At 44.1% G+C, this 65,554-nt stretch overlaps 2 protein-coding genes across 3 annotated transcripts; one reads left to right on the forward strand and one right to left on the reverse strand.

The window, feature by feature from the left end:
• The first annotated feature begins 537 nt into the window (after positions 1 to 537).
• On the forward strand, positions 538 to 3,523 carry LOC121551145 (serotonin N-acetyltransferase-like). Its single transcript, XM_041863698.1, has 3 exons — positions 538 to 706; positions 2,722 to 2,876; positions 3,037 to 3,523. The coding sequence occupies exons 1-3, from the start codon at positions 541 to 543 to the stop codon at positions 3,340 to 3,342; spliced, it is 627 nt and encodes a 208-aa protein (XP_041719632.1). The 5' UTR covers positions 538 to 540; the 3' UTR covers positions 3,343 to 3,523.
• A 2,456-nt stretch (positions 3,524 to 5,979) lies between these two features.
• LOC121550820 (inactive rhomboid protein 1-like) lies at positions 5,980 to 51,348 on the reverse strand. 2 transcript variants are annotated; one of them, XM_045210787.1, is made up of 19 exons: positions 51,053 to 51,348; positions 22,386 to 22,530; positions 18,780 to 18,919; positions 17,667 to 17,774; positions 14,278 to 14,497; positions 13,825 to 14,031; positions 13,038 to 13,163; positions 12,588 to 12,757; positions 12,069 to 12,320; positions 11,835 to 11,946; positions 11,493 to 11,567; positions 11,164 to 11,325; positions 10,730 to 10,830; positions 10,526 to 10,589; positions 10,331 to 10,425; positions 9,908 to 9,983; positions 9,238 to 9,338; positions 8,256 to 8,409; positions 5,980 to 7,146 (listed from the first exon to the last, which is right to left on the reverse strand). In XM_045210787.1, exons 2-19 carry the CDS (start codon positions 22,500 to 22,502, stop codon positions 6,727 to 6,729), a joined length of 2,700 nt encoding a protein of 899 aa, XP_045066722.1. In that variant the 5' UTR covers positions 22,503 to 22,530; positions 51,053 to 51,348; the 3' UTR covers positions 5,980 to 6,726. The 2 variants fall into 2 exon arrangements, with proteins under 2 accessions (XP_045066722.1, XP_041719123.1); XM_041863189.2 differs by lacking the exon at positions 17,667 to 17,774 and having other exon boundaries at positions 51,053 to 51,347.
• Between the last annotated feature and the right edge of the window lie 14,206 nt (positions 51,349 to 65,554).

Consider the following 65,554-nt stretch of genomic DNA (forward strand, 5'->3'; position numbering starts at 1 on the left):
GTTCAATGGTTTCCTTTAACCCAGACACTGCTATGCATAAACATGCTAGCCAACAGGTTTGGTGAATTCTACACCTCATGTACCCAGACAGTGATACCCTCTTTGGAACAACCACTTTGACTGATCAGGGGATGGGCCAATAAGAGAGAGAGTGCATGAAAGAGGGGGATAGGGAAAGAGAGAGATAGCAAGAGAAGGAGATAAGGGAGGGTAAGAGCAGAGGAGGTGTAGAGACAAAAGGGACAGGAAGTACTGGTGAGGAGCAAGACTAGTCTGTTGACAGAGAGACACAGGCAGATAGAAAGCACAGAGCAAGATAACTTACTTCAGATGTGTTTCTAGTGTTTGATTCAAAGACTATTAATATCATTAAACCACTCAGGAACAAAAAAAAAACGTCAAGAGGAAACCAACATCTAACCAAGAAAAGATCTACAGTATTTTCTACAACAGAAGACTGGAAAGAGAGCTGCTCTACTTGTAAAGACAGTACAGAGACTGTTCCATTGTTTTTATCCATCAGCCCAGTATCTGACCATCATGACACATCAGGTCAGCCGCTCTCCGTTCCTCAAGCCCTTCTACAGGAGGACCCCGGTTGGTGGGGTCATCCCGCGACCCCAGAGACGCCACACACTCCCCGCCAGCGAGTTCAGGAACCTGACCCCACAGGATGCCATCAGCGTGTTTGAGATCGAGAGAGAAGGTACAGTGAGGGAAAAAAGTATTTGATCCCCTGCTGATTTTGTACGTTTGCCCACTGACAAAGAAATTATCAGTCTATAATTTTAATGGTAGGTTTATTTGAACAGTGAGAGACAGAATAACAACAAAAAAATCCAGAAAAACGCATGTCAAAAATGTTATAAATTGATTTGCATTTTAATGAGGGAAATAAGTATTTGACCCCTCTGCAAAACATGACTTAGTACTTGGTGGCAAAACCCTTGTTGGCAATCACAGAGGTCAGATGTTTCTTGTAGTTGGCCACCAGGTTTGCACACATCTCAGGAGGGATTTTGTCCCACTCCTCTTTGCAGATCTTCTCCAAGTCATTAAGGTTTCGAGGCTGATGTTTGTCAAGCGAACCTTCAGCTCCCTCCACAGATTTTCTATGTGATTAAGGTTTGGAGACTGGCTAGGCCACTCCAGGACCTTAATGTGCTTCTTCTTGAGCCACTCCTTTGTTGCCTTGGCCGTGTGTTTTGGGTCATTGTGATGCTGGAATACCCATCCACGACGCATTTTCAATGCCCTGGCTGAGGGAAGGAGGTTCTCACCCAAGATTTGACGGTACATTGCCCCGTCCATAGTCCCTTTGATGCGGTGAAGTTGTCCTGTCCCCTTAGCAGAAAAACACCCCCAAAGCATAATGTTTCCACCTCCATGTTTTACGGTGGGGATGGTGTTCTTGGGGTCATAGGCAGCATTCCTCCTCCTCCAAACACGGCGAGTTGAGTTGATGCCAAAGAGCTCCATTTTGGTCTCATCTGACCACAACACATTCACCCAGTTCTCCTCTGAATCATTCAGATGTTCATTGGCAAACTTCAGACGGCCCTGTATATGTGCTTTCTTGAGCAGGGGGACCTTGCGGGCGCTGCAGGATTTCAGTCCTTCACGGCGTAGTGTGTTACCAATTGTTTTCTTGGTGACTATGGTCCCAGCTGCCTTGAGATCATTGACAAGATCCTCCCGTGTAGTTCTGGGCTGATTCCTCACCATTATCATGATCATTGCAACTCCACAAGGTGAGATCTTGCATGGAGCCCCAGGCCGAGGGAGATTGACCGTTCTTTTGTGTTTCTTCCATTTGCGAATAATCGCACCAACTGTTGTCACCTCACCAAGCTGCTTGGCGATGGTCTTGTAGCCCATTCCAGCCTTGTGTAGGTCTACAATCTTGTCCCTGACATCCTTGGAGAGCTCTTTGGTCTTGGCCATGGTGGAGAGTTTGGAATCTGATTGATTGATTGCTTCTGTGGACAGGTGTCTTTTATACAGGTAACAAGCTGAGATTTGGAGCACTCCCTTTAAGAGTGTGCTCCTAATCTCAGCTCGTTACCTGTATAAAAGACACCTGGGAGCCAGAAATCTTTCTGATTGAGAGGGGGTCAAATACTTATTTCCCTCATTAAAATGCAAATCAATTTATAACATTTTTGACATGCGTTTTTCTGGATTTTTTTGTTGTTATTCTGTCTCTCACTGTTCAAATAAACCTACCATTAAAATTATAGACTGATCATTTATTTGTCAGTGGGCAAACGTACAAAATCAGCAGGGGATCAAATACTTTTTTCCCTCACTGTAAGAGTATATCCAGATTCTACTGGTTGCTATGAATATTTTGATTGTATAGGATTTGTTGGACTAGAGGGGACTTTTGGGACTTATGTTCAACAGAATGCACATTTATCTTATAATTTCTAACACATAATAACAATAGCTGTCAGTCTCCACCATATAAATAGCTCAGGAAACTAAACAACGCCATAATACCACCAAATGAGTGTTTATCACAGCTTTTTGTCCAGAAAAATTGAATGTGAATAACATCAATTGACTGTGATAAGAGTGCAAGCAGCAGTTGACATGCCTGTAATCCCTTGTTTGTTTGCTAATCTTCCAAGATGCTTCATCTGCTCACTGACTGACTGACTGACTGACTGACTGACTGACTGACTGACTGACTGTGTGTCTTGTTTTTCCTCCCACCAGCATTCGTCTCTGTGTCTGGTGAGTGTCCACTCACTCTTGACGAGGTGCTGAACTTCCTAAGTCAGTGTCCGGAGCTCTCCCTGGGCTGGTTTGAAGAGGGCCAGCTGGTGGCGTTCATCATCGGCTCAGGCTGGGGAAAAGAGAGACTGGAGCAGGTGAGACAGACACCACAATTTACAGTAGCTACCTCCACTGCATCTTTGGAATTGTTTTGCATGCCCAAAGAATCTAAAAAGGTAACCATCAATAAAATACATGTTTTTTACTCTGATCATACCTGGTCATTAACCCTCCCATTGCCTTTCCCTACCCCAGGAGGCCATGACCCAGCATATCCCAGAAACCTCGGCAGTGCACATCCATGTGCTGTCTGTGCACCGCCACGCTCGCCAGCAGGGTAAAGGTTCCATCCTGCTGTGGCGCTACCTGCAGTACCTGCGCTGTGTGCCAGGCCTCCGGAGGGCCCTGCTGGTCTGTGAGGAGTTCCTGGTGCCCTTCTACCAGAAGGCAGGCTTCAAGGAGAAGGGGCCTTCTGCTATCATCGTGCCCAACCTCACCTTCCAGGAGATGGAGTACCATATTGGCGGCGCGGCCTACGCACGGCGGAACAGCGGCTGCTAGTCACTGCCGGCCGTCCCCACCCCGCTCATAATCTGATCAACCCTAGCACTGGAACCCATCCACCATGTCAACATAGACTCTGGTCATCACAGTTGACCATCCAGACCACACTACAGCATCAGACAGACAGATCCAAGCACCAACCTGGTCTCAGAGCATTTCATATTATTCTCCACGTAAATCTGAGACACTCCATTTAGTATGATATGTTATGTTTGGTATGGTTACATAAGACAGATGGTTACTTAAGGAGGGTGATTGGTCAGGATGGGTGGGCGTATAACACGAATGTCTGGCGAGTTCGAATCTCAACTTTTGAACTACTTACTACTTTTTAGCTACTTTGCAACTACTTATCATGTTATCTAACCCTTCCCCTAAGCTTAACCTTAACATTTTAGCAAACCCTTCACGTAACTCTAACCTTAACCCTTTTAGCTAACCTTTCACGTTTAGCTAACCTTTCACGTAACTCTAACCTTAACCCTTTTAGCTAACGTTTCACGTTTAGCTAACCTTTCACATAACTCTAACCTTAACCCTTTTAGCTAACCTTCCCCTAACCCTAACCCTAACCTTAACCCTTTACCCTAACTCATAAACTTAACCTTAACCCAAACCCCTAGCTTAGCTAATGTTAGCAAGCTAGCTAACGTTAGCCACCTAGCTAGAATTCGTAACATTTCATATGTTTAGCAAATTCGTAACATATTGTATTTTTTGCAAATTCGTACGAAATGGGTGATGGGCTTCTACCAATTAACACATACCATACCAAACGTAACATATCATACTAAATGGAGTGTCCCGGATTTAAGTGCAGAATAATACGAAATGCTCAGAGACCACGTTGCAACCACAGGTCCTCCATGAGAGAAGGCACTGCTCCATCAGTCTCAGCTGCAGCACCAGCAGGCTCCGAGACACCAACTGTCAGTGCCTCACAGACAGCATCCCTGACCCCCTGCAATACAGAGAGGGGACGGGCACCATCACATGAAGGGGACAAGAATGGGTTTTCGTAGAAAACAGCAACAGAAAGCAAATAAGAAAAGCAAAAAAAATGCTGATAGCGATACAAAACAAAATCAGAATATGTTTGAGATGCAATGTCAATTTTCTGCATACTTTATGTATATGTCATTGAATTATCAAAGTATTAATTTTGCAATCCCAATATTCTTCATTTTTATTATGCTTAATTTTGAGAGTATTTAAAGTAAATGTTCCTTGCCACAAACCACACTTTGTAGTCCTATTCTTGTTTGAGGTCTTTATTATTATTAATACTACTATTGTTATTGAGATACTAATACTACTATTGTTATTGAGATACTAATACTACTATTGTTATTGAGATACTAATACTACTATTGTTATTGAGATACTAATACTACTATTGTTATTGAGATACTAATACTACTATTGTTATTGAGATAATAATACTACTATTGTTATTGAGATACTAATACTACTATTGTTATTGAGATACTAATGCTACTATTGTTATTGAGATACTAATACTACTATTGTTATTGAGATACTAATACTACTATTGTTATTGAGATACTAATGCTACTATTGTTATTGAGATACTAATACTACTATTGTTATTGAGATACTAATACTACTATTGTTATTGAGATACTAATACTACTATTGTTATTGAGATACTAATACTACTATTGTTATTGAGATACTAATACTTCTATTGTTATTTAGATACTAATACTACTATTGTTATTGAGATACTAATACTACTATTGTTATTGCGATACTAATACTACTATTGTTATTGAGATACTAATACTACTATTGTTATTGAGATACTAATACTTCTATTGTTATTGAGATAATAATGCTACTATTGTTATTGAGATACTAATACTACTATTGTTATTGAGATACTAATACTACTATTGTTATTGAGATACTAATACTACTATTGTTATTGAGATACTAATACTACTATTGTTATTGAGATACTAATACTTCTATTGTTATTGAGATACTAATACTACTATTGTTATTGAGATACTAATACTACTATTGTTATTGCGATACTAATACTACTATTGTTATTGAGATACTAATACTACTATTGTTATTGAGATACTAATACTTCTATTGTTATTGAGATACTAATGCTACTATTGTTATTGAGATACTAATACTACTATTGTTATTGAGATACTAATACTACTATTGTTATTGAGATACTAATACTACTATTGTTATTGAGATACTGTTATTGAGATACTACTATTATTAGAGTTCTCTGAGTGTGATGTAAATACTGTTTTATTTTTGTAAACCCTATGAGTCCTCTGGTGTGTTGAACCAATAAGGCTGTTGCTTATCCTTTTGTATGTGACTGTGTCATCTCTTATTAACACTATGATGTCCTAAGGCAATAAAGAGAAACGATGCCACTGATTTTATAGCTCCTCATACTCCCTTTAACATTGACATACACCATGAAAACAATGGTGCCTTCAACAAAGCTGATTGTTAGTGAACAGTAACTAATGTTCATGTCTGAAAGTAAAGGGCAGTATTGATCACCATAGGTGTCATCTTGGATCCATACACTTAAAACACACTGATGATGAGAGAAAATCAGACAGACTTCACTGATGGATTTCTTCTTTTCTTTTTTACTGTTGTATTCAGTTACATATGAGTAGATAGGTAGCTAAAACACTACCTTGTTTCAATCAATCATTACTTCTTAAGAAGCAATAAACAAATAAAAGGATAGTATTCGAGTGCTCAACGTATTGTAACAAAAATATGGCAGTAGTTGGTACATTTATCAGCAAGGCACCAAAGGTATTAATATCTGATTTGTTTGTCCCTGGTTGTTTTGAGAGGTTGCCTGAATATGAACAAAACCTACTCCTGGATTGTGAGTGTTAAAAACATAAAAATTAAATTTTAAAAAAGAACAAATTTTTAAAATACAGAAATATTTCCTTCTGTCTATTGTACCAGTGATGACTCCTCCAAACCCTGCCTTATACGTGAAGAGAGAGAGAGATGTGGGAGGGGCTTAGATAAGGGGTTAGACCATACCCTTCTCTCCTTGGTCAGTGGAGGAGAAAATGGTGTGTGTGTGGGGGGGTGAAAAGAATGTGATTAATGCAAGTCCTCATGACGGGTGCAGTGGCATTCCTACTTATTCATACAGACAGACCGAGTAAAAAACACAAGCATATTGTCATCAGAGTTCAGTTCACAGAGCCAGAGGAGAGGGAGTTCCACACAGGGCCCTCCTCCTTAGCCACACTATAGGGCAGAACAGAGACAAGGATTGGTTGATAACACCTGCCAATCGATCCCTCTTGACCTGATGGCCCTCCTCCGGCACTACCTTCCCACTCCTTAGTGGAGGTGGGCGTTGAGGTCGTACTTCTCACAGAACTTGTCTGTGAAGGGGATGCAGGTGAGCAGCTCACACCAGTCACACTTGATGGGGTAGACATAGAAAAGCACCACGAGGCCGGCGAACAGCCCCAAGAACACCACCAGGAAGACGATGATCTGCAACCGCTTGCGGTACATGTCCATGCGTCCGAAGCTGATGTAGGGCAGGAAGGCGAAGGACAAGAAGAAGCCAGAGATGAAGCCAAAGATGTGGGCAAAGTTGTCGATCCAGGGCAGCAGGCCGACGGCGAAGAGGAAGAGCACAACACACAGAAGCTTGATGAAGGCCCGCCATGGCTGGGCCAGGATCTGCCAGCTCTGGAACAGCTCCACAAACAGGCAGGCCAGGATGCCAAACTGGGAGCCCGCTGGACCCACCTGACGGATGGAGGGGGAGAGAGAGGGACCGGTCAGTCAGAGGAAACGGTCAACATAGAAATACTCAGCACCTATATTAGACACATTCTATGAGCTGCACAAAACAATGTAAAATGAAAAAAAAAGTCTGAATCACACATCTTGTTTGTCTCATCCGACACTATTACCACTGATCTGATCTGATCTGTCCAAATTGAACCCTACATTTTGAGGTGTGTGTGTTAATGTGTGTTATAGGGGCTTATGCACAATTGAGAGCATCCTGTCGGGCTGTATCACCGCCTGGTACGGCAACTGCACCGCCCGCAACCGCAGGGCTCTCCAGAGGGTGGTGCGGTCTGCCGAACGCATTACCAGGGGCAAACTACCCGCCCTCCAAGACACATTTCACATTTACATTTTAGTCATTTAGCAGACGCTCTTATCCAGAGCGACTTACAGTTAGTGAGTGCATACATTTTCATACTGGCCCCCCGTGGGAAACGAACCCACAACCCTGGCGTTGCAAGCACCATGCTCTACCAACTGAGCTACAGGGGTCTACACCTACAGCACCCGATGTCACAGGAAGGCCAAAAAGATCATCAAGGACATCAACCACCCGAGCCACTGCCTGTTCACCCCGCTATCATAGAAGGTGAGGTTAGTACAGGTGCATCAAAGCTGGGACCGAGAGAATGAAAAACAGCTTCTATCTCAAGGCCATCAGACTGTTAAATAGCCATCACTAGCACATTAGAGGCTGCTGCTGCCTATTGAAATCACTGGCCACTTTAAGAAATGGAACACTAGTCACTTTAATAATGTTTACATATCTTGCACTACTCATCTCATATGTATATACTGTATTCTATTCTATAACATTCTACTGTATCTTAGTCCATGCCGCTCTGTCATTGCTTGTCCATATATGTATATATTCTTAAATTCCATTCCTTACTAGATTTGTGTGTATAGGGTATATGTTGTGAAATTGTTAGATATTACTTGTTAGATATTACTGCACTGTCGGAGCTAGAAGCACAAGCATTTCGCTACACCCGCAATAACATCTGCTAAACACGTGTATGTGACAAATAAGATTTGATTTGATTTGATTGATTGAGTACCTCTGCTCTGTAGGGCAGGAAGATGGCGCTGGCCAGGTTGCCAGTGATGCCAGACAGGATGTATATGATGGAGATCCTCAGCCAGCCTGCCAGCTTCTCCAGGTCTCTCAGGATGGTCATCTGGAAGCACACTGACACCATGCAGTGAAGGATCCTACAGGGGGACAGAAAGACACGTTACACCATGCAGTGAAGGATCCTACAGGGGGACAGAAAGACACGTTACACCTTGCAGTGAAGGATCCTACAGGGGGACAGAAAGACACGTTACACCATGCAGTGAAGGATCCTACAGGGGGACAGAAAGACACGTTACACCATGCAGTGAAGGATCCTACAGGGGGACAGAAAGACACGTTACACCATGCAGTGAAGGATCGTACAGCATGTATGCGCGTTTGCACGTGAATGTAAGAGTATGTCCTCGTCATGTGATGGAGGGATACAGCTAATCCACCTGCTTTGAGAAGGCACCTCCACAGCCAGCCAACCAGGGATCTCTAGGTTATCCATCATTGCTCTGCTGTCTGTCTATCTCCTCAAGCCTAATGAGGGCTGCTGCCTGCAGAGAGGCCACTTCCTTTAATTACCCCGGAGAGGAGAGAGAGGAGAGCAGAGGAGACAGATAAGAGGCAGCAGAGAGATGAAGGAGGACTGCTACTCTGCTCCCTCCTCAGAGTGGTACGGTACTGTACACTCAGCTCATTCTACTAATAGGCTCATGACATCTGCGCTGTGGAACCACTGACATTCTGACTGAAGGAGTTATTGGAGAAAGTGTACATGGAACATAATGGATCAGTGAGAGGACACATAATTGGTCACCCAATGGAGCGTTTGGAATTGTTGGTCACCCTTCTGCATCATCGTAATGCAACTGCTCCAGGGATGGCTAACAGTACAGTACCAGTCAAATGTATTAAATGCTGCTAAGATGGACAGAGGATTTGTGATGAAATGGCAGGGGCAGGCAGCCACTTACCCAGCGTGCAGGAAGAGAGAGAGCCACAGTCTGTAGAACTGATCTGGGATCTCTGGGTTAAGGAAAGGCAGCAGGCCACACACATCATCCATGCAGTGAACCTGGGGGAGGAGGTAGAATACATCAAATACAGGACACCATCTCTCTCTCCCCCCCCCACACACACACACACATAAACACAATAGCATAATTGATACCCACTGGATTTACAATAACTTTGCTTTACCGTCATGCTATTCTAAGATAAACATGCCACGTATTAGTGGTAGAGGATGGCATTTTCATTTGACACTTATTGTGAAATGAATACATCATATTTATAATGAAAAACATTCTGTCTGAATATATTTATTTGGCCCTCTATATTCTGTACCTCAGAGCAGAGGGGATTACTGTGAGGACAATTTGCCTACTCAGTAGGGAATTGCATGGCACCCTTTATGGTGATTAAACACTATCTAATCTCACAGTTTAGACCTTCCTCTGCTCCTCAACGGCTGCCTCTGACTCAGCCTGTCTCATTAACCTCGTTGGAACGGGGCCGGGGTTATGGTCTGGGTTATGAAGGGGTCAGGACTGGGGCTATCGTATCCATCATACCAGCTAGCCACAATATACTAATGCAATGTAATAGTCAGATGGAGGTAGAAGTAGAGAGATGCTTACTTACTTGGGAGCATAGCGTAGCCTCCTCGTGGAAGTAGCCCTTCATGAAGTCACAATACTCCCTGGACGTGATCTCACACCTGAGGAACAGGAGAACCACAGCATGACCTCATGACCACACACTCTCTTGACTCCTCCCCTTCATGTGCACTGATAGGTCATGAACAAGACACATGGTGACCACTACATTGCTTACATATTGCTGCTTTACCAGATCAGTGCAGATGAAAGCAAGAGGGGAGAGGAAGTCAATTTAGATTATTGAGATGCAGCCCCTGCATTGTTTAAGCATCCATCTACCAACTACATGTACAACAGACATAGGCAAATCACCACCAGTGTCAATAGTAAATAGACTCATAGGAATGTGTGTGTGTGTCTGGTGTGAATGTATGCATGTTTGGTTTCGTATGTAGGCTCTCCTCACCTCCCTTTTGTGCTGATGCAGCAAGGCCGGCCTGTGATGGTGCAGTCTATGTGAGGCAGGTTGGTGTGGTTCCCTGTGTTGTACCTGGTGCAAACCTAAAAACACAGCCAGAGGAAACAGTTAGACACTGAATGATTGACATGTCCTCTGACCTCTCACCCTGTCATCATGACCAATAGGGTCCACAATACTCACTGGCCACTTGGTGATGTCATCAGGCCATTCATGTGGTGCCACTGATGCAGGCTCTAGACAGATCCTGTTGTGGCGAGAAAAATATTAATGAAATATTAGTATGGATACACAGTACTGTCAGTGGTCCCAATAAACACACAGTGTAACTACAGTAGCATTAGGAGTGTGACGGCATACTGCTGAATGTAAGAGTGGTTCTCTCACCTGGGGTCCTGATGGCACACTGAGCCGTACTGCCTGTCTTTGCCCTCCAGTTGAGGGGTGCTGGGATGCCACGGCCACTTCACCCACACGGCCAGAGTACTCTGAGACAAAACAAAGATGGAAAGGAAAAAATATTGACCCCTGAATAAGTCTCTCATGGAGGTAGAGTAGAAAAGAGTGAGGTAGAGAGAGTGAGGTAGAGAGAGTGAGGTAGAGAGAGTGAGTGAGAGAGAGTGAGGTAGAGAGAGTGAGTGAGAGAGAGTGAGATAGAGAGAGTGAGGTAGAGAGAGTAAGGTAGAGAGAGTGAGTGAGTGAGAGAGAGTGAGGTAGAGAGAGTGAGTGAGAGCGAGTGAGGTAGAGAGAGTGAGGTAGAGAGAGTGAGATAGAGAGAGACAGAGAGAGAGAATAGGTCGGCTCAGAGACTCACGACTCACCGAACACTCCTCCTCTGAGGTCTGTAGACAGCCGGAGCGGTCGTTGCGTACACAGCAGGCAGAGTGTCTCTCTATGTCTCTCTTGTCCCGGATCAAGTCGTGCACCTGCTGGTCCTGACGCATGCAGGGAGAGAACTTGGCCCCCAGGTGGATCAGAGCCTCCTAACGAGGGAGAGACAGACGGCATGCAGACAGTGAGGAATAGACACGTAAAACACCATCACTTTATTAGGCCTAGTTAAAGTGCTCACATAAGTACCTGTCAAACTGAATGGATTGGACATACAGTATCTGGTCATGGAATATGGGTGCAATGTGAATGTGCTTACCGAACTGGGCCCCACCCAGAAGTTCTCTTGTTGTACAAACTTGACATTTTCATATACACCTTTGTTTCTTAGAACCTGGGGAGGAAAACATTTCATATTTAAAGTTGATCCTGGAATGATGGAATAGAAGGTCATAATATGCTAACGACTGTAAGATCATTGTAAAGCTGTAATGATTAGTTCGGACATTTCTTGATTTTAGTTTTTGATTATTTGTTTGGCATTTTACTGCACTGCTAGTAACACAAGCATTTCACTGCACCCGCTATAACACCTGCTAAACTGTGTACGCAACCAATAAACTTTGATTTGACTTGACTAGGGGAGTGAGGTGGTACTCACAGAATCAACCGTCTCATGCTGGGAGAAGCCCACGGGGGCGATGCCATAGATGCAGACAGCCAGGATGGTGATCAGCAAGTGGACAACAGTGATCCAGTATGTAAAGAAAGGCCTGATGGAAACACAATGTCCATATTAGTAAACAACGGTTTTAACACAGAGGTGCTCTACACTACACCAATGATCTCATATATTGGACACATTGAGCCTCATCATGGTCTTGGAGAGCATTACCTATGGTCATCCATGTCCTCTATCTGCCTCTTAACATAGCTGTCGATGCGCTTGCGGTAGGTGCGGTTGGTGAGCTTTCCCACCATGCCCAGCCCGTAGGGCCTCTTCTCCCGAGCGAACAACTTCTTGACGGGCACAACGATGCGCTGCCCCCGCCGCTGTCCGTTCACACTCACCACCTCTTGCCGCAAGGGCACCTTGGGCGGTCCCGGGGTTCCCTCTTTGGCCTTACGCCACCCTCGCTCCAGAGGCCTGGGAGGGGAGAGGAGACAGAGAGGAGGAGGGGTAACGTCAGTGATGACAAATTAAAGAGGAACCCACCACTGAACCACCAGTGGGGAGTGTGTGGGTTCTCTTTAAACCAAACACTGTGTCAACACAACTGAATGGTTCACTGAGATGCTCTGGTATTGCATAATGAACTATTGGATATTGGCAACAGGAAACCAAAGATACTCTAGTCATTTCAGATCTGTTGTTTCTGTGTACTTGTTGTCATGATGAGTGTGCCTGACTCACAGCATGAGGTGGCTCCTCTCTAGTTCAGTCTTGTCCAGAGCACTGCCGGTCAGCTCCGTCTCGTCCAGCTTACTGCCCTCCTCCTGCACCACATCCATCATAGCCGCCTCCGACGGAGACTCAAACACTTCGTCAGCGTATGTGGACAACTCCTCCTGCATCAGACAGTCCTGGGGGAGGGATTGGGAGGGGGTAGGACAGGTCTGAGAACAGTAGTGGGTGGGAACTAGGCACAGGAGATTTCCCTGGTCAGTTCACACATGGTTTAGGAAAAACTCCTGGCTGTAATGAAAACACACACTAGCTGGTCGGCCAATCACAGGCCATTAGACTTTATCCTAGACTGCAACTCTGTTAGAGACCTCCAGGGGGTGCTGTATGTTCTCTTTTAGATTGAGGCTTGAGATGAGTTTCTAACTACAGACAGAGTAGATGAGGACATGTCCTTACTCTGGCGAAGAAGGATGTGTCCAGCTCATCAGGTAAGTCCACCACGTCCTCCTCCATGAAGCTGGCAGGGGTGAAGCTGCGCCTCTGGGTCCGCCGCAGGGTGGTGTTTTCCCGCAGGGAGCGCCCCTGAGACGCACACACACACACACACACATACACACATCACAACACAACACACACTATAAGCTGTCACCTAGCACAGCAGGTTGTAGTGTTTTGTATAGTTCCATACAGCAAGCAAATGGTGCACACACACACACTCTAACATTGAGCCGAGTGTATTCTTGCATGTCAGAATTGTTGGTGACAGTACCTCATAATTATAACACATGCATAGTAGGCATATCACAGCTTGAGTACCCATGTTTGTTCATCCCTCCATGTCACTCTTGCACTTCCAAAACGGTAAGCTCTGTCATAACAGTAGTCCTAAGCACAGCATTTCTGCTCTTGTACATGCAGCACATATTGTGGTCTTCCTCGACACTGAATGACACAGCACAGAGATAACAGAATGTGTCCTTTTAAAAATAAATGAATCAGCCCTGATGGAACACAGTGTTGTTCTAGAACGCTGGGGGCTGAATGATTCCACACAACTGATCAGGCCATGCTGTTTCCCTGATTGGAGGGTACCTTATCGATTAAGGGAAGAGTTTGGTCATAGTGGTACTGGGTGGGTATGGTTTGGATCTGTGTGTACAGTATAGTAGAGGGCTTTAGCAGTTGACAGTCTCTAAAATAATAAATCACTTCAATAGAATGTCTTGTCACACAGCAAGCTCACCTTAACCAGAGCTGCTGCTGCCCTGAAGCTCATCTTGGCGACGGACTCCCTCTTGCGTCGTCGCGGCAGCCGGTTGAGGCCTGAGCGGGAGGAGGTGAAGGAGCAGAGGGAGGCGGCGCCGGGGGTGATGGGGGTCTGGGGCACGCTGTACCCGTCCACCTCCTCCACCATACGGAACGCACGCCCCCGCGCCAACGGGTCCACGATCTGAAGATGACAGAGACATGCAGCAGGGTTAAGAACGGGCTAGCTAGGAATGAGTTGATTTTGTGAAACTCTGGATTATGTTCGAATAATCTACCTAGATTATAAATGAAAAAATACTGTGGAGATGAAAGATAAATATCGATACATCAAAAAATATGTTATCAAGATCCACAATGAAACCCTCACTGAGGTGCTAAAATACTATAGGCATAAAGACCAAATATATAGATGGCAGAGGTACCATACCTTCTGCATGCCAAAGGCATGTGCTGAGGAGGGCACGTAGAGGGGCGGGGGCGTCTCAGTGCTGGTCAGAGAGATGTTGTCCTGACTCGACAGGTCCATCTCCCTGATCACCTGGGGCTTCAGACGGCCGTATCGCAGGCTGCAGTGGCGCAGACTCTTCCTCTGCCATTTCTGGGTGGCATCGCCGTCCTTACTGACCCCGAACCAGTCCGCTGTGCCCCTGACACCACAAACACCAGCCACTCAGTCCGCAGGCAGCACACATCTCATCTCACGAACCCCAACCCACCCACAGAACTTTCTCAGTCGGATCACCTAGTTCCGCAGTACTTCTCTCATAGAGGGAGTCTATTAACTCCAGCTATCTAGCAAAGAGTGGTCAGTAAATGGCCTGAGAGATATGGAGCTGTTGATAGATGTCCCTCCTCAAAGCCCTGTTTGGAAGAGTGGGTGGGAAAACATGCAATGGACTGATAATGCCACACTTCCCAAGAAAGGAAAAAATGACTAATTGCCCTCGACTGTACTAGTAATAGGCCATCAGGCACAGAGAGAGGGAATAAGCCCGGACATGTTCCAGTCCAGGCACACGCACACACACACACACACACACACTCACACACACACACACACACACACACACACATGCACACACACACAGCCAACCACTCTCTCAGGGGTCTGGTGTATATTGTTTAACTTGGCCTGCCTTTGCAGCATTACAGCACAGTAATAAAGTCATAAACATTTGAATCAATGTAAAGACTGAACTTCCTCCACTCTCAAAGCTTGCTGGAGGCATTCTGTTGCTGGAAGCCACCAACAAAATCAGTCACTTTCCTCCATACTTAAGATGACTAACTTTAGAATAAAGAGATTTTTGGAATGGACCATTCTATTACAAAGTGACCCTGTTAAAGGAGTAGTTCACTATTTTACAACTTGATGTTAGTTGGTTCCTTGCGCTGAAAGTAGTGTATGGGCCAGGAGAAACTGTAATCTATGGTTCAGTTCTCTTTAAACATCCACTACAAACTTCAGCTAACTTTAGCCACCACAATTAACAATCAATGGAAGTGATGGAGCATGTGAGCATGTTTTTTTTAAATGGCCAAATCAAACCTAATATGGAGTTGATTTGAATTGATTTCAGGTGATTTCAAGTTTGTAGTGGATGTTTAAAGAGAACTTAACCATAGATTACAGTTTGTAGCTCAGTTGGTAGAGCATGGTGCTTGCAGTGCCAGGGTTGTGGGTTCGATTCCCATGGGGGACCAGTACGAAAAAAGTATAAAAAATGTATGCAGTCGCTCTGGATACAAGCGTCTGCTAAATTACTTAAATGTTAATCAGCAACATACTGTATTCACAGCTTCAGCCCCAGGGCTGGAAGTGGAACTATCCCACTGAGGAAGTTGAGTTGGCTGTGTCTCTAAACTAGTTAATTACCTGCTAGAGGGTGTGTTTGGGAATGTTCCCTATCCCGAAGTCTTGAACACTACTCACAGAGCCTGCCTGCTCCATGACATGACATGTATTGCAATTTGGTACTGTGATTTTATTGTGGTTGATGTTCCAAACATATTGTTCACCGTATGTCTTCTGCAGAGGGACAAGAGAGAGCCATGAGAAAAAGAGTTTTGATCAGTCATGGAAATAAAAGTGCATGATAATATCGTATCATGAGGTCCCTGGCAATTCCCAGCCCTACTTCCTAGCAATAGTTATTATAGCCCACTAAACTCTTACTGTACCTGTTGCATGTAAAGGATTATTCTGGGTAATATGGACAGATCATTTGAAATACTGTGTCCTGTGTTCCTCTGGGTTGTGGATGGATGTACCCTGTGGATGGATGTACTATCTCTATCAGTGTGTCAGTGACATGATTGAATTTCTGGCATTCCAGACCAGCTGCCCTGTCCTCCAGGTCGTGGCATGTCATCAGAGTGTGCCAGCCTCCCTGCCATCCGTGACTTCTGAGGCTATAAATAGACCTCTGCCTGATGGAACATCTGGAGCACCTCTCTGCCTCTTCCTCTGGCTCTACCGCTCTCTCTCTACCTCTGCCCCTCTCTCTCTCTACCTCTGCCCCTCTCTCTCTCTACCTCTGCCCCTCTCTATCTCTACCTCTACCTCTCTCTCTCTCTACCTCTGCCCCTCTCTCTCTCTACCTCTGCCCCTCTCTCTCTCTACCTCTACCTCTCTCTCTCTCTACCTCTGCCCCTCTCTCTCTCTACCTCTGCCTCTCTCTCTCTCTCTCTCTCTCTCTCTCTCTCTCTCTCTCTCTCTCTCTCTCTTTGCCTCTCTCTTTGCCTCTCTCTCTACCTCTCTCTCTACCTCTCTCTCTCTCTCTCTCTACCTCTCTCCCTACCTCTCTCTCTCTCTCTCTACCTCTCTCTGTACCTCTCTCTCTACCTCTCTCTTTCTCTACCTCTCTCTCTCTACCTCTGTCTCTCTCTGCCTCGCTCTCTCTCTCTCTACCTCTCTCTCTCTCTGTCTCTGCCTCTGCCTCCTTTCTTCCATGAGCTGTTGTTTTCTATTGAATCATATAATCTGTACATTCAATAAGGATCACAATACAATGTTCTCTGCCTCTGCCAGTCTAATCTAATCAGTTGCTACAGAAGGCCACGCTAACCCAACCCTACCGCTATACACAAACTAACCAGAATGGCTTAGTTTAAAGAGCAGCTCAGGTTATTTTAAGACTCAGTCAAATGCAATGATGGTCTTTTAGTGACTGTAACATCAAATCAGTGGTCCCTAGCTCACACAGAGATTCATAAAGTCTAAGGCGACATTATTGCCGCTTAGTCTTTGGTCTGACCACAATGGAATGTGGTGGTTGTTGTGTATACCAGGAAAATGGCAGGTCCCCGTGTTGGGCCCCATTATTATGACTAACTCAGTGTGAGTCAGATGTGTCAATGAGGTGAGTCATATAACAACACCAGTCATAGCACAGGAGAGAGAGAAAACAACAGCACCCCTGAAGAGAGGCTTATAGCTATAGGCAATAGAAGACAGTTCATTCAGTTCCTTCAAGCTGTATGTGTATTTATGCCTGATACAGTATTATATCTTACAGAGAACCTGCACTCTCTTGATCATTCTCTCTGTTCTGAACTTCATACTGTTTGTACTCTCCAGATCTGAGCCCCCACCAACATAACCTAGGACACAAACATTGGGGGGGTAAACACTTAGCTAAACCTGTGTCAATATGTTATCCATCACAAGATGTTCTGGCTCCCTATGTTTGCTGTGGTAAACTGTTACATACTGTATGTTACTGTAATGTAATCATACAGGAAGTGATGTCCTCATTGGCTAGTGTACTGTAGGCCCAGTCTGACCTCTGACCCCTGACATCTGGCCTGCAGTACCTGAGCAAGGTTCTGGAGAGAGAGTGATGCTTCCTGGGGCCGCGGCGAGATGCCCGCTTACCCTTAACGGGCACCGTGTTAATCCGCTCAAAGTGAACCCTCCTGCTGCTGGAGACGGGCAGGAGGCAGGGGGCGGGGAGAGAGGGTAGGAAGGTGAGAGGAGGAGGGTGGGAGGTGGAGGAGGACAGGGCAGGGCAAGAAAGAGAAGGAAAGAGAAGGAGAGAAGAAAAGAAGAGGTGGTGAGCAAGAAACAGCATCTAGAAAAGCAATAAAGGCAGCCATAGTGCAAAAGGAGGAAAGATTTTCAAGCATTGAAATTGTAAAGGGAAATAAAGTAGAACATGCATTAGAATCATACACACTAACCAGACAAAGAATCAGGCATGCAGAGGGTTTTCCAACTCATTCATTCAGATTGTGAAGAATCAACGCGCACAATCACAGCCAAACAGTTATTTCAAGTTTTATACACTGTAATATGAGCCCATCTGCAGACCCAGACAGGCACTATGATAAAACATACCACAAACAAACCCCTATAAATATCAGTCTGTCCTGTCAAATATCCACTGTCCTCCAGACAAATAGCAGACAAAATACACAAGTCTGGTAAAAATCTATATGCAATCAAACCGCCAAACTGAAGTGGGTGGGCAATCAGGCAGAGGAACAGACATCATGGTTTCATGCCTTTTCACTGGCATCATACAAGTAGCCTACAGTAACACGAACTGGCCAAAAACATGCCATACATGACTTACAGATCTGGAAAAACATGCCATACATGACTTACAGATCTGGAAAAACATGCCATACATGACTTACAGATCTGGAAAAACATGCTTATTTCACACCATCATGACAAATCGTAAAAAACTGAGTTCATAATCAAATATTTATAGTGGGCCCACTGCTCAACACCAAAGCTAACCAAATCACATGGATGTCGTACGATTCCATGTCACAACCATGATCTAACCAATCAAGATATCCTTCAGTAGCTCCAGGGTGTTGATATGTTCCCCTTTACATTTTTACATTTTAGTCATTTAGCAGACGCTCTTATCCAGAGCGACTTACAATTAGTGAGTGCATAAATGTTTTCATACATACCTCTTGATGGTCTGTGTGATGGAGGACTGGCGTAGCAGGGGTGGCCGGCGGGGGTCAAAGTGGTCTCGAGGTGGGGACCGGAGGTGGGAGGGCTCCACTGGCATGCTGATACTGCGGCGGAAACCCTGGCGCTTCACCGGCTGCAGCGGGGGGGCCCATGGAAAGAGACAGAGTTGAAGTTCACACAATGAGAGCCATATTGCATGCAGAGATTCACATACAGTTACAACAGAGCACAACACAACACTGTGTGACAGACAATGAGAAAGCAGGGAGAAGAATGAAGACAGAGACCCAGAGAAGTAGTGTGGGACACAAGAAAAGGCAAACAGAGAGAGAGAGAGAGAGAGAGAGAGAGAGAGAGAGAGAGAGAGAGAGAGAGAGAGAGCGAGATAGATAGAGAGAGAGAGAGAGAGAGAGAGAGAGAGAGAGAGAGAGAGAGAGAGTCAATGGTAGGCTTCGAGGGGACTCCTATGGTAGGTGCACCTATAGCTCATCTCTTGGCAATAGTACTGTAGACTACTTTATCACTGACCTCAACCCAGAGTCTCTCAGAGCGTTCACAGTCAGCCCACTGACACCCCTATCAGACCACAGCAAAATCACAGTCTACTTGAACAGAGCAATACTCAATCATGAGGCATCAAATGAATAATATTAAGAAATGCTATAGATCGAAGGAAAGTAGTGTGGGAACCTACCAAAAAACAATTAGGCAACAACAAATTCAATCCCTTTTAAACTTCCAGGACAAAACGTTCCACTGTAATAGTGAAGGTGTAAACTTGGCAGTAGAAAATCAAAACAGTATATTTGACCTCTCAGCTTCCCTATCAAATCTACAAATTTCAAACAGAAAACCGAAGAAAAGTAACAACAATGACAAATTGTTTGATGAAGAATGCAAAAACCTGAGAAAGAAATGGAGAAACCTATCCAACCAAAAACATAGAGACCCAGAAAACCTGAGCCTATGCCTTCACTACGGTGAATCACTAAAACAATACAGAAATACACTACAGAAAAAGAAGGAACAGCACGTCAGAAATCAGCTCAATGTAATTGACAAATCAATAGACTCTAACCACTTCTGGGAAAATTGGAAAACACTAAACAAACAACAACACGAAGAGCTATCTATCCAAAATGGAGATGTATGGGTAAACCACTTCTCCAATCTTTTTGGCCCTATAACAAAGAACAAACAGCAAAAACATATACATGATCAAATGCAAATCTTAGAATCAACTATTAAAGACTACCAGAACCCACTGGATCCTCAATTACATTGAATGAACTACAGGACAAAATACAAACCCTCCGACCCAAAAAGACCTGTGGTGTTGATGGTATCCTCAATGAAATGATAAAATATACAGACCACAAATTCCAATTGGCTATACTTAAACTCTTTAACATCATCCTTAGCTCTGGCATCTTCCCCAATATTTGGAACCAAGGACTGATCACCCCAATCCACAAAAGTGGAGACAAATTTGACCCCAATAACTACCGTGGGATATGCGTCAACAGCAACCTTGGGAAAATCCTCTGCATTATCATTAACAGCAGACTTGTACATTTCCTTAGTGAAAACAATGTACTGAGCAAATGTCAAATTGGCTTTCTACCAAATTACCGTACGACAGACCACATATTCACCCTGCACACCCTAAATGACAAACAAACCAACCAAAACAAAGACTTCTCATGCTTTGTTGATTTCAAAAAAGCTTTTGACTCAATTTGGCATTAGGGGCTGCTATACAAATTGATGGAAAGTGGTGTTGGGGGAAAAACATGCAATATTATAAAATCCATGTACACAAATAACAAGTGTGAGGTTAAAATTGGCAAAAAACATACACATTTATTTCCACATGGTCGTGGGGTGAGACAGGGATGCAGTTTAAGCCCCACCCTCTTCAACATATATATCAATGAATTGGTGAGGGCACTAGAACAGTCTGCAGCACCCGGCCTCACCCTACTAGAATCTGAAGTCAAATGTCTACTGTTTGCTGATGATCTGGTGCTTCTGTCACCAACCAAGGAGGGCCTACAGCAGCACCTAGATCTTCTGCACAGATTCTGTCAGACCTGGGCCCTGACAGTAAATCTCAGTAACCACAAATACAAATTCCATCTAGACAATGTTGCCCTAGAGCACACAAAAAAACTATACATACCTCGGCCTAAACATCAGCGCCACAGGTAACTTCCACAAAGCTGTGAATGATCTGAGAGACAAGGCAAGAAGGGCCTTCTATGCCATCAAAAGGAACATACAATTCGACATACCAATTTGGATCTGGCAAAAAATACTTGAATTAGTTATAGAACCCATTGCCCTTTATGGATGTGAGGCCTGGGGTCCACTCACCAACCAAGAATTCACAAAATGAGACAAACACCAAATTGAGACTCCGCATGCAGAATTCTGCAAATATATCCTCCGTGTACATGAAAAACACAAAATAATACATGCAGAGCAGAATTAGGCCGATACCCACTAATAATCAAAATCCAGAATAAAGCCGTTAAATTCTAGAAGCACTTAAAAGGAAGCGATTCCCAAACCTTCCATAACGAAGCCATCACCTACAGAGAGATGCACTTGGAGAAGTGTCCCCTATGCAAGCTGGTCCTGGACAACAACACATTTAGACCCAACCAAATCATGAGAAAACAGAAAGAGAATTTCTTGACACATTGGAAAGAATTTACAAAAAAACTGAGCAAACTAGAATGCTATTTGGCCCTAAACAGAGAGTACACAGTGGCAGAATACCTGACCACTGTGACTGACCCAAACTTAAGGAAAGCTTTGACTATGTACAGACTCAGTGAGCATAGCCTTGCAATTGAGAAAGGCCGCCGTAGGCAGACCTGGCTCTCAAGAGAAGACAGGCTATGTGCACACTGCCCACAAAATGAGGTGGAAACTGAGCTGCACTTCCTAACGTCCTGCCAAATGTATGACCATATTAGAGACACATATTTCCCTCAGATTACACAGATCCACAAAGAATTCGAAAACAAACCCAATTTTGACAAACTCCCATATCTACTGGGTGAAATACCACAGTGTGCCATCACAGCAACAATATTTGTGACCTGTTGCCACAAGAAAAGGGCAACCAGTGAAGAACAAACACCATTGTAAATACAACCCATATTTATGTTTATTTATTTTCCCATTTGTACTTTAACTATTTGCATATTGTTACAACACTGTATATAGACATAATATGACATTTGAAATGTCTTTATTCTTTTGGAACTTCTGAGTGTAATGTTTACTGTTAATTTGTATTGTTTATTTCACTTTTTACTAGAGAGAGAGAGAGAGAGAGAGAGAGAGAGAGCGAGAGCGAGAGAGAGAGAGAGAGAGAGAGAGAGAGAGAGCGAGAGAGAGAGCGAGAGAGAGAGCGAGAGAGAAAGCGAGAGAGAAAGCGAGAGAGAAAGAGTGAACGAGAGAGAAAGAGTGAACGATAGGGATAAAGAGAGATAGAGAGAGGGAGGGAGGGAGGGAGGGAGGGAGAGAGAGAGAGAGAGAGCGAGAGAGAGAGAGTGAGAAAGAAGGTGAGAGAGTGTGTGCTGTACCTGAACGAAGGTGGGCGGCTCATCCAGGGACACCTGAGCAGTGGGAATTTCCAGTTTGAGCCATGGAGGCTTCTTCCTCTGCAGGCTGCTGGTGCTCTCACGGCGTGGTTCAGCCATGCTCCCAACCCCACCCCACGCCTCCCACCTACAGGGAGAGAGAGAGAGAGAGAGAGAGAGAGAGAGAGAGAGAGAGAGAGAGAGAGAGAGAGAGAGAGAGAGAGAGAGAGAGAGAGAGAGAGAGAGAGAGAGAGAGAGAGAGAGAGAGAGAGAGAGAGAGAGAGAGATGTAGGGAGAGGTGAGATTGATACATTTCCATCCATCCTACAAGTGTAATCACATCCTCTTCTTCCCTCAGGAGTTTCATTTAAAAGTCTAATCAACAATTTGTAAATGATAGCCTGAGAACATCCCAATAATAGCTTGTGTTGCAGAGTCATTACACAAGATGGTGCTAATGAGCCTTGAGTCACCCCATGTGACAGGACAGGGTATGTACTGCTATCATAAAACCAGTTAGAAAAGCAGAGAGTGCCAAATGGAGAGATTACCAGACCACAGCTGTTTACTCTTACCCAGAAAGAAGCACACAGAACCATTTAACAAAGCAATAAATATTTGTGCAGTGGGAGTGGGAAAGTGTATGATCTAAGGACTAATCCCTAAATGCCAGAGATTAAACTGAACTTAATCCCACCTTGTCGTTATATATTGCTGTATTCTAGGCCTATCCCCCCCACCCCCCCCACCCCCGCCAGGCATTTGTGGGAGAGCCTAAATTACTAGGTATTTTCCCTGTGTATTCCCATGACGCAGCATTGAGACCACAGGTGGTGCAGCGAACCTCACCGGCCTCCATCAGAGAAACCTCCTCATCACTAGAGCATCATTATCACCAATCCTTTACTTCAGCTTGGGTTCTCTCACAGTCTCACTTATCTCTGTCTGTAATATCCTGTTATTTTCCTCACTGCTGATTATGGTAAAATCATACTGTGTCCTTCAAACACCAGGGTGGCACTCTTAAAGTGCTCTGCGAAATTCTCCTCGGGGGCATCATAGGAAGATTGAAAGAATCGTTCACGAGGTGAAATACATCAATGTGTAAATAAAAGACTGCTTTCCACCGAGAAAAACACTCTACGTGCGCCATTGGGTAGTTCCTCACCAGAGTAGCTATTATTAAACCCTGGGAATGTGAGGAAAAACACTCTCCTCACTTGTCACATGATATTTGTCTTTCACAGACTCTAATTTTGCTCAAATGCCCCACAAGACCAGGGATGAGGGCCCTAATGAGGTATTGTGCTTCACTTCAGCAGCATCAGAGGGTTATGAGCAGGCTGGCAACAGTCATACAGGGTCACGTATTCTCTTCTATGGTTACAGAGCTTTAGGTCCTTGGAAAGTCCATGGCAACGTCGAGCACATCTGCTTTGCATTGCATTTTAACACACTGCAGGCTCCTGTTTTAGCCCAAGTGATGAAGGGAGCGTTCATGTGAAACATAAATCCTGCCACAGAGCCAGCGAGGCTGACAATGGAGGTCAGTGGAAGGAGGCAGGAGTGAAACCCCAGGCCGGAGGCGCTGTCCACGGATAGAGAGGAGAGGAGAGAAGGTGAGGTCAACCACACTGTGCTAGTAACACCAGCCTGGTCCCAGTCAGCCAAGTCATCATTGACGGCTGCTGTTCACGAGCCATTGGTTCACAGCAGGACACACATGCAGTCAGTCCCATCCTGACCTGTCCTATCATGTTTGAAAATGGTATACTACACACAACAGACCAGGGTTCAAGTAGTATTTGCTTTATGTAAAATATTTTAACTGAGTTTGATGAAGCTTGTCTGGTGCAATGGAACCAAGGGAATAGTACCAAAAGTGCAAACCCCGCCAATATGCCACTCCATGTAGGCTCAATCAAATTCAGTAATTATTTGAAAGAAAACACATACTAGTTGAACCCATGTCTGACACAGAGAGAGCATACTGAACAAGTCCATAAGCTTGTGGTAAATAGCTAGCTACTGTGAAGACAGAGCCAACAAGAGGTCGGTCACTTCACCCATGGACGCCATGGTGAGTAGAGAGGGGGCTCTGTGGTGGAATGCTGCCCAGGATTTATGTCTGGTCAGGAGCTCTGGACTGTGATGACTGGCCAGGATTAGCTGTTAGCTGAGAAAGATGGGAACAAAGCAGGCCAGTCTAGGGTGTGAGGGAGGGAGGTGTGAGGGAGGAGAGAGGGGGAGACCCCCTCATTGACTCACAACCAGGTTTTTCTGTGCAGAGGAAGATATAGTGACAGCCTCCCTTGGTCTCCTACTGGGGTGAGTCATGGACCAGGTGAATCTCTGCTAGCTACCACCGCCTGGAGGAGGGAAACCTCAGCCTGTCTGTCTTCAGCCTTTGCGCTTGTACAAAACACCCACTACAATATTGCTGCCAGAACCACACACACAAACACTCTCTTCTATGGCCCAGAGAGCCCTGAAACTACAGCTCCCATAATTTGCTTTTAACTGCAAACTCCAGGGTTCTTAGTGCTCAGTGATCCAACACAGCAGAGGCATATGCCCTGGTTCTGCAGATTGTATCGAGGGATGGGAGCCTAATTATCTTCCACACTCAGTGTCTTCTGATTCCAGGCCCTGGAGCCTTCGACCGTAGTGTGTTTGAACTGGGCCTCAGCATCTGTCTACTGCTGAGTCTATGATCCACTGTCCCCTGGGTTTGTAGCTAACACTGGGGGCTGGGGGCTGACAGCTTGGCGCCTCCGATTCTCCCCACTCTTTTCCTACGGCCAACCCACTTAAATCCTGCTGCTTGCTTGCTGCCTGGCTTTCCTCTCATCCTTACCACCCTGTGTACACACTCAAAGACCTTCAACGCTGCCCGTAACTCTGAGAGAGTCAAGGTGGTTGACGAGTCTGGCACGCTTCACATCACACTGAGACCTATGAAAATCTGAAACCTTAGACAGACCTACTGACAGACAGACAGACCTACAGACAGACAGACCTACAGACAGACAGACAGACAGACAGACCTACAGACCTACAGACAGACAGACAGACCTACTGACAGTCAGACAGACCTACAGACAGACAGACCTACAGACAGACATACAGACAGACAGACAGACAGACAGACAGACAGACAGACAGACAGACAGACAGACAGACAGACAGCTGTGTGCTTCGGAAGCCTGTCTCCTTCTCTTGTCCTCCAGTCCAGTCCAAAGTCAACATGGCAGCTGACTTGGCAGAGTTCTGAGGCTTGCGTCTGGGGAAGAGGATGGGAGGATGGCAACCGCCAGCCGGATACTAGGTCTGCAGGCTCCAGGACACCCAGCATGGACACAGGCTGTGGTTATGGCAGTGATTGGGCTGCCTGCTACCACGTGGGAGTCTTTAACATGGCAGTCATCTCCTCTCACCAGGATAATGAATGAGTACAGTACATTAGGCCTGCATGAAGGCCAAGGGCCTAGCTAGGATTCAGTGTCATCCATCCCAGTCTGAAAGGCACACTGCCTGGACTTTATAGGGAGGAAGTCCTTGAGCAGTGGAGATGTCCTTGAGGAGAGTTGATGTTGATTGAATTCTACATTTTGGACCCCATCCAAGGACACCGGATTATCATTTTTCCTGACTCCTGACTCCTTATAGTTTCAATTCACATTCAAGTTCCAAAAGGCTTGAAAACACCATCTTACTGTAAGGCAACTGGCTCAACCATTTATATTAATTGAGTCGAAGAGACAATTAAGCCAATTCTATATGCATAGAATACTATATGTCTTATCTAAAGGTTAAAACTGAACGTTGCATGGCAACAATTTAATGCCTGGAGATAGCAACAGTTTTCCCACCATGATAACTACTCTCTCTGTCTGACTTTACACTCAGCATTCTTAAGGTTAACCATAGCTGCGGGAAGGAGTTTGGGCGTGGGGCTGGACAAATATTTTTGCCCCCGCTGGTTCTGCAGATGGATAAACCGGTCCGCTAATACAGGACTATTAAAGGCCCAGTGCACTACTTTTGTGAAAAAATAATTATTTCATATATTTCTTTATCCTTAAAAAAAAATACTTTTTTTTTTATTCTGATTTTTCAGGTGGTGCTGCAGCACTCTCAGCACCGCTACTTCCAACGTCTATGAGGTTAATGTGATTTAATCTGTGGGCCCTTTAAAGAGATTTGTTTTAACTTCCAGATCCACATCTGAAGAATGAAAACACCCACTCCCATCCTTGCAACATGCACACTGCAAGATCAGCTTCCTGCTGACGCTTCAACTCCAGGCTAATGCATGTGAGAAATGAACACTCCCTACTCAACCAAACAAACTCGAATAACTATGTTTTTACATTCTGGAGCTGCTGTTGCTCTACAAGGCTAATGCTCTCCATTAGCGGGGGGCGGGGAAGACTGATAGGCAGACTAAACCCAGAGGACAGACCCTGGTCTCTCCAGGTGCAGGGTAGGACAGAGATGTCCATGAGGCTTTCAGGTTATCAAACTGACAGCCTGGCTCAACCACAGTGTTTTACCTCTCTGGGGAGCCATGTAGATCTAGTGTTGGTGTATGTGCTACACACACACACACACACACACACACACACACACACACACACACACACACACACACACACACACACACACACACACACACACACATACATACATGGATGAGGTTCTTAGGCCATCTATTAATATAATGACTTGGTAAATGGGTGCCAGTCATGCATAGAAAGGCAGTGAGTTGTGACAATGGAGGGCCCAGCTGTAACAGGTAAAGCTTGAAGACAAACAGTGGTGAGGAGGGCTGGGGGCTGCATGGAGCTTTGTTGATGTGACTGCTTCTCCTTCACTGCCTCTTTCAGCTGCCTATCTGAAAGGGCTTTTGGTGGGCGAGGTCAGGGGTGGGGGGGTCGTGTTAGTCCTCATTGTGCACTTTTCAACAGGACCTAGTTCTCCTGCTGCTATCTCACAACAACGTTTCCTTAATTGACACATCCTGTCTCACGTTATCCACATTCTAAATATAGCCCTCTTTTGATGCCTGCTAAGTAGAAACAAATGTTCCACAGAACATTCTACATTTATCTGTTTACTCTGGTTACCCTAACTTCCTGATACTATACACCCCTCGACATAAGATCTCATCGATAGTTTAAATAAATACAGAAAATGACAACATGATCCATACAAGAAACCAACTCCATTTCATATACCATGTGTACAGGAATGCATTTGTCAGCACAGCCTCTCTCATCTAATGCCCAGATTTGGAAATAGAACTGATACATTATACATTTCTCAAATGGGTCTTGTACAGTATGTTTCCCAAGCCCTCCATCCAGGGACATAACCTGAATTCATAACAAGCTGTGTCAATGGAACATTCCAAAGCAACATTCCATATGATCTTCAGTGGAACAGCCCCTCACAATCTCTCGCCCCTCGAGATTGCTGGCTCAGCTGTTAGCATGGCTGAATCGTTCAAATTCCTGGGGACCATCATCTCCCACAACCTCAAGTGGGAGGGAAACATCACAGCGATCACCAAGAAGGCACACCAGTGGATGTACTACTTGCGGCAGCTGAAAAAAACTCAAAATCTCCCAGGCAATCCTGATCCGGTTTCACGCATTAATCGTTGAGTCCATCCTCACCTCCTCCATCACCGTCTGGTTTGGGTCTGCGTCTGCCCGCTGCAAGGGAAAACTGCAACGCATTGTCCGTTCTGCAGAGAGGGTCATCGGCTGCTACCTGGAAGCGTGCAGGAAAGATCATCGCCGACCCCTCCCACCCCCTACTCCAAAAATGCACCTCTGGCAGGCGGTTCAGGTCACTCATGACCAAAACCTCCCGCCACCTGAAAAGTTTCTTCCCCCAGGCTGTGGCCCTCACCAGCCATCTGGCCCATAGTGACTAAAGGACTATGGACACTAAAGGACACTTTACGCTGCACACCGCATCAAGCCATCTCTAAACTGTATATAAAATAACTACACTATACTGTATTGCACTCTGTCCATCTCTCTGCACTTAGATATATACATACTGATACTGTAAAAGTGTACATCCACTGTACATCAACCGTATACCCACTGTATATTTGTATATCTGCTCATTCTCTTACTGCTCTATGCACACTCTATATGTGTATATAGAGTTGAAGTCTGAAGTTTACATATACCTTAGCCAAATACAGTGGGGAAAAAAAGTATTTAGTCAGCCACCAATTGTGCAAGTTCTCCCACTTAAAAAGATGAGAGAGGCCTGTAATTTTCATCATAGGTACACGTCAACTATGACAGACAAAATGAGAAGAAAAAAAATCCAGAAAATCACATTGTAGGATTTTTTATGAATTTATTTGCAAATTATGGTGGAAAATAAGTATTTGGTCAATAACAAAAGTTTGTCAATACTTTGTTATATACCCTTTGTTGGCAATGACACAGGTCAAACGTTTTCTGTAAGTCTTCACAAGGTTTTCACACACTGTTGCTGGTATTTTGGCCCATTCCTCCATGCAGATCTCCTCTAGAGCAGTGATGTTTTGGGGGCTGTCGCTGGGCAACACAGACGTTCAACTCCTTCCAAAGATTTTCTATGGGGTTGAGATCTGGAGACTGGCTAGGCCACTCCAGGACCTTGAAATGCTTCTTACGAAGCCACTCCTTCGTTGCCCGGGCGGTGTGTTTGGGATCATTGTCATGCTGAAAGACCCAGCCACGTTTCATCTTCAATGCCCTTGCTGATGGAAGGAGGTTTTCACTCAAAATCTCACGATACATGGCCCCATTCATTCTTTCCTTTACACGGATCAGTCGTCCTGGTCCCTTTGCAGAAAAACAGCCCCAAAGCATGATGTTTCCACCCCCATGCTTCACAGTAGGTATGGTGTTCTTTGGATGCAACTCAGAATTCTTTGTCCTCCAAACACGACGAGTTGAGTTTTTACCAAAAAGTTCTATTTTGGTTTCATCTGACCATCTGACATTCTCCCAATCCTCTTCTGGATCATCCAAATGCACTCTAGCAAACTTCAGACGGGCCTGGACATGTACTGGCTTAAACAGGGGGACACGTCTTGCACTGCAGGATTTGAGTCCCTGGCGGCGTAGTGTGTTACTGATAGTAGGCATTGTTACTTTGGTCCCAGCTCTCTGCAGGTCATTCACTAGGTCCCCCCGTGTGGTTCTGGGATTTTTGCTCACCATTCTTGTGATCATTTTGACCCCACGGGGTGAGATCTTGCGTGGAGCCCCAGATCGAGGGAGATTATCAGTGGTCTTGTATGTCTTCCATTTCCTAATAATTGCTCCCACAGTTAATTTCTTCATACCAAGCTGCTTACCTATTGCAGATTCAGTCTTCCCAGCCTGGTGCAGGTCTACAATTTTGTTTCTGGTGTCCTTTGACAGCTCTTTGGTCTTGGCCATAGTGGAGTTTGGAGTGTGACTGTTTGAGGTTGTGGACAGGTGTCTTTTATACTGATAACAAGTTCAAACAGGTGCCATTAATACAGGTAACGAGTGGAGGACAGAGGATCCTCTTAAAGAAGAAGTTACAGGTCTGTGAGAGCCAGAAATCTTGCTTGTTTGTAGGTGACCAAGTACTTATTTTCCACCATAATTTGCAAATAAATTCATTACAAATCCTACAATGTGATTTTCTGGATTCTTCTTTCTCAATTTGTCTGTCATAGTTGACGTGTACCTATGATGAAAATTACAGGCCTCTCTCATCTTTTTAAGTGGGAGAACTTGCACAATTGGTGGCTGACTAAATACTTTTTTTCCCCACTGTACATTTAAACTCAGTTTTTCACAATTGCTGACATTTAATCCTAGTAAAAAGTCCCTTTCTTAGGTCAGTTAGGTTCACCACAATGTGAAATGTCAGAATAATAGTAGAGAGAATGATTTATTTAAGCTTTTATTTCTTTCATCACATTCCCAGTGGGTCAGAAGTTTACATACACTCAATTAGTATTTGGTAGCATTGCCTTTAAATTGTTTAACTTGGGTCAAACGTTTTGGGTAGCCTTCCACAAGCTTCCCACAATAAGCTGGGTGAATTTTGGCCCATTCATCCTGACAGAGCTGGTGTAACTGAGTCAGGTTTGTAGGCCTCCTTGCTCGCACACGCTTTTTCAGTTCTGCCCACACATTTTCTATAGGATTGAGGTCAGGGTTTTGTGATGGCCACTCCAATACCTTGACTTTGTTGTCCTTAAGCCATTTTGCCACAACTTTGGAAGTATGCTTGGGGTCATTGTCCATTTGGAAGACCCATTTGCGACCAAGCTTTAACTTCCTGACTGATGTCTTGAGATGTTGCTTCAATATATCCACAGAGTTTTCCTTCCTCATGATGCCATCTATTTTGTGAAATGCACCAGTCCCTCCTGCAGCAAAGCACCCCCACAGCATGATGCTGCCACCCCCGTGCTTCACGGTTGTTCTTCGGCTTGCAAGCATTCCCCCTTTTCCTCCAAACAATACGATGGTCATTATGGGCAAACAGTTCTATTTTTGTTTCATCAGACCAGAGGACACTTCTCCAAAAAGTACGATCTTTGTCCCCATGTGCAGTTGCAAACCGTAGCCTGGCTTTTTTATGGCGTTTTTGGAGCAGTGGCTTCTTCCTTGCTGAGCGGCCTTTCAGGTTATGTCGATATAGGACTCGTTTTACTGTGGATATAGATACTTTTGTACCTGTTTCCTCCAGCATATTCACAAGGTCCTTTGCTGTTGTTCTGGGATTGATTTGCACTTTTCGCACCAATGTACGTTAATCTCTAGGAGACAGAACGCATCTCCTTCCTGAGCGGTATGACGGCTGCGTGGTCCCATGGTGTTTATACTTGCGTACTATTGTTTGTACAGATGAACGTGGTACCTTCAGGCATTTGGAAACTTGTGGAGGTCTACAATTTCTCTTTCTGAGGTCTTGGCTGATTTCTTTTGATTTTCCCATGATGTCAAGCAAAGCGGCACTGAATTTGAAGGTAGGCCTTGAAATACATCCACAGGTACACCTCCGATTGACTCAAATGATGTCAATTAGCCTATCAGAAGTTTCTAAAGCCATGACATCTTTTTCTGGAATTTTCCAAGCTGTTTAAAGGCACAGTCAACTTAGTGTATGTAAACGTCTGACCCACTAGAATTGTGATACAGTGAAATATAAGTGAAATAATCTGTCTGTAAATAATTGTTAGAAAAATTACTTGTGTCATGCACAAAGTAGATGTCCTAACCGACTTGTCAAAACTATAGTTTGTTAACAAGAAATTTGTGGAGTGGTTGAAAAACAAGTTTTAATGACTCCAACCTAAGTGTATGTAAACTTCCGACTTCAACTGTAATGTATGTAAACTTCGTATAAACTCTGTTGCCTGTATTCTGTCTTTAAATGTTGTCTATCACTAGCGGCACCATATCACCAAGTAACATTCTGAGTACAGTACCAGTCAAAAGTTTGGACACACCTACTCATTCAAGGGTTTTTCTTTATTTTTACTATTTTCTACATTGTAGAATAATAGTGAAGACATACCTATGAAATAACACATATGAAATCATGTAGTAACCAAAAAAGTGTTAAACAAATCAAAATATATTTTAGATTTTAGATTCTTCAAAGTAGCCACCCTTTGCCTTGATAACAGCTTTGCACACTATTGGCTTTCTCTCAACCAGCTTCACCTGGAATGCTTTTACAACAGTCTTGAAGGAGTTCCCACATATGCTGAGCACTTTTTGGCTGCTTTTCCTTCACTCTGCGGTCCAACTCATCCCAAACCATCTTAATTGGGTTGAGGTCAGGTGATTATGGAGGCCAGGTCATCTAATGCAGCACTCCATCACTCTCTTTCTTGGTTAAATAGCCCTTACACAGCCTGGAGGTGTGTTGGGTCGTTGTCATGTTGAAAAACAAATGATAGTCCCAGTAAGTGCAAACCAGATGTGATGGCATATCACTGCAGAATGCTGTGGTAGTCATGCTGGTTAAGTGTGCCTTGAATTCTAAATAAATCACTGACAGTGTCACCAGCAAAGCACCCCCACACCATCACACCTCCTCCTCCATGCTTTACGTGGGAACCACAGATGCAGAGATCATCCGTTCACCTACTCTGCGTCTCACAAAGACACGGCGGTTGGAACCAAAAATCTCACATTTGGACTCATCAGACCAAAGGACAGCTTTCCAGCAGTCTAATGTCCATTGCTTGTGTTTCTTGGCCCAAGCAAGTCTCTTCCTATTATTGGTGTCCTTTAGAAGTGGTTTCTTTGCAGCAATTCGACCATGAAGGCCTGATTCATGCAGTCTCCTCTGAACAGTTGATGTTGAGATGTGTCTGTTACTTGAACTCCGTGAAGCATTTCTTTGGGCTGCAATTTCTGAGGCTGGTAACTCTAATGAACTTATCCTCTGCAGCAGAGGTAACTCTGGGTCTTCCTTTCCTGTGGCGGTCCTCATGAGATCCAGTTTAATCATAGCGCTTGATGGTTTTTGCGACTGCACTTGAAGAAACTTTCAAAGTTCTTGAAATGTTCCGGATTGACTGACCTTCATGTCTTAAAGTAATGATGGACTGTCGTTTCTCTTTGCTAATTTGAGCTGTTCTTGCCATAATATGGACTAGGTCTTTTACCAAATAGGGCTATCTTCTGTATACCACCCCTACCTTGTCACAACACAACTGATTGGCTCAAATTCCAGAAATTAACTTTTAACAAGACACACCTGTTAATTGAAATGCATTCCAGGTGACTACCTCATGAAGCTGGTTGAGAGAATGCCAAGAGTGTGCAAAGCTGTCATCAAGGCAAAGGAAGAATCTCAAATATAAAATATATTTTGATTTGTTTAACACTTTTTTGGTTACTACGTGATTCCTTATGTGTTATTTCGTAGTTTTGATGTCTTCACTATTATTCTACAATGTAGAAAATAGTACAAATAAAGAAAAACCCTAGAATGAGTAGGTGTGTCCAATCTTTTGACTGGTACTGTACTTGGCGAATAAAGGTGATTATGATTCTGATTCTGAAAGTGAGCAGCATTGCAGGAGAAAGCACATCACGTCTAACCAGTCTGGTCAGTCACAGTGTCTGGTCTAGGTGGGGGGTTTCCTCCCTGCTGCTTCTGGCTCTCCTGCTCAATGTACAGGACAGTATATCTGTGTCCGAAATGGCACTCTATTCCCCATACAGTGCACTACTTTTGGCCAAAAAGTGGGGTGTCATTTGGGACAATCTACTGTATATCTCTTTAGTAGGGCCTGTGAGTGGACAGTCACAGGAAAAGGGTCCATCTTATTGTAAGTGACAGAGCTCCAGACAGTGCAGCTGGCTGCGGGGCAGAGCTGAGGCTGAGGAAGAGGCTGGGTAGATGAGCGCGGCTGGGCAGAGGGAGGCAGGCTGGGCGTAGGGGGAAGAGGAAGAGAAACAGAGAGGCAGGCTGGCGTGCAGGCGCCATGATGGATGACCTCATTAATCTGGGTACTGAGAAGGCTGGACACTTCCTTCCTGAAAAACAGAACTTCCTGACCGCAGGCTCTGGTTCGTCGCTCTCTCATTTTCTCTCACTTCCTCTCTCTCTTTCCCCGGCATTTCTCAGAATATATCTTTCTCTTTCTTCCTCTGTTGCTGAACCTCAATCACTTTATTTTAGTTTTCTCTAAATGTCTTGGTGTATAATTGTACATGTCCCTCTTTTCTCTCACTGAGCGATACAGTTGCCTACTCATGACCCAAAATACACTATACAAAACTATAAGACAGTGACTTAGCTTTAGTACCGCATATCAAATGTTCCCTTTTTACCTAACAGAATATGCACCATAAATACTGTAAACCTGGATAAAAACAGAGATTCTCCCTGGTAATATTGACCTTCACCATGCTGGAGTTGTCACTAATCACAATGCAGCCTATCCATCATGGCTGCAGCCTGCCTGCCTCACGCCATGTTGAAAGCAAAGCAAAGCCTGATATAAAGGAAACAATGGGAGGAAAATATGCCATTCAGCAGCTCACTCTTTTATCCAAACACTGATCTCACTCCTCATATGACTCCATAGGCCTACTATGCTGCAATCTGCATGCACCGTAGGCAATAACACTCCCACAAAGTCATTATTGCCAAGGAGCCCAACAAGACCTCATCCTTCAAGTGTGTTTGGATGGATAAGGAATGTGCTAAGCAATTAGAACAAGCATCTGATCTGGCAATGGACCTAAATGGGAGATCTAGAGACTGTGAATCAATTGCACTTAATAACAACGGCCTCAGTGTTGTGTAACACCTGGCCCATCTGAGGCCCATCTGGGTATTTATTGCAGCATGGGTGCTGCTTTTGATCTTTATATAGCACACACACACACACAAACACACACACACACTCACACACACACACACACACACTCACACACTCACACACTCACACACGCACACACGCACGCACACCACTACCAAGCGAGACCAATTAAGAAGCTGACAGAACCTGCAAAGCTGCTGTGTCTTAGTTTGGGTGCCTATGGATGACTTCTGAAACAGCCACAGATTAAAGGACTAAGAATATCAACATAGGATTAATGTTGGAGGAGAGACAGCAAGACCAGGTGACCATGCTGATTGTGGAAGCGGAGTTTGGATGCAGACTAGAGTTGCCTCTATGACATAACCAAGGTTATAATCACAACTCTCTGTTCCTCTTTCCCTCCTTACCTCCTTCACGCCGTCTCCTTGATGACTAACAGAGCAGTGTGACTCTAAACCACGTGGTTTCCATGCACATGGCGCCGGGATGACAAGGGGTTTTTCACCAGGGTTTTTTAAGGGGAAAAGGAAGGAGGGTCCAGCTCTGGTTCCTCTCCTCAGTCTGGGCGTACGGCCTGGCGGTATGCTCCTCTTACATGGAAGGAAATACTCCACATAGCTGCAGACCAGGCCAGCCTAGACCAGTCCAGGGTAGCGGAGGCCAAGGAGCCGCCCTGTGTCCGGCCTGCTCCGCACCATTAAGATTCAGTGTGTGTCTAGCCTGAGGCAAACTGACACAGTGACATGTGACAGGCTGTCACCCCGAACCATCCCCATCTGACATTAAAACACAAACAACAGGAATACCCTCTGCAGCTGACCCAGGGATCCAGTGTCATGGCTGGGGAGGGGAGGACGGGAGTGGCCAGAGGGGAGGGGGGAACTGGCAGGACAGGCCTGTCTGGTGGAAGCTCATCCCATTCCCCATGTTTGCTCACTCAGACACCCGGGCCGGCTCACCCTACCGTCCGGGAAACACACACACGTGCACGCACGCTCATACACACACCACGGGGGGATTTTACAGTGCAAAGTCAACACTTCAAAGGGAGTGTGAACGTGCTACATTGGGTGCATGGGAAAAACCTCTGCTACTGCTGTCCAAACAGTATTGACTGTATGCTATGATCTAGTGCCAGAGGTACTATGTATGAGAGGATAAGTAGGTATCTGACGCTGTTCTGTGTGCATACAGTCTATTTATAGAACTTCAATGGCCAACGTCCTGCTGGAGATGAAACTATAGACTAGCTTATATAATGACAGACATCCTAGATATCAAGGCAGTAGAAAGTACTGTAGGATGATATAACGGCAAATGCTACTACTGTAACTGGCAAAAAGATGGCCACATCCTTTTAACATCTCACTAGTGACTTCACAGTATGATGTGCACTATACTGTACATTGACAGTGTTGTGCACTTCAACACTCCTGCAAATAGCTTCATATACAGTCTATTTAACAGCCAGCCCGTGTAGGAACTCTAAAATGAAACAAAGTACAGTAGGCAACATCCCAGTGAATACATTGAGAAAACAGTGCCTATATCTTCCTCGGGAAATCAACGTGAAAAAAGGTTGAGGTGTGTTTTATATCAGGGAGAGGAATTGCCCTGAATTGCCACGTCTACTGAATCAGTTCACTTGAAGTTGAGTATGTTCTGCCCAGGCAAAATGTTTTTTCCACTTTTCTTTTGGGGGGAGAAATATTATTGCAAGGGTGGATAATTCAACGGATAAATTATTAAGGCGTTCTATACTTGTGAATAATTCATTGTGTATTTCCAGAGACAGACAGACAGACAGACAGACAGACAGACAGACAGACAGACAGACAGACAGACAGACAGACAGACAGACAGACAGACAGAGAGAGAGAGAGAGAGAGAGAGAGAGAGAGAGAGAGAGAGAGAGAGAGAGAGAGAGAGAGAGAGAGAGAGAGAGAGAGAACCACTTGGCCCATAGCACTCTGTGACTACAGTAGTACACTTACTGACTATTTTCTCAGAACTCTTTAGTGTGCCCCTCTTAACTCAACTCTTTAGTGTGCACCTCTTACCTAAACTCTCTAAAGTGCCCATCTAACTGAAGCTCTACTCCTAACCCACAGCAGCACTTGAGATGGTTGTTGCATATCTTTACTATGGTGGAAAAACCAGCCTCACTGTAAATCTGTATCTTGTCTGGATACATGCCAGAGAGACGACTCTAAACTTGCCTCATGGGCCAGATGCCTTATATTATTCTAAGACAAGTAAATGTAATTTCATTTAACACAATCTAACATTGTATCTTCTTGCGCATGGGCCGTGATTACATCAGCTGATTCACACACACACACACTCATACAACCTCCTCAACTCTGAGATGTGGTGGGAATAGAGAGGGTGTTTTATCGTAGCCTGAAGTCCCTGAGACTGCTGCTATCATGCCAGGGTCCCAGACTGTACTTTTTCCCATGGAAACTGTCCTTATCTCCCCAGCAGACAACCCAGTGTGCCCACGCAGAGAGGCCTGTCACCTGGGGAGAGAGTGGGTGTAGAGAACCAGCTAGACCCAGGGCCTCTCTGACATCCACCCACCAGACCACTGCAGCCTGGAGGACAAGGTGTGACCATGACAACAACTACTCCATGTAGCCTGTATAACAGCCTTGTAACAGGTATATCTATGAATAGCCAGTATTTAACAGCCTGGGGATGGGTAGGAATGTTGTGGGGCCAAAGAGCAGAGTAAAGAATGGAGATAATACAATTAGCATGTGCATGACACTCACAAGGACGTGACCTCATTTTAAAGGGACATTACCTAATGTGAAAGGGAACTAGGAGATCTGGGTCAAAGGTTAAAAACACAGAGGAGGTGTTTGATTGGACTAATTCAACCATGACCATTTATCAACATTAACCTTTTAAGCTGGGTTGGTTTAACTGAGGTTGAGTGGTTTATCAAGATAACGTCTACAGTAGAACAATGCTGACACCATCTTCTGTCAAACTAAATGTTAGCCTACATAACGACAATAACATCACTTGCTACTCAAAATGCCAAAGGGTTATCCAAGTAATAACATTACTCAATATTTCATGATAGATTAACATGACACTTTTACACTCCATAATAAATCACAGTAATTACATGTGTATAAATAAAATACTGTCTCTCCACTCTCTGCACTGACAGTTGACAGCCAAGAGATAAGATAATATAATTTTTCTCATTACTAATTCACAAATTCAAAACAGTGCTGTAAAACCGGCCTGACAGGGCAAGCGAAACCACTGGGTGAGCCACAGCCCTCTCTCTCTCCATAATCAGTCGATCAATAACATTAATATTTGACATTGTGACCGGATTTTAGCGTGTTTGACCTCTTGACCTCTCACCGTTTGACATAGAAGTGTCTGTATGGATTTACATCCTCTTGAGAGACAGGGCAGCTTTAACAAAACAAAGGAAAACAAACTCAAAGCAGAATGTCTCTCCTCCACTACTATCCCCAGTGGAGAGGCTCCCAGATTCATCCCCAAACTAGCTAAACAAGCGACTTATTGTCTGTAGAAAGCAGTCAGAAGCTGCCCTTCCTGTTAGCCAAGTGAGCTAAGAGGGGACTCAGCAGCAGAACGACCAAACAACATGTGATCCCCATCTAAATAGTTTCCAGCATGATATCAGACTGAATCGCTCCCGCCTACAAAAGGCTGCATTGTGCACTGGGCATCAGGCTGATGATGCACATGGGGCTGAAGGAGGGTCATTGTTGTGGAGACTGATTCAAAACTCCTCCTCAACATGAGAGAAGGAAGGGGAAAACCAGACTGACTGAAGGATTCATTCCTTTATCCATCAAAACCTCACTTGGCTAACAGGAAATAATATAAGTCATATGGTGACGACAGGCCGTATCACCTCCAGAATACACCGTCTGAAGGACTTCATAACAAGATACGAACTCAGGGCCGTCAGCTAATTCTGTGTTTAGCTAATGACTTTTCTGTGTGCCCTGAGTTCGTTAACCCCATCATGGTTAGGAGGGCGTATATGTGGACAGACTCCAGCTGTATCAGACAGACAGCGTATCTTGTTATGAAGTCCTTCAGACGGTGTATTCTGGAGGTGATACGGCCTGTCGCCACCATAGTACTCACTGTGTGCACTCCTAGGTTTATTTCCACGCTCTGGCCAATCAACACGAGTAAAAATACTTCACAAAGAGACGCCATCAACTGTGTGACCTCACATCCTCCCTGAGAGACCACCAGCATGGAGAGGTCAGATGACTGCTTATTTAAGATGTGCTGGGAGGAAGTGGGGAGGAGAGGAGGAGCTGAAGAGACCTCCGAATGGGAAGCAGGAAACACACTGCTGTCTGGGAGGCTTCTCCAAAACATCCGCCGTGCACGGCCACGGAAACAACACACACACTAATCAATTTCATCCCATCACCAGTCATGAGGCATCCCTCTCCTCCACATTCTACAGTAGAGAACAACAGCCACCCTTCCCTCCTCCCTCTGCCCTGTCCCGTCAGCCCCCTCTGGCACTGGGGAGCGGATGGGCTGCAGAATGAGCCATCTCCATGCAGTGAGAAATCAAAGCTGCTGTCTCTATTGAGGAGAGCAGACGAAGCGTGGCCTGTTGCTCTGGGACAAAGGAATTAGCCAGACTACACACAGATTTAGCCAGGGAAGAGAATGGACATTGGGCTTGTCCAAATCAGCCCTCTGATCTCCAATCAAAGCCAATGAGGTCAAACCTCCTGATAAACTGGCCCGGGAGGGACTGGCAGGAACACCCACCCTCTGTCTGTCTGTCTGCTGGGGTGAGGGATCAACTGCCACCCTGACACACCACCAGAGCTGGGTTCAAACAGTATGTGTTTACTATACTCAGGTATTTATTGTCTTTGAATACTATTTGAACCCAGGTCTGACAAACCACCAGAGAAAATTTGCTTCACCATTATGTCCTAAAAACATAGGCATATACTGAAAGCTTAATTTAATGACATTCATAATCCATTAATTCATTAATTTATCCAAATACTATTAAAACTTTCATTCATATATTATATTAAAACGTTCACTACTTGGTCATTTGTTTGCATGTAATATGATTCAAAGCCTCTTCTAATCCCTTCATGCAGATTTGCTTGACCTTTATGGTTAATTAACAATTCTCTATTCTCTCTATCATCCATTCGTTTTGGGTTTGGAGTGAGTCAAATATTTATTCGGTTTGGAGTGAGTCAAATATGTATTCGGTTTGGAGTGAGTCAAATATGTATTGGGTTTGGAGTGAGTCAAATATGTATTGGGCTTGGAGTGAGTCAAATATGTATTAGAGAACCACGTACTCTTCACGGTATCACTTCCTCAAACCAAGAGCATTCTTGCATGGATGGAAGTGACCTCAACTGGTTTAGCAGACAGGGGTGGTTTATGGTGAAACCTGTGTACACAATTGAGAAATATCACACAGAATACACACAAGCAGATCGAAGGAATTTATTTCCTGACCAGCACCACAACAAACAGGGTCCTCTGAGGCCTAATACCTGCTATGATCAGTTGTAATATTAAGACTGGGGACTTTCTCTGGGATGTTACAGCTAGTGATAGGGGCACAGCACTCACTGCTAGTGCTTGAGCAGAGAACAGACAGGCAGGGCATCGGATGGTGGTCTTACAGCCAAGTGACAGGGGATGGAATGTCCCAGAGCATCTTTCAGCTGTAACCCCCATCACAGGAGGGGCCATAGATCAACCATAGACTACTACAGTACCACTGCTGCTGTGTACAATTGGGGGCAACAATCTGTGGTCTCAATCTATTCAACACATATACAGTCACTTACACACAGTAGCTGTTGAGGCTGTGTACTATGGGTCTTTAATCTTCCACACACAGTGACTCCAACCAGACAGACAAACCCATTCACCTTTGACATATATATATATATATATATATATATATATATATATATATATACAGTTGAAGTTGGAAGTTTACATACACTTAGGTTGGAGTCATTAAAACTCGTTTTTCAACCACTCCACAAATGTCTTGTTAACAAACTATCGTTTTGGCAAGTCGGTTAGGACATCTACTTTGTGCATGACACAAGTAATCTTTCCAACAATTGTTTACAGACAGATTATTTCACGTATAATTCACTGTATCACAATTCCAGTGGGTCAGAAGTTTACATACACTAAGTTGACTGTGCCGTTAAACAACTTGGAAAATTCCAGAAAATGATGTCATGGCTTTAGAAGCTTCTGACAGGCTAATTGACATAATTTGAGTCAATTGGAGGTGTACCTGTGGATGTATTTCAAGGCCTACCTTCAAACTCAGTGCCTCTTTGCTTGACATCATGGGAAAATCAAAAGAAATCAGCCAAGACCTCAGAAAATAAATTGTAGATCTCCACAAGTCTGGTTCATCATTGGGAGCAATTTCCAAATGCCTGAAGGTACCACGTACAAACAATAGTACGCAAGTATAAACACCATGGGACCACGCAGCGTTCTGTCTCCTAGAGATTAACGTACTTTGGTGCGGAAAGTCCAAATCAATCCCAGAACAACAGCAAAGGACCTTGTGAAGATGCTGGAGGAAACAGGTACAAAAGTATCTATATCCACAGTAAAACGAGTCCTATATCGACATAACCTGAAAGGCCGCTCAGCAAGGAAGAAGCCACTGATCTAAAACCACCATAAAAAAGCCAGACTACGGTTTGCAACTGCACATGGGGACAAAGATCGTACTTTTTGGAGAAATGTCCTCTGGTCTGATGAAACAAAAATAGAACTGTTTGGCCATAATGACCATCGTTATGTTTGGAGGAAAAAGGGGGTTGATTGCAAGCCGAAGAACACCATCCCAACCGTGAAGCACAGGGGTGGCAGCATCATGCTGTGGGGGTGCTTTGCTGCAGGAGGGACTGGTGCACATCACAAAATAGATGGCATCATGAGGAAGGAAAATTCTGCGGATATATTGAAGCAACATCTCAAGACATCAGTCAAGAAGTTAAAGCTTGGTTGCAAATAGGTCTTCCAAATGGACAATGACCCCAAGCATACTTCCAAAGTTGTGGCAAAATGGCTTAAGGACAACAAAGTCAAGGTATTGGAGTGGCCATCACAAAGCCCTGACCTCAATCCTATAGAACATTTGTGGGCAGAACTGAAAAAGCGTGTGCGAGCAAGGAGGCCTACAAACCTGACTCAGTTACACCAGCTCTGTCAGGAGGAATGGGCCAAAATTCACCCAACTTATTGTGGGAAGCTTGTGGAAGGCTACCCGAAACGTTTGACCCAAGTTAAACAATTTAAAGGCAATGCTACCAAATACTAATTGAGTGTATGTGAACTTCTGACCCACTGGGAATGTGATGAAATAAATAAATCATTCTCTCTAATATTATTGTGACATTTCACATTCTTAAAATAAAGTGGTGATCCTAACTGACCTAAAACAGGGAATTTTTACTAGGATTAAATGTCAGGAATTGTGAAAAACTGAGTTTAAATGTATTTGGCTAAGGTGTATGTAAACTTCCGACTTCAACTGTATATATACATATATATATCCCTCTGGTGTTATGGGAGGGGAAACAGTCTCTCTGTCTGTCCCAGACACAACAAGGTGATTTTCATAACCTTCCGACGTTGAAATCCCTTTCATCTGTAATACATTGCAGATATCCAGGGAGATAAGAGGATAAAAGCTGAACAGGTGAGACTCATCAATATAGTCAAACCCAAAGCTACAAAGAGGAAGTGATTTTGTTCCTGTGGTTGAGTCTTAGAGGTGTATCGCTGTTGCCCTGCGGTGTACTAAGACAGGTGCTCCACTTACACCTTGAACATGTGCACTGATTCCCACAGCCAGGCAGCCAGCCACCCAGACTGCCTGTTTACAAGTTCCTACATTCATCAACTTCGACATGTACGCTCTGCCCAAACTAGTTTCTGTGTGTGAAAAATGCAGCACTCTCAACTATACTGCTGCTATACTGATATGATCTCTTTCTCTGAACTTCTCTTTCTCTGAACTTCCAACCCTTATAGAGTAAACCTCTAGGCCTGGGGTTCATGAGAGTTTCTTATTAAAGCCTCTACTAAAATAAGGAACATTATTGTTGTCCTCTGTAACTTTGTATAAATAGAGATAAATAGCACAAGTGGGTATTTTTGTGCTTGATACACTGTATCATACTCTCCTGAGCACCATCAATAGACCGTGGAAATGTTGATACAAACGTTACAATGACAATGTCAAAACGGTTTATCCGCTTTGTCTGTATTTTATATCACTCAGTATTTAATATGTGCATCGTATTAGAGGAAGATGGGACTAATAAAAGTGAATAATCTCTGTTTTAGTGATTTTAATTTTTTTAGCTACATTTGGCCATTCTCTCAGCTCTCCCACGCCCTGGAATCTCCCCCACACATAACCTTTGATTGACCTGTTTCAGACATGTTCCTTACCTGTATCTTTACATTTTATTCCCTTATCTAACAAAGTGCCATAGGATCCTCTATCATCAAGTTATCTCTGAGGAAGTGACGCTGGCCCTGGGGGTTCATCAGAAAGGAGGCCAGCCAAGGGTTCAGGTTTGAGGGGTCGGGGGGTCGGGGAGAGAAAGGAGGGGCGGACGGGCCTGCTACAGCCAGCTATGCTGCACAGAGAGTAGTGGAAACTCTGTATATCCCAGGCAGACCCCTGGGATATACAGCAGGCTGGGGGGAGCCTTCCTCAGTCCTCACCCCGTAGATTGGGCTGAGGAAAACAAAGACTCCTCCACAGAGATGAGCTCAATGTTTTGACAGGGGAGAGATGGGGGGACAAGGGATGACACATATCCCAGCTTCCCAGGTGTGATCGTCATTGTGAGGTAATCCAAATAAACCCTCATCAGTCAGGTAACAGGTTATGGTGTGACTGAGTGATTAGGAGAGATAGAGTGGTGGTGATGCATTAGTCAACCCCTACAGCAGCAGAACCAACTTGACTCACTGTATCTGGGCTACGTCCCCAGACTGAAGAACCTGACAGACTCTATTCATAGATTCTGTTGAATCGCTGTTCTCCATGCTAGTGCTTTCATCAGAGTCGACATGCAAATGTCCTTCACTACTGTGCACCCAACCAGAAGAATCCAGAAGACGGCTTCATTATTGCAGTGCATGATGTGATCAACTGGGTGGCAATACTGGCATCACTGGTAGGCTTTACATCATCTTCCTGGCACAAGGCAATGCCAAGCACAACCACTGAAAACTGGCCAATGGATGGAAGAGTTGGTATGGATCTGAAGTGTAGCACAGGCAGCAGACAAGAACAGGAGAGCAAACTAAATTAGGAAAGGAAAAACAGAATTATAGGATGACGTCATAAGCAATTTCAGTCATTGTGACACAAAGATCTTAAAACACAAGTCAAACAGAACAGTATAACTACAGTACCTTTCTGTGCTGTAGCACTTGGACAACTTCACTACGTCACAGTGCTTTAACAAGTGGAACAGCCAAGGCACACACTCCCTTACAGCAAGCAAGGGACCATGGTGGTGCCTTGAAACTGGAAATGTCAAACCTTCTGTCCAAGAAGGGTAGCAGTGTGCTTCAAGTTTCAGTAGAATGTGAAATGCACTCGGAGTGATCTAAGTGGTCTCCCTGTCAGTTATCATTAGTCATTCCTGGATCCACCTCCTCCCATAGGGCCAGGCAAGGCCAAGTCACAGAGCTGTTCCAAACGCACACCCTCATTTCTTGGAAACTCTGTTAGAGAGTGAGTTGGGCCCATGGTATGTGATGGAGGTGGTGGTGGGAACTGTTGGTTGAGACTGTCCAGATATTACTGTGTAGGACTCTGTGTGCTCTTCCATGCAGGGGAACAGTCTACTTGAGTTTACCACTGTGATACACAATGAGAATCTGCAGTCCCTAGGGCAGGGTTCCCCAACTGGCTGCCCGCGGGCCGAATTCAGGCCGTGGGTGATTTTAAGTTTTCTGAGCAAAAATGTTTTTTCCGTAAAAAAATTTTTTTGTTGTTGTTGGACATAAAAGACTGTAAAACACCAGCAAATCAGCTCCAAGTGATCTTCATTTTGGAAATCTGTTCCAAAGTATTCCCACGCACAATAGAGAATAATACAGTGCCCTCCGTAATTATTGGGACAGTGAAGCATTTTTACTTATTTTGGCTCTGTACTCCAGCACTTTGGATTTGAAATGATACAATGACTATGAGGTTAAAGTGCAGACTGTCAGCTTTAATTTGAGGGTATTTCTTCATATTATTTCATCCATATCAGGTGAACAGTTTAGAAATTAGAGCACTTTTTGTACATAGTCCCCCCATTTTAGGGGACCAAAAGTATTGGGACAAATTCACTTATATGTGTATTAAAGTAGTCAAAAGTGTAGTATTTGCTCTCATATTCCTAGCACACAATGACTACATCAAGCTTGTGACTCTACAAACTTGTTGGAATGCGTTTGCTGTTTGTTTTGGTTGTTTTTCAGATTATTTTGTGCCCAATAGAAATGAATGGTAAATAATGTATTGTGTCATTTTGCAGTCACTTCTTTTGTAAATAAGTTCCACACAGTTTCTAAACAGTTCTACATTCATGTGGAAGCTACCATGATTACGGATAGTCCTGAATTAATTGTGAATAATGATGAGTGAGAAAGTTACAGATGCACAAATATCATACCCCTGCAAAAATGTTAACCTGTTTTAGGGGTATGATATTTCTGTAACTTTCTCACTCAGCATTATTCACAATAGTGAAACTCATTGTCATTGTATCATTTCAAACCCAAAGTGCTGGAGTACAGAGCCAAAACAACACAATAGGGCGGCGCACAATTGGCCCAGCGTCGTCCGGGTTTGGCCGGTGTAGGCCGTCATTGTAAATAAGAATTTGTTCTTAACTGACTTGCCTAGTAAAATAAAGGAAAAATACAAATACAAATAAATGTCACTGCCCAAATTATTACGGAGTTTACTGTATGTGATCGTATACAAATGTAAGCAAGGTTTAAAAAAGGATTCTGTTTTAGTCAAATGTTATATCTGTTTGGGCTTCTTGAGGTCAATTTGCAGTCTACAAATTATTTGTAATTATGTTCCAGCCCCCTGACCATGCGCTCAAGAAAAAATGGGCCCGTGGGTGAATCTAGTTGATGATCCCTGCACTAGGGTCTGACGGCTTGCTGGGCCAAGGATAGCGTCGGAGAATGCAGGCCGCACTATTTAAAAATGTGCTTTCAACTGTAACAGTCCTGGGATAGTAACTATACTTGTCCCTCTCCAATCCTTGTGTCCGTCTGGCCATTCAGTCTTTTAAAGAGATAGTGAGTGTAGTAAGCTAACACTATGGACAGTCTGAGAGTAGAAACCTGTACTAATGGGCTCTAACTGAAAACTGAACAACAAAGATTTATCTTGAGGATTTTGCAATAATGGACTTTTTGGCTGTACATGAGAACGCTCATGTAGGAAAAACTGCTGAATGTGGCATATGTTATTTTTAGTCCTGGACTCAAGATTCCTGTCGAAAAAAACAAGACTGACAATAGTTCACTAACTGTATTACATTTTACATTTTAGTCATTTAGCAGATGCTCTTATCCAGAGCGACTTACAGTTAGTGAATAATTATAATTTTTTATACTGGCCCCCCGTGGGAATCGAACCCACAACCCTGGCGTTGCAAACACCATGCTCTATCAACTGAGCTACATCCCTGCCGGCCATTCCCTCCCCTACCCTGGACGACGCTGGGCCAATTGTGCGCCGCCCATGAGTCTCCCGGTCGCGGCCGGCTGCGACAGAGCCTGGAGTCGAACCAGGATCTCTAGTGGCACAGTTAGCACTGCGATGCAGTGCCTTAGACCACTGCGCCACTCAGGAGCACGTACTTGACCACCATTAAACATCAAGCCTATATTTAATCTGTTTTGAGTGGCAGGATCTGAATTGGACATGAGATTCTGACTTATTGTGTAAACTCTGTTTTATGAGATATTACACAGGTAAGGACCTGCGCTATACACATGCCAACAGATATGTAACAATAATTTTCCATGGACCCATTTTTTTTTGTTTTTTGGGTTATCTATGAAAAAGAAAAACGCCCTCACAGTTACTGTCTACAGACACAAAGCCGTAAGATCAAATTGCACAGAGCAGTTCCTCCTCCTAGGAGCTCTGGTCTGCTGGGTGGGAACACCCACAACATTCCCACAATGACGTGTGCCACTGGGTTAACCAGTCTCAGACCAGACGCCACCCCATTGAGAACAACAAACAATGGAATCCATAAGAACCCCAGCAGCAAGGATCATGCCCTAAATTTGATCTCATCAGACTAAGCCCCACCTAAAATCAGCTTAAAACAAATAATAACATAAAACAATCTATATTAATCCCTATATTCAGTTAAAGGAAGTTCACATTCTGCCCTGTATTTATAACAGGAAACATGGGTATTTGAGTTTCTTGGGATTCCTGACTGTGGATCCCAACATAGGCTATGGCTGAGTCTTGATAGATGAGGTGCTAACATGGGGACTAAGAGAGAGAGAGGAGCAGGCAGAATGGCTTGCTGGCAGACAGAGCCTTGGAGACCAGAGGTAGACCTGAAATAGCATTACAGCATTACATCACATCTGACTAAGTTTGCAGACCTGTCTGTCGGCCGGGCCTAGCCTCTGCAGAACAGGCCCTACATGCCACCTCCAAGATGTAATGGGAAGGTTACAGTTAGCTGCTTCATGGCTGATTTCCTGGGACTCACATAATCAAGGCCTGAACACTGACAGGAAACTCACAGACCAAAGCAATGTTCCATTTATTCATACACGGCCAAACTCAAGACACCCAAGGAAGGACGATTGTGAATACAAACAAATAGCCTCCATGACCAAGCCAACTCCTCACACGACACAAAATGGTGGGGGATTAGTTTTGATGAGGCTTTTTCATTGTGACTGTTGGAAACTAATGTGAAGGTTTGTGTATTTGCTTGCATGTATAGAAAGGCTTTCAGTGTCTGACAGCATGTGGAAAACATATTCCTGTTCACAAGTATTCCACATAAAGCGTAATCACCATGGCATATTCTCCACGGTTCATAGATTGGCAGATTGAGATGACAAGTCATTTTTGCAACATCTGAAAAGTGTGGTCTGTTTTTGCTTATCAACCATTCCTGAAGCCTTGACACAATCTGACACAAACTCCAGACCGACTACAAGCACATCAAAGTTAAGGATGGTAGCAGCGGTTGAGCAAGCACCAATGGGGCCCAGATCAAATAGAGCGCATAGGCAGTTAGCTGTTCTTCTCTCACCATTAATCTTCAGTAAAACCATACCTGCCATGCTTGTAAAGCACCATCTATTTGTCTGCGGTCGTGGGAACACTCTTAACTGATCTGCTAAGCAAGAACACCACGCTTATTGTTACTAGAAATGCTGAACAAGTTGGTTGACATGTTTAACTGCAAGACCAGATATATTGTTGCTTTGCCCTATATTTTACAACTAGAAGCATGCTTCCACAAACAGAGGAATCCTCATTTGAGATACGGATACACATACATAATTTAGATTGTTGGGTGTGTGATTCACGTGAGAGTTCCATGTTAGGATTTAGCCCACACTACAATTAACCCGAAAGGGTAAAGCAGTTTATTCAGAGATGCCTGGGTCTCACATGATGTAGCAAGGACTTTTGGTGCCACGGCAGGCAGCCTGGGGTGATTTAGAGAAGCATGTGCTCAACACACACACACACACACACATACACACAAAGAGAGAACAAGAGAGACAGAGAGAGAGAGAGAGAGAGAGAGAGAGAGAGAGAGAGAGAGAGAGAGAGAGAGAGAGAGAGAGAGAGAGAGAGAGAGAGAGAGAGAGAGAGAGAGGGAGAGAGAGAGAGAGAGAGAGAGAGATATGTACAGAGACTAGGGTAAATAACTGAAGGCCATGGGAGAGAACAATGAAGTTTCATAACAAGACAGACTGGTGTCATAGAATAGACGTAACATAGTAAACGTTGAGTAGGATATGTTACATTTGGTATGGTTACATAAGAAATAAGTTACTTAAGGCAAAAACGAAAGGAGGGTGGTTGGTCGGCGGTGGATAGTTGGGCCCAAAGGTTGCGTGTTCGAATCTCATCACAAACAACTTTAGCATTTTAAGCAATTAGCAACTTTGTAACTACTTACTACTTTTTAGATACTTTGCAACTACTTAGCATGTTAGCTAACCCTTCCCCTAACCTTAACCCGTTTTAGCTAACCCTAACCCTTTAACCTAACTCCTAACCTTAACTCCTAAAGCTAGCTAACGTTAGCGTTAGCCACTTAGCTAACATTAGCCACAACAAATTGGAATTCGTAACATATTGTACGTTTTGAAAATTCATAAAATATTGTACGAAATGGATGATGGACATCCATAAATTAATACATAACATACGAAACGTAACATATCATACTAAATAGAGTGTCTTGCAGAATATTATGAAATGCTCTGAGACCACGTTAAACAAGACAATCATTCCAGGAAATATGCACCAAGAGGCTGCATCATCTCATTGACTGGACAGAGCAGCAGAGGACCTGCCATGAGTGGATGACTAGTATCCACATCTGGATCTGTTTTTCAGCTTTTCAATGAATCATCATGAGGTGATTACAACAAACACCTACACAGAACACAACCTCATGGCTGCCTTAGAAAGCCTTAAATATAATAGAGATGCTATATGCTACCATGCTAGTGTCCTTCCCCTAAATATATATAAAAAAAACAAGACAGAAACAAGTCTGGCACAGTCTGGTGGGTTCAAAACAGAACTACTGAGGGTGAGCCAGGTTCAACCCAGTAACCCAAGTGAACACAACACCACTTGGAGAGACAGTGAGTGAGTATTGCACACTTAGCCAGAATTACTGATAGATAGATAGACAGATACTGCACCATGACTCATGTGGGCATGACTACCTCAGCAGCCCCCTGCTACACCCACATACCAACCAACCAACACAGGCCTGGCTAGCCCATTCCCACCTGCTCCCTTCAATGCCAGCTCTAGAACCCCTCGGTTTTTCCAATAAATATTCTCTCTCGATTGTATAGCACACAAATGCCACACAGCTTCTTCCACACATGCCTCACACTGTGCACACTGAGGCAACATTCCCTCTCTTACCCCCCATGACCGTCACTATCACACATCATGGCCCTGCCTGCTGTATCTGTGTCATGACATCAGCCCTCATGATGATCCTCTGGATGAGATCATGTTTCAGCAGGCCATGTGCTGCCTGCCTGGCCTGCTGCTCCTCTCACTTTGCCAAAATAACTCAGCACATTTGAATATGTCTCTCATTCCTGTTGCAGACAGGGGCTGTAGTACAGTGTCCATTGATCAGGTAGCACAGTGGAGGCAGATGCCTATGCTATATTGTGGAGTCTAGACAGTGGCATTGCATTCATGACATGTATGAAAATGTTAACAAGCAATCAATTACCTAATAATAACTATCAATAGTAATATTGCATTTTCATAACAGAATATTGATAATGGTCGTCATGAACAATCGTTGGAGTAAAAGGTGAAAGAGTACAGCCATAATAATTTATTCCAATGATTTTGCTTAGAAAACAACTGAACCCACTCATTCAAGGAGAAACATTATCAGAGGAGAACTGTTACATTCAACACCTGCCAAAATAAATAAGGTGTAAGCCTGCGTAATAGCACCCATATTCTATAGTAATACCTTGCTATGTGCGCCTATACAGACCGGGCGTGCTACTATGCTACAAATGAACATGCCTGTCTGTCGTGAAGCCTATAGGCGCTCGCGGAATGACAAACATAGAATAGAAGCACTGGTATTGAGGTGATGACAAGCTGTCATTCACAATCACAAATATGCTAAACGAAAGAAAGGTCTTATATTGTATAGCGATAGACGTAGATCTTTGCAACCTACAGCACAGATGCATGTGAACCAGGCAATTCAAAACAGGTTCCAATATCAAATAGTATAATTCGTTCGATACATTCCCTTTGGATCGTGTGAGGAGACTATCGATCCCGGTTTAGGCTATCGATCATACACCCGTGCGCACACGAGACAGAGGGAGGGACAGATTGCTTATTCCAGATCGTCTTCTTAACATTCTATTTCTGATGTTTTCAATCCCATATAGCCTAGCACTCTAACCCCAGCCTATAAATGCAGTATAAAAAGCAACTTACCCTTATCAAAATCAAGTCCGATGTTTTCCGGTGTGGAGAAAAAATCTGGTTGTAAAGATTTCAGATCCCAGTTATTGAAATGTGATGTGGTGTCACTTCATTCTGAGAAGGAAAAATAATAATTTATTTCGAGTCAAACAAGAGTCCTATTCTATATCCTGGAACTAGCCACAAAACGTTAAGACATTCCCAGATATGTCTATTGGGCTCCTATTTTCACAGGCAGTGTCCAGCGCATTCCCACACTCCAATGCTCAACCAGGGTAAGTTTTCTTCCGCGGGTAATTCAGTTTCACCAACCGCGAACCCCGCCCTTGAGCATAGGACAAGACTGTCAAACCGACCAGCCAATCGGTTTACATGGGAATCCACTGGCGTGCTCGGCGCTAACCCGCTGACGGGCGTGACTAAGCAAGAAGAGATCAGGTTTAAAAATATTAAAGAGACAGGATCATAACAAATAATGTACCCTCTCATTCTGCACTACGCAGACATTGGCCTATCCAGAGAAATCATATGACATGACGTCATAGGACATACCTGACCAGCCCTGATCAATAGTTTATCATGTTAACTGTAATTACATGGTTATTAGCCTACTAGGTTATTAAACCCCTGTTCATACCTTTGTTGGCTACTCATTTTGTAGTTAAAGTAAGGGCATGATAATTTCAACAGATCTGTTCAATATATGTTCTTTATATCCCAATCATAATAACTTTATTTGTAAAGCATGTTTCAAGCATTAAACAAACAGAAACAAAACAATGGTCCTAACATGTTAATGAATAACAGTTCAGGACAGAATGACACTGCATAGACATGCATGGTCCAGTGAACTCTCCCAAGTGGTGCAGTGGTCTAAGGCACTGCATCGCAGTGCTAGCTGTGCCACTAGAGATCCTGGTTCGAATCCAGGCTCTGTCGTAGCCGGCCGCGACCGGGAGACCCATGGGGCGGCGCACAATTGGCCCAGCGTCGTCCAGGGTAGGGGAGGGAATGGCCGGCAGGGGATGTAGCTCAGTTGGTAGAGCATGGCGTTTGCAACGCCAGGGTTGTGGGTTCGATAAAATAATGTATGCGCTAACTGTAAGTCGCTCTGGATAAGAGCGTCTGCTAAATGACTAAAATGTAAATGTAAATGTCTAAAGGGCCTCTGTTGTGAGAGCAGTCATGTGATATTGTTTCACATCACATCCTTTAAGATAACTGAACCTAGAAGCTGATGTAACTCAAAGCCCATCATGTCTCTGTTTGTTAAATTCTAGTGGCTAGACACCTCTAAAAAGAGATACATAAATGACTAGCTTAGGCAGCCTGTCCTATAAGAACCTACTGTAGCCTAACGAATTCTCAAGATAATTGTATAGATCAACATCTGTACTGTCTACTGTATAAGGTTATAAAGTATTCTATCAGTTGAGTCTTCGTTAAGCATTGATGAGCATATGAGCAGGGTGTCTGCTGTGAGATAGGTTCCCATCACAGTCACAGACAGTTGAAATAAAGATAGAAGAAATCAACTCCACTGCAGGAAGAATTTGATAGCTAAGACAAAGATGTCACATGTGACATTCCATTATTCTCACCTCAGGTACCTGATATTCCTCCCATATCTGTCCTCTGGGACTTTCCAGCCATGTCTTCATGATTACTCACTCTACTCTCCAAGCCTCATCCTTTCCCAGCCCATGGACCCTGTTCCCATACGCCAGTCATTTCCTCCTGAGACAGACACATGAAAAGCAGAAAAACACACAATGTGTTACACAAAATCGGTCTTGTTTTTCATATTTTTACAGCCCTAAATCAAATCAAATCAAATGTTATTTGTCACATGCGCCGAATACAACGGGTGTAGACCTTACCGTGAAATGTTTACTTACAAGCCCTTAACCAAAAATGCAGTTAAGAAAAATAAGAGTTAAGAAAATATTTACTAAATAAACTAAAATAAGAAAATAAAAGAGCAACAATAAAATAACAATAACAGGGGGTACCGGTACCGAGTCAATGTGCAGGGGTACAGGTTAGTCGAGGTAATTGAGGTAATATGTACATGTAGGTAGGGGTAAAGTGACTATGCATAGATAATAAACAATGAGTAGCAGCAGTGTAAAAGAGGGGGGGGGGGATGCAAATAGTCAGGGTAGCCATTTGATTAGCTGTTCAGCAGTCTTATGGCTTGGGGGTAGAAGCTGTTAAGAAACCTTTTGGACCTAGACTTGGCGCTCTGGTACCGCTTTCCGTGCGGTAGCAGAGAGAACAGTCTATGACTAGGGTGGCTGGAGTCTTTGGCAATTTTTAGGGCCTTCCTCTGACACCACCTGGTATAGAGGTCCTGGATGGCAGGAAGCTTGGCCCCAGTGATGTACTGGGCCGTACGCACTACCCACTGTAGCACCTTGGGGTCAGAGGCCGAGCAGTTGCCATACCAAGCGGTGATGCAACCAGTCAGGATGCTCTCGATGGTGCCGCTGTAGAACTTTTTGAGGATCTGAGGACCCATGCCAAATCTTTTCAGTCTCCTGGCGTTGTCATGCCCTCTTCATGACTGTCTTGGTGTGTTTGGACTATGATAGTTTGTTGGTGATGTGGACACCAAGGAACTTGAAGCTCTCAACCTGCTCCACTACAGCCCCATTGATGAGAATGGGGGCGTGCTCGGCCCTCCTTTTCCTGTAGTCCACGATCATCTCCTTTGTCTTGATCACGTTGAGGGAGAGGTTGTTGTCCTGGCACCATACTGCCATGTCTTTGACCTCCTCCCTACAGGCTGTCTCATGAATGCATTTGTTTATAGAGATACTTCCATTTTCCTCCAAGAGTGGCTGAAACTCTTATGTAGACCCAAACTCTTTTAAGCGGCCATATGTTTTCCCTGTTTCCAGGTCAGATTTGTTTTTCATTTCAGCTCTTTACATTCTGTAGCAGACGATCACCTACAAATACAGTGTGGCTCGAATTAACAATTTGATATTCAAAGTACTCTCTGTTTTTTAATTCAATCCAAGGGAGGTTTTTGTCCAGGAATAGTTGTTTGGAGCTTCTAGGTGCTCCTCAGAGAAGAAAGTCTGTTGGTTCTAATGTAAAGACCATTCAATTCCACCATGTTCTCAGTGAAAGCTCATATCCACTCTGGGCCTTTAGAGTGGGGAGTCTGATACGGGGGCAGGAGGTTCCAGAGGTGATGACAGCCCTAGCGGGTTTCTCTAGATTGAGACTGCTGGGTACAGGAGCCCCAGGTTCCTCTCCTGGCAGGGGTTACCTCAGCCTGGGATCCACTCCCTCATTGCTGTCTGGCTCCACTTCTCCATCCAAACACTCCCTCTTGACCAGAGAGTCTGGAAGCCCTGAGGCTGTCCCTGGCCGAAGTCGACACTTATTCATGAAAAGCAATAGGTTGCCTAGCAGTGTCTTCCCTCCCCTGTAAAACACTGACTCACTGCTCCCAGAACTGACCACAAAACACACATGGCTAGCGTCACGTCAGGAGCGTGGCAATGAAACCTTGCAACACCTCGAAACCTTGCAACACCTTCTAAAACTATGGCCTCGCTCGCTCAATCAATGAAACATACAATTGCTATTATCTGTGAGCAACAGATGCTTGAGTTTTGCTTATGATATTGTTTGAGAAGCTTGCGAGGGGATGTTCATATTTTGTCGTTATTGAGCACGGTAGGCCAATAAACCTGATTTAAGCCATATCTGCACATACAGTTAACTTGTAAAACCACTTGCAGACAGTTAAACAGTGACTAAGGATCAGTATTATGCAGCTACAATGACAGCATAGGGTCTTTAGTCATTTCATTTGTCTTTTATTCCTCTTTCATTACAGCTCTTTCAACTCCTTTCAGAATTCTCTTTCAACCTCTCGATTTCCACTCAGCCTCTTGACCAACTGAAAATACCTCCCACATTCCAGTTTCTGTATCTCTAGTTTGATCAGAATAGGCTGCTTTCTTGAGAACCACACAAAGTTGAGTGACTAAATGTGAGCAGGTTGGACAGATGTTTCTGATCAAGTGTTTCTCTGACAGTTAGGCGGAGCCAGCCAGGGGCCTCTCGGAGCCTCTTGGAGCCCAATTTCAGCGGATGTGGAGCAGTAATCCTGGCTCTCCCTCCCACCGAGGATCCGGACCTGACACCTCTGTTGCGCCACACAAGAAAGGAGTCGTGTGAAACATTCATGATCATCTATTAAATATTAATCCCATCAAACAGAGAGGAGACAGATGAAGATTAGGCTCTGCCGTCATCCAAAGGCCTCGCATATGGCTTCTTCTCATCAAATAGTAACAAGAGACCTCAGTGACTGTTTTTCATTAACAGGTGAAAGATCAACTCAAGACTGGATTGCTGATTAAGGTGATTGAGAGCTGTAGAGAACACCTGGGCTGGAATCCATGGAATGTTCTGAAGAGGAAGTCTGATGCCAACAAACAGGTAGCTGTAGATAAGTCTGTGTCAATATCACTTGGTCAGCCACAACTGCTTCTGTATTTGATGAATAACAGTATGGAGAACCACTTCAAACGCAGAATACAGACTATGATCCTAAGCAAACAGTATTTGTAAAAGCCATCCAAAGTTTTTTGGCAGTACAGTGGGGAAAAAAAGTATTTAATCAGCCACCAATTGTGCAAGTTCTCCCACTTAAAAAGATGAGAGAGGCCTGTAATTTTCATCATAGGTACACGTCAACTATGACAGACAAAATGAGGAAAAAAATCCAGAAAATCACATTGTAGGATTTTTAATGAATTTATTTGCAAATTATGGTGGAAAATAAGTATTGTGAGAGTGAGAGAGCGAGAGAGAGTGAGGAGGGGAAAGTAGAGTAAAGTAGCGCAGGACTATAAAGCCTCTGATTAGTAATGCTTGGATCTGCTTGTCAGCTGACAGAGATATCAGGTTAAATTTAGCAAAAGTTCAGTGAGGCGAACAGAGGAGGCAGTGTCAGAAAACACTGTGTTCTAAAGTTGTGACTACTTGCCTTAAAACTTCATGTTAGGGTTTAGTTATGATTTATTTACATTGTGTGGTACTGCAGCAGCTATTTTCATCATAGTTCCTTTGAGTCTAATGGTGGCTTCAGGTCTGTGTACTGTTAGTTGTCTGCTCTCTGCTCTTCTAAATGGGTTATGACAGTGCTTAATTAATGTTGTTTGTCCTTAAAGAGTAACGTGAGTGATGATGGGGCTGCTGTGGAACGAGTTAATACACTGAACAAAAATATAAACGCAACATGCAACAATTTTAAAGATTTTACTGAGTTACAGTTCATATAAGGAAGTAAGTCAATTGAAATAAATTCATTAGGCCCTAATCTATGGATTTCACATGACTGGGAATACAGATACGCATCTATTGGTCACAGATACCTAGGGGAGTAGGGGAGTGGATCAGAAAACCACCATTTGCCTCATGCAACGTGACACATCTCCTTCGCATAGAGTTGATCAGGCTATTGATTGTGGCCTGTGGAATGTTGTAACACTCCTCTTCAATGGCTGTGCGAAGTTGCTGGATATTAGCGGGAACTGGAAAACACTGTCGTACATGTCAATCCAGAGCATCCCAAACATGCTCAATGGGTGACATGTCTGGTGAGTATGCAGGCCATAGAAGAACTGGGACATTTTCAGCTTCCAGGAATTGTGTACAGATCCTTGTGACATGGGGCCGTGCATTATCATGCTGAAACATGAGCTGATGGCAGCGGGTGAATGGCACGACAATGGGTCTCAGGAGCTCGTCACGGTATCTCTGTGCATTCAAATTGCCATCGATAAAATGCAATTGTGTTCATTGTCCGTAGCTTATGCCTGCCCATACCATAACCCCACCGCCAACATTGGGCACTCTGTTTACAACGTTGACATCAGCAAACCATTCGCCCACATTACGCCATACACACTGTCTGCCATCTGCCTAGTACAGTTGAAACCAGGATACATCTGTGAAGAGCACACTTCTCCAGTGTGCCAGCGGCCATCGAAGGTGAGCATTTGCCCACTGAAGTCGGTTACGACGCCGAATTGTAGTCAGGTCAAGGCCCTGGTGGGGACGACGAGCACACAGATGAGCTTCCCTGAGACGGTTTCTGTAAGTTTGTGCAGCAATTCTTCAGTTGAACAAACACACACTTTTATCAGCTGTCTGGGTGGCTGATCTCAGAAGATCCCGCAGGTGAAGAAGCCGAATGTGGAGGTCCTGGACTGGCGTGGTTACATGTGGTCTGCGGTTGTGAGGCCGGTTGGACGTACTGTCAAATTCTCTAAAATGATGTTGGAGGCAGCTTATGGTAGAGAAATGAACATTTAATTGTCTGGCAACAGCTCAGATGGGCATTCCTGCAGTAAGCATGCAAATTGCACGCTCCCTCAAAACTTGAGACAACTGTGGCATTGTGTTGTATGACAAAACTGCACATTTTAGAGTGGCCTTTTATTGTCCCAAGCACAAAGTGCACCTGTGCAATTATCATGTTGTTTATTCAGCTTCTTGATATGCCACACCTGTCAGGTGGATGGATTATCTTGGCAAAGGAGAAATGCTAACTAACAGGGATGTAAACACATTTATGCACAACATTTGAGATAAATAAGCTTTTTGTGCGTATGGAAAATGTCTGGGATCTATTATTTCAGCTCAAGAAACATGGAACGAACACTTTACATGTTGCATTTATATTTTGGTTCAGTGTAGTTTGAAGATAATATACATTTGGCATGAGGGGAAGCATAATGAAAAGCATGCATGATATAATACTCCCAAACAGTATGGCTTTGCTCCCTCTCCTTTGTGTGGTACACTGAGCACACTAAGCCAAGCAGATGCTCCACTGAAACATGAGAGGGTTGCCATCTGTCTGTTTAAACATTTAATAGGTAAATCATTACATATCACACCATGTAAAAGCACAGTTAATATGTTGTCTTACAGAGATGCCTGCATTGACAGCTTCAGGGGTTTTCCATGAGAGCAATACATCTTCCAAACACCTTTTACAAACATCAAGCAAATGATTTCCTAAATGCTGTGTAATGAGTCACTGGTGGGTCAGAGTGAATTCCTCCTGGGTCATGTTCAGTAGGGCACACCGTAGAAAAACCTTTTTCAATGGAAAACAAAAATGTATTTGTATTCTGTATTCTCAATGGACTAGATCAGTCCATTTCAAAATGTTTTCCACCTACTGAATACATCCCTCGTTTTATGGCTTTATGATTGGTTAGTGGCTTCAAATATTCTTGAGTAAATCCAAAGTATACTGAACAAAAATATAAAACTAAACATGTAAAATGTTGGTCCCATGTTTCATGAGCTGAAATAAAAGATCCCAGAAATGTTCCATACGCACAAAAAGCTTATTTCTCTCAAATGTTGTGTACAAATGTGTTTACATCCCTGTTAGTGAGCATTTCTCCTTTGCCAAAATAATCCATCCACCTGACAGGTGTGGTATATCAAGAAGCTGATTAAACAGCATGATCATTACACAGGTTCAGCTTGTGCTGGGGACAATAAAAGGCTACTTTAAAATGTGCAGTTTTGTCACACAACACAATGCCGCAGATATCTCAAGTTTTGAGTGTGAGTGCAATTGGCATGCTGACTGCATGAATGTCCACCAGAGCTGTTGTCAAATAATGTAATGTTACTTTCTCTACCATAAACTGCCTCCAACAGCGTTTTAGAGAATTTGGCAGTACGTCCAACAATCCTCACAATCGCAGACCACGTGTAACCATGCCAGCCCAGGACCTCCGCATCCAGCTTCTTCACCTGCGGGATCGTCTGAGGAGGGGTGGGGTGCTGAGGAGTATTTCTGTCTGTAATAAAGCCCTTTTGTGGGGAAAAACTAATTCTGATTGGGTGGGCCTGGCTCCCCTCACCCATGGCTGCACCCCTGCCCAGTCATGTGAAATCCATAGATTAGGGCCTAATGCATTTATTTCAATTGACTGATTTCCTTACATGAACTGTAACTCAGTAAAATCTTTGAAATTGTTGCATGTTGCGTTTATATTTTTGTTTAGTATAAATCTGAAAGGCCTTATATGGGTCAGAATACTAGGTTTGGGAATCAAACACAGGGACTTTGTTAATCTCTGATAAAAGCCTAGACATAAATATTCAGGTTTGACAACAAATTTCTCTGGAGAAAGTTTCCACCAGTAGCAGATCAAAGTGGCACTATGCTATACTGAACAAAAATACAAACGCAACATGCAACAATTTCAAAGATTGTACTGAGTTACAGTTCATATAAGGAAATCGGTCAATTGAAATTAATTCATTAGGCCCTAATCTATGGATTTCACAAAGTAGGGGTGTGGATCAGAAAACCAGTCAGTATCTGGTGTGACCACCACTTGCCTCATGTAGCGCGACACATCTCCTTCGCATAGAGTTGATCAGGCTGTTGATTGTGGCCCGTGGAATGTTGTCCCACTCCTCTTCAAAGGCTGTGCGAAGTTGCTGGATATTGGCGGGAACTGGAAAAAACTGTCGTACACATCGATCCAGAGCATCCCAAACATGCTCAATGGGTGATATGTCTTGTCTGCAGGCCATAGAAGAACTGGGACATTTTCAGCTTCCAGGAATTGTGTACAGATCCTTGCGACATGGGGCTGTGCATTATCATGCTAAAACATGAGGTGATGGCGGCGGATGAATGGCACGACAATGGGCCTCAGGATCTCGTCATGGTATATCTGTGCATTCATATTGCCATCGATAAAATGCAATTGTGTTCGTTGTCCGTAGCTTATGCCTGCCCATACCATAACCCCTCCGCCACCATGAGGCACTCTGTTCACAATGTTGACATCAGCAAACCGCTCGCCCACACAACGCAAAACACGTAGTCTGCGGTCTTGAGGCTGGTTGGAAGTACTGCCAAATTCTCTAAAACGACGTTGGAGGAGGCTTATGGTAGAGAAATGAACATTACATTCTCTGGCAACAGCTCTGGTGGACATTCCTGTAGTCAACATGCCAATTGCACGCTCCCTCAAAACTTGAGACATCTGTGGCATTGTGTTGTGTGACAAAACTGCACATTTTAGAGTGTCCTTTTATTGTCCCCAGCACAAGGTGCACCTGTGTAATGATCATGCTGTTTAATCAGCTTCTTGATATGCCACACATCTCAGGTCGATGGATTATCTTCGCAAAGGAGAAACGCCCACTAACAGGGATGTTAACAAATTTGTGCGCACAATTTGAGAGAAATAAGCTTTTTGTGCATACAGAACATTTCTGGGATATTTTATTTCAGCTCATGAAACATGGGACCAATACTTTACATGTTGCGTTTATATTTTTGTTCAGTGTAATTAGGGGGCTATGAGTCACAGTGCTATAAGATATTTAGACAGTCTGTGCTGCCTGGCTCTGGCTGATGCATTCTGGTTGCTGTACCGAGACCATCCATCTGTGCATCACAGACAGGTCCTTGGCGTCCCTGCAAAGAAGCATCGTCATAGCTGTGTTCACCTCAGAGATGAAAGGAGGCCAGAATGCAAAAGGACAGCCAAGCTCTGCCCACCACTACCCACCCATCCCATTTAACTCATCAGTGGCACTGCCAAGCTGCCAGGCCCAGCCAAGCCCAGTGCCCATCCACACTGCTGACAGTCACAGGAAACACAGCTAACCGAGCCAACAGATAGAGCCAGAGCATGGGAATGATGGCCTCAGCCAGACCATCAGATCAGATATATGACAGAGTCATCCAACCATCCCTGGCCTCTACTACCAGAGCTGCTCTGGGGGTTTGTGTCTGGCTCCCACCTCGGCTCACCATCAGTCAGTCACAGACCTGTCGCCAATAGGAATTAAAGGACACCTGGTTTCCACAGTGGCCACACATGATCTTCCAATAACTTCAACATGCTGCTCTCAAAGAATAGAAGTGTTTGATTTGCACAGAATTGATGTACTCAATGTACTCAAGTAAGGCAAGGAATTGATGTACTCAAAAATGGTTGCGCTCTCAGTAATTTTTGGATAATGGCAAGCAACCCTTTTCTCTATCGCCACATAAAAAGTAGGGCATTTCCAAACTTTTTCAACCATTTTCATCATAAAAATTAGGAATAAGCAAAGGCTTTGATTTCTGGTCAAACAGATGGAAAAGGGGTCTTAGGAAACATCTAGCAAAAAGTCTTAAAAGGTATTTGAAATACATCAAAACACAATAATGTTGACGTAAAGACCCCTGCCAACTAATATCAACATTTATATTTATTTTTGCAGAAATGTTTTGCCTTCTGTAAGTTTAAGAAATATTGCCTACTGTCTTGTCATTGTTACCAAAAACCCACAGATCTTTAAGATATTTTCTAATTTCTCTCTCTCATGAGGAGGGAGGATAATGAAAGTTCACAGAAGTAACAAGTAAAGGTAGACCTATCAATTAGTTGTTTATGATTTATTAAGTGATTAAAACACGTCATCCTGTTACCAAATCGGCAACAGAATGATCAGAAAATCTGTAACAGAATGACTGCAATTGAATAGGCTACAATGGGTATTCATAGTAGTCACAAACCACAGTTGGGCCACCTGCTACTGTCCTCCCTTCCACTGGCATACGGTTATGTTCAGCTCATAACTGTTTTCTTCTTTCTGCCTGATGGTGGTTAAAGCAAGCGTGTGAAAACATTCTGTACAACACATTCCTCTCTCTCTCTCTCCAGTTAATGTCAGCTCTCCCAGCTCTTACGGCCACCTATCCATGAGCCCCCTCTATTTCCATTTACTGTAACCAGCATCCTCACCCACTGACCATCGACCGACACCGAACGTCCATGGATGTTGAAAGGTAGTTGAAATTTGGTCAGTCCAAATCTGAACAAATCATAGATGTCTGTTTCACAAGTTTGAACAGCACAGTACAGTACACTAGAGTAGAGTGCAGTATGATTTACTGTGTTGCACTGTACTTTACTGTACTGAACTATACTGTACTGTACCGAACTCTAGTCTACTGTACTGTGCTATACTGTACTCTACTGTGCTCTACCGTGCTGTACTTTGATGTCCAAACTTGTGAAACATAGACGTCTATGATTGGTACAGATTTGGTCCATTCCGGACCAACCAAATTTGGTCTTGTTTGGGGGCGGAGCTCATTAAAATAATAGCCAGTGTGTAGAATAATACCCAAACATGCAAAGGAGGTCATTCAATTTTTCTACCTTTGTGTACTTATTCAGGATAGATCACCATAAAGAGAATGACATTCGTAATTAAGCCTTTCTGTATAGTTCAGATCAAGGACCCATGATGTCATTCTGTTACCGGATGTTGATCCACTTCACTTACTGTAGTTCAATAACCAAAATAGATTTTTTCAAACTCAAGGTGTCATATCATAGCTGACACCCTATTCTTTCTGCAGACATCTTTGAATCTTAATTCAGAGTAGACATTTAACAGAGAGTTTGGAAAACGTTGTCACATAAACTGAGGGAGATTTTACCGTCATTCTGTTACCAAACTTTACATCTGCATTTGAGTAAGTGTGTTTTTGTAAAATCTTCTGTGTAAATTGTTCAAAGTAGTCCTTGTGCATAGAGTTGTATGGTTTGTTTAACTTAGCAATCAATGGTTTTTGTTTGGGATACATTATAAAGTGACAAATCTAAGACTCATTCTGTTATTCCATTCCCGTGGAATTGCCCAGTACACATTCCCAAATTACTGAGAGGTAATCAAATCAAAGTTCTTGATAACGATGATATCTTCAATAAAACTAATCCGATCTTCTAACTCTGGAGCATTAGATCACTTAGTCACACAAGAGCAAGTGATAAAAGTACTACGGGACAGCTGCCATGACATCATAAAAACGAGCCATGCAAATATTAGATCTAGGAATGTTTATGCCATCCTTAAGTTATATCAACTTACCCCCGCTGGCAACTTCCTGCGTGCCCTTCACCTATTTCTGCCATGCTTACACATAAGACCACCACTCCACAAGCACACTGCTGTCTCTGGCAGGCCTCCAAATCTTTGACTGACAGACTGATCCACACAGGGAGGCACTGCTGGGGTGCAGAGATCAGCAGTTAGTACATCACCACCCAGCCATGCATTGCATTTCCCCGATTGAAATATACAGTACCATCTTTTCTCAGGAGTGGCAACAGACCAAAACTAGAGAGAAAGGCCAGTATTAATATAAGACAATATGTAATAAAGAACATACACTGCTAGTCCAACATCACTTATCACCCATAATTTGATCAGCTATGATATGGGCTAGCATAAATAAACCAAGTCCTTAAGGCCACACATCTGCACATCTCCCAGTCTATCAGCCTCACAACAGATGATAGGCCTGACAGTTGACTGACAGCTGGTTTAAATGGACTTGTTTTCTAGGAGGTGCAATAACCGCTTCAGCTCTGGGTCTTCTCTCCCTCTTCTCCAGCTTGATCCTAGCAGCCTGTTGCTTGGTAACAGACTGCGACCACTTCAAAGTCCCTCTCCCTTAAGTGCAAGAGGCCTGCCTTGGAAAGGCTTCAGAGGGGCTTGTCACTGGACCATGGGACAGGGGCTCCACCATGTTCCCCTCTACTCCTGTGTTCCTGTGCTGGTTCAGAGCAGCTGAGCAGGCTGTCTTTGGGGAGCAGGAGGAGAAGGCGGTCGACCAGGCGGCTGGGAGCACGTCTGGCTGGTGCTAATGACAGAACCGTACAGCAGGGAGAGGCAAGTGGGACCAAGCTAGAAACCAGAAAGTCTGTCAATCCCATCAGAGCTACTAACCATCACACAGTGTTAGGCAAACCTGGCCAACATGGGGCCCACTCTCATCCTGCAAAGTTAAGTTCTAGAAGAATGTGAAAGCCAAAACGGGAGTGGAAAGTGACCCTGCCTCATAATACTAAAGCACAACATCTTTCTCAATGCATCTGCAGGCAGTTTCAGTGAGTAATACTGAAAGTGGGAGGTAGGGTGAAAGTATAATTAATTTATTCCCTGTACGGGAACTCATACACGTGCACCAAAACCTTTGATGGGCTCCAAACATATTTCCAGCCTCCAAACAGTGGTGAAAGGAAAGAGATAACTGTTCCACAAAACACCAAGAAGTGTAATGACATTTTGGCGATTGTCATTAGGCCAGAATTTATGCGTCCACTGCTGGCCGTGCGTGTCTCGGTGTCGGCCACTCATCTCTGCCTTGCCAAAATGTCAGTGTTCTCGTCAAACCACATCGCATTTTGGAGCATAGGCTATAGGCTACCACCCGTTTTCAAGTCTGTTTGCTCATTTTTCATGCCTCTGACATGCGTGATAAAAAGGGGTGCAATAGCCTACAGTTTTGTATAATTCTTATTTTCTTTTGTATTTTTTTGTATTTTACCCCCTTTTTCGTGATATCCAATTGCGATCTTCTATCATCGCTGCAACTCCCCAACGGGCTCGGGAGAGACAAAGGTCGAGTCATGCATCCTCCAAAACATGACCCGCCAAACCGCGCTTCTTAACACCCGCCCGCTTAACCCAGAAGCCAGCCGCACCAACGTGTCAGAGGAAACACTGTTCAACTGACAACCGAAGTCAGCCTGCAGGCGCCCGGCACCCCACAAGGAGCCGCTAGAGCACGATGAGCCAAGTAAAGCCTCCCCGGCCAAACCCTCCCCTAACCTGGACGACGCTGGGCCAATTGTGCGCCACCCTTTGGGACTCCCGGTCACTGCTGCGCCACTCAGGAGGCCGACATTTTGTTTTAATTATTGTGATAGGCTCATGTTTTAGCGGTATGGCATACCTCCACTATTTATTTTGCTGGGACGCCGTACCGGACCGTACCGCCTTACTTTCACGCCTATGGCTGACAGGAGAGACTATGAAACACCATGGCACATTAAAAAATAATAGCTCATTTCATTTCACTACCTCTGAAAGGCCTCCTAAACTATTGTGTCACAAAAACCTTTTAAACACAAGGATACTGGACAGACTGCTGTACTGTACTGTACTTTATTCCCAGTGTGCCATGCTGTGTGCACGCTTGTGTCACATTCTGTTATAGACGGCCAGACTGGCACATCGGTCAACACAGCCTGGAGCCAAGCTGCCTGGTGCAGACAGCCCTCTTCCTGGGCACGGGCGGGCGGGCAGGCACGAGGACATCAGAACTATTTATAACCACTTATTAGACCAGCACTGTTTTCCTAATGAAGCTGTGTCAAATGATAAGGCAGAAAGAGGAAAGAGTGGACCCAGGTCTACTACATGCAGTACAAAATGCCCCTTGGAGATTGTATATTTAATCCAATTTAGCCCTTGATATTGATGGATGAATGCCAGAGGAACAAAGTGATTATTCAAAGTTAAAAAACAAAATTGAGATGGCCCAGTTGAGTGAATTGTGCCATTGTTTGCAGCCAAGCATGTACTTGTATAAATCTGATTTAGAGTATACAATGATTGTTCAAAACATTAAGGACACCTGCTCTTTCC

Source organism: Coregonus clupeaformis, chromosome 35, assembly GCF_020615455.1.
Source record: "Coregonus clupeaformis isolate EN_2021a chromosome 35, ASM2061545v1, whole genome shotgun sequence".
Lineage (NCBI taxonomy): Eukaryota > Metazoa > Chordata > Actinopteri > Salmoniformes > Salmonidae > Coregonus > Coregonus clupeaformis.

Excerpts from the sequence above, each read along its gene's own strand:
- LOC121551145 (XM_041863698.1), top strand. The coding sequence starts at position 541 with ATGACACATCAGGTCAGCCGCTCTCCGTTCCTCAAGCCCTTCTACAGG. Across the intron at positions 707-2,721 it reads GTTTGAGATCGAGAGAGAAG|CATTCGTCTCTGTGTCTGGT; the intron begins GTACAGTGAGGG and ends TCCTCCCACCAG. Across the intron at positions 2,877-3,036 it reads GAAAAGAGAGACTGGAGCAG|GAGGCCATGACCCAGCATAT; the intron begins GTGAGACAGACA and ends TCCCTACCCCAG.
- LOC121550820 (XM_045210787.1), bottom strand. The coding sequence starts at position 22,502 with ATGGCTGAACCACGCCGTGAGAGCACCAGCAGCCTGCAGAGGAAGAAG. Across the intron at positions 8,410-9,237 it reads TCTCTCTTCCTGCACGCTGG|GATCCTTCACTGCATGGTGT; the intron begins GTAAGTGGCTGC and ends GTCCCCCTGTAG. Across the intron at positions 7,147-8,255 it reads TCCTGCCCTACAGAGCAGAG|GTGGGTCCAGCGGGCTCCCA; the intron begins GTACTCAATCAA and ends TCCATCCGTCAG.